This window comes from Triticum aestivum, chromosome 7A (genome assembly GCF_018294505.1).
Source record: "Triticum aestivum cultivar Chinese Spring chromosome 7A, IWGSC CS RefSeq v2.1, whole genome shotgun sequence".
Lineage (NCBI taxonomy): Eukaryota > Viridiplantae > Streptophyta > Magnoliopsida > Poales > Poaceae > Triticum > Triticum aestivum.
In genome coordinates, this window is record NC_057812.1 from 695,849,463 (window position 1) to 695,921,551 (window position 72,089).

General features: G+C 45.9%; 2 protein-coding genes and 1 non-coding gene across 4 annotated transcripts; 2 read left to right on the forward strand and 1 right to left on the reverse strand.

The window, feature by feature from the left end:
- The first annotated feature begins 4,118 nt into the window (after window positions 1-4,118).
- On the forward strand, window positions 4,119-4,191 carry TRNAE-CUC (transfer RNA glutamic acid (anticodon CUC)). The gene has a single exon. It is a non-coding gene; the product is annotated as a tRNA-Glu (tRNA).
- A 3,890-nt stretch (window positions 4,192-8,081) lies between these two features.
- On the forward strand, window positions 8,082-10,809 carry LOC123149423 (40S ribosomal protein S27). 2 transcript variants are annotated; one of them, XM_044569080.1, is made up of 6 exons: window positions 8,082-8,167; window positions 8,257-8,372; window positions 8,670-8,698; window positions 9,055-9,156; window positions 9,776-9,804; window positions 10,452-10,809. In XM_044569080.1, the coding sequence occupies exons 1-6, from the start codon at window positions 8,082-8,084 to the stop codon at window positions 10,576-10,578; spliced, it is 489 nt and encodes a 162-aa protein (XP_044425015.1). In that variant the 3' UTR covers window positions 10,579-10,809. The 2 variants fall into 2 exon arrangements, with proteins under 2 accessions (XP_044425015.1, XP_044425016.1); XM_044569081.1 differs by lacking the exons at window positions 8,082-8,167; window positions 8,257-8,372; window positions 8,670-8,698 and adding an exon at window positions 8,821-8,959.
- An 18,429-nt stretch (window positions 10,810-29,238) lies between these two features.
- LOC123149424 (very-long-chain aldehyde decarbonylase GL1-3) lies at window positions 29,239-33,572 on the reverse strand. The gene is made up of 7 exons (XM_044569082.1): window positions 33,220-33,572; window positions 32,903-33,126; window positions 31,963-32,201; window positions 31,610-31,829; window positions 30,723-30,844; window positions 30,071-30,642; window positions 29,239-29,980 (listed from the first exon to the last, which is right to left on the reverse strand). Exons 1-7 carry the CDS (start codon window positions 33,268-33,270, stop codon window positions 29,540-29,542), a joined length of 1,869 nt encoding a protein of 622 aa, XP_044425017.1. The 5' UTR covers window positions 33,271-33,572; the 3' UTR covers window positions 29,239-29,539.
- Between the last annotated feature and the right edge of the window lie 38,517 nt (window positions 33,573-72,089).

Genomic DNA, 72,089 nt, shown 5'->3' on the forward strand with positions numbered 1-72,089 from the left:
GGTTGGAAAATAAATAAATATCATAACAACTCATTGACCAGGTGGATGGAGACCAGTAATTGGATTGTTGTACTTTTTCTTTAACAGTTCTATATGTTTGCTTAAGTTTGTACCTCCACCTTTTCAACCAAATGAGCTTCTTGTACTTGGTTGGAGACTAATATGAAGTTAAGGCGAGACCTGAGCACTTCGCCAATTGGAGTGAACTCAGACAACATCTTCCTTGTCTCCAATCAATGCAACAAAAATCCCTCGCAGAGCACCGACTTGCCCGGGAGCATAGTCGGTAAACCATGTGGGCACACAACCGCATCGCCGCCAAGTCTCGTAGTAGTGCCTCTCTCTCCTCACAGTAGCTTGTCTCTGGCTCAATAAAAGTTTGGCGATTTATGCTTTCCCATGCTAAGTCTTTATTAGTTAGAGAGTTAAATTGCGTCATCTAAAATATCAATGGGCATTCAAAATGAATGGTAATGTGGGATATTAGCATGGTATCTCCCTTTGAATGTTCGGTTGACTGGCTTGGCACATGTTCACTTGTTATCAAAAGTTTAAATCAGCCTTGATGGTATTATAACTTTTGAGTAGTATCATATTCATATTACCATGTAAGATTACATGTTTAAAATGTATGATTATGATGTTCGTGCTCTCTAGCTAGTCGCTTCCTAGTCTTTTGCTAGTCTTCATGTATACTAGCCATGAATTCTGCTTGTGCCAAATCCTTGTGCTGGGTTTTGCCATAAGAGTCCACCATACCTACTTATTTGTATCATTGGTTAATATATTAAAAGTAATTGTTGTTAGTGCATTAACAAAAAGTGTGTGATGAATAGTAACACTATATATATATTCGTCACCCTGGGTGAGGAATAGTTATTCTTCACCCCCCTCTATTTTACCATCAATACACCGTAATTTTACGTTCCGTAAGTTTTGTCTTATTTCCAACGCAAAAAGATACCGTAAGAAAATATATAATTGTCGTAAAAAATATTTTATGTTATGTGAAATTAAAAACGTAAAAACATAGTCTAAAATACACATAAACTGTAAATTTTCTTGTCTTATGACCTATATTTTTATTTTCTTATGTTAAATTTTACGTAGTGAATCAATAAAAATGTAACTATTTGAATTTTAAACGTAATTTAATTATGAAATGATCGTAAGATCATCTCGGGTGAGGAATAACTTATTCTGCACTATGGGTGATGGTAAAATAGGGTCGCGCTATTCGTCACCCTGGGTGAGGAATAGTTATTCTTCACCTCTCTCTATTTTACCATCAATGCGTCGTAATTTTACGTTCCGTAAGTTTTGTTTTATTTCCGACGCAAAAAGGGACCGTAAGAAAATATATAATCATCATAAAAAATATTTTATGTTATGTAAAATTACAAACGTAAAAACATAGTCTAAAATACACATAAACTGCAAATTTTCTTGTCTTATGACCTATATTTTTATTTTTTTATGTCAAATTTTACGTAGTGAATCAATAGGAATGTAACTATTTAAATTCTAAACGTAATTTAATTATGAAATGATCGTAAGATTACCTTGGGTGAAGAATAACTTATTCTGCACCTCGGATGATGAATAGTTACATTCCTATTGATTCACTACGTAAAATTTGACATAAAAAAATAAAAATATAGGTCATAAGACAAGAAAATTTGTAGTTTATGTGTATTTTAGACTATGTTTTTACGTTTGTAATTTTACATAATATAAAATATTTTTTACGGCGATTATATATTTTCTTACGGTCTCTTTTTACGTCGGAAATAAGACAAAACTTACGGAACGTAAAATTATGGTGCATTGATGGTAAAATAGAGGGGGGTGAAGAATAACTATTCCTCAACCAGGGTGATGAATAGCGCGACCCTATATATGTGTGTGTGTGTGTGTGTGTGTGTGTGTGTGTGTGTGTGTGTGTGTGTGTGTGTGTGTGTGTGTGTTTCACATTGCTTAGATGATCGTAAACATATTTTGTTTTCCACGATCTCATAATGATGGTTTTGGACAATAAAAAAATCAGGAAAAAGCCTACTAAATAAAAGGTCTCCAATTCTTAAAGCGGAAAGAGGACAAATCTTTTTGAAACTAAAGATATATAAAATAGTGTGTGGTACCTCGCACAATTACAAGGGGCAATGGAAAATATATGTATTTTCTATGGTAAAATCTTGAGCGTTAACGCAAAACATTGGTAATAAGAGCTGGACCACCCTTTCAATACTACAAATATGCGCATGACAATTTCTGCTTCCCTCTATGAAGGGCCTATTTACTTTTTATGTTGAGTCATTCCATCCTTCTTTTAAAGCACCAACTATTAAGAGAGTGATTATCATTCTTAGTTTATATGTCTTTTGTAACATTAAGTAATATACAGTTGTGATGCTTTCAACTCCCGATTTGTATACTTAGTTGTATCTTGGATTCACTGATGTCTCGTGGATAATACGGGCATCGTTGACATTTATAGAAGACTTGTGAGATAGTGTGTTACCATATTATATTATGTTCAATTTGAACATGTTGGTACGTTGAGCTTTCGTATTATGGCTTTCCAATTGATTCAGCTCTTATCATAGGATGACCCTGCTCGTTAAATTTTTTTGTTATTCATTTGCTTACTCCAGCGGCTTCAGAAGAACAAACCTGCCGCCAATCTGCTAATGCTCCGGCGGCCAGACCCAACTATGGCGCAGATGTACACTCCTCCTTGGCCGCCTCCGGCTGCTGAAAATATACAATTTCACGAATTTGTGGAGAGAATTCTCAGTTTCTAAGCTAGTTGTTACTCCGGTATGGAGTTTTCGTCCCAACTCGGTCCCTTTTTTCATGTCATCATGCTAAAAAGCATCACCATTTAGAGAGATCATTTTTTAAAAATGTGATAAATCATTATAGTCTCAATGCTGCATAAGAATTTCATATGAGAATCGAGACATACAAGATTATAGTATTCAAATTGTATTGAGATACTTTATCATGTTAATTTTGTTCCTTTTCAATTTCTAATCTGAAATTTCAATGATTTTTCAGTTGAAGTTGAGATGGAAGACAACTTATTTACTATATAATTTACAATTTAAGGTTTTCAATCCCTACATCATTTAATCAACATTGTTTTGAAGAAAAGTAAGAAAAAAAAGTTCATCAAGCTTACATAACGTACACTTCAACATTCAAGTTGAGTTGTTTTGAGATAAATCAAGAGATGCTTGATTAATTTCTCCGGGGGTATAGGTCTGGACTGGCGACCTTTATTAGTTTTCTGGTCATTTATTTGGATATATAAAAGTTGTCACATAATTTGTGCGTTGTGTGAGAGTTTGTTCTATAAAAGTTGTGTGGGTTATTTTAATTCCAATATATTTCTATAGTTGGCAACATGTCACATAATTAGTTTTCTGGTCATTTGTTTGGATATCTTTCTGGAAGTCCACACAACAAATCACATACATTTCTTCAGTAGTTTTAAGGTCTTAGGATGTTGTGTAGTTTGAGATATCTTTCTGCAGTGCTCAATGAAAGCAAAAGCCCTGCAATTGACGAATGATGAGCTGATGACTAGTTTTGTTGTGGTATTTGAATATTTGATCAGTTGCGTACCTGCATATGCGGTATGGTTGCTCAACTGAGGGAGGCAGGCAGATTGCTGGAATTTTGCCCAAGATCAACACATCATGTGTTGGCTTGGATTCTCAGGATCCGCTTTGTCTGAATTTGGTACTGCCTCCGTTCCTAAATATTTGTCTTTCTAGAGATTTTAACAAGTGACTACATACGAAGCAAAATGAATGAACCTACACTCTAAAATATGTCTACATACATCCGTATATTGTAACCATTTGAAATGTCTAGAAAGACAAATATTTGGGAATGGAGGGAGTACAATCCATGTGTTCGTGTGCATGGCAGAATCCAAATATGGAATGGATCAAATGTAGTTTGTTCTCGGTTTGGTGATGTTTTGTAGCCATGTCTGAAAAAAGCAAAGCTGCGATTCAGCTCTATCGTTCGTGCTGTTTTGTGTGTGGCGTACACGAACAGACCTGCCTCCCGAATAGATATGTTTTAGTATCTGCACAACCGCTGATTCCGTCGTAGTCTAGGTGGTTAGGATACTCGGCTCTCACCCGAGAGACCCGGGTTCAAGTCCCGGCGACGGAATTCCCTTTTTTGTTTTCTAAATTTTCCTTAAGTTTTTTCCTTCTTTTTTTGCAAGCCGATGGCCAGTTTGTGTTGGTAGCCTTGAACCTGACCGTTTATGACTCCAAGATTTTGAGTTGTGGGGGCCGTGGGTCAGCTTGTGCTACCGATCCACTGGGAGGCATTTGATCATTTGATCGGCGTACGTATGTGTTGCCTGGACTCCGACCGGCTCCGCCATCTTCTTGTCTGATCCGGCGACCTCGCTTCGTGCTTCGACGCCGCCGAGGAAGACGAACGTGCCGTGGAGTGCCCTATCTGCTTCCACCTATGTACGCTTTATCATTGCACTCACTGATTGTCTGCTTCGGAGAGTTGGTCTTCTCCGTTGTGTTGTTCTCATGATTTTGCTGTCCTCCGACCATCGATTGATGCAGTTCTACCCGACTTTGGATCGTTCCAAGGGCTGCGGAAAATGGATCTGCACATGTGACCCGTTATAATTCCCCTTGATTTCTGTCCAGTTGTTTGCTCCAATTTGTACTGAAATTCTCCATTATTCTGCCCTGTTTCATTGTCCTGCAGAGTGCAGAGTGCTTCCTGCAGCTGATGCCGTCGAAGGCTTCAACGAGAAGTAAGCTTTCTCCCCGCAAAAAAGAAAAAAGAAAAAAAAGTAAGCTTTCTGCCCAGATATTCTTATCAACAGCACCATACTACTTTGTAATTTCCAACAAGCCTTCTATTTTGAACTTCTTGCAGGAAGAAAAGAACGTTAATGAGGCTCTCTCGATGAGAATACATTCCAAGAACACCGGTGGACATATTCTACTACCATAGGAGTTGCAAGCCCGATTTTGCAGTGCTAAAAACTCCCTACCAACCGTTGGTTTTTCTAACCCTTCGAGAGAAATTTCAACGCTTCCACGATTGTACTTGAAATGATTCAGATATGATTTGTCTGTGTGATTTTTGGACAATGGAAAGAACCGTATCAGATATAGATGTATGCAGGACAGAGTAAATGCTAGTACTGCATACTGAAACAAAAATTTATTGCGGTAATACGTTGGACTTCAATTGTATTATGAAAGCTGTTTAATCATTATGCGCATGTACAATATGCTTACTAAATTAGATTGCAGGACATTCAGTAATGCTACTATGTAAGTATTGAAGAACATTCAGTATGCTAATATGTACTATGCTTACATAGTACTCCTCCGGCCCACAATGTTAGACGTATTTGCAAGCTAAAACAGCTTGCAAAAACATCTTATGTTATGGAATAGAGGGAGTAGCATGCATCATTACATACACGACAACTAGCTCTAGCACCGAAGGATATTTATCTCCCAAAACATGCATCATTACATGTTTCTAAAATTGTCCAAATTCACACTGAAATACCAACAAAAACCTTATTTCTAGCTCTAGCAACAAAAGTGTCGACGGATCAAGTTTGATAAGATGCGCTCTCGTTTCTTTTGCACAGAAATACCACATGGTTCGATGAACGACTATCTGCTCCCCCAATCAGCTATCGGCAAGGACAATGTGTACCATGCATCCCGCTTTACTACGCTATTGCACGTATCTTTCAACTGTTGATTTGCTATGATATTCATGTCTTCTAAGTCCTTGTGAGAGCCTTCACCGTGTCTTTGGTCTTGCCATCTATGTTTAATAAAGTCCCAAATGAGCTCGTACAAATGTTCTTTTCAATGTGCATGACATCAAAATTGTGTGGCAATTTCAGTTCCTTCCAGTATGGTAGCCCAACACAAGATGCTCATCTTTGGGGAAAAATTCCCTGGCATGGCCTTTGAAGTTTGAAGATGTCCTTCTTTTCTTATTTCCAGGATGTTTTCCATGCTTGAAGCCCTAGAGATTATCTGGTGGTTGTTTTCGCGATAACCCTTTCTCATTCTCGCCATTGAAGGCCTTACTTCTGTGCCACCTATGACGAATAGGCAAGTACCTCATGTGAGCTAAGAAACCAATTCTACTTCGAAGTGCTTGTGAATAGGTTCCAACCCTAGATCTCTCAACATCTTCTTCGCTTTGTAATAGTAAGTGGCTAGAAGTGAGTCACCGGTTGGCAAAACCTTATTATGAAGCTTGAGTAACATGTCAAATGATTTTTTTGCCCCAATGGTTAAGATCTTCGAGGTGTGCCAACTTAAAAAAAAGGATAGTACCGAGTGAGCCCTGAAGCAAAGGTACAACTTACGTCTTACACTTTTTCGCAAGCGATCAAATCTGGTTGATGCCTCATTGGACTTCAAAATGCTACCTCCAACAACATTTTGGTTTTCTTGCTCATCACCCCAATTGTGGCAATGTGGATGTCTCCTAGCGGATCTTGGACCATATCAAATCCATAAAAATCATCAAGATCTTCCTCGTCTCCAAGAGGCTCATAAACTTGGTCTTCATCATTGCTAACTTGTTCTTCATGGAACACCCATTTTGTGTATGAAGTTTGCATACCATACAACAACAAATGGGTTGGAACTTGACTAACACTCTTCTTACTTATATCCATACAATTATGACAAGGGCAAAGCATCGTATCATTGCTAATTTATGTTGAGAAGAAAAATCAATAAATGCATTCGCCCATGCGCTTGAAAACCTACCAGGCAACCTCATCCAACTCCTATCCATACTTTATCTGCACAAGTACTCTACAAGTGAACTAAAGTGGAACTACAAGTACAAAAAAGGAGCTATCGGACGAGAGGAAGGGCCTTGTGGGATCCAAGGATTACACCATGTTTTTTATCGAGGTACCATCTCCCATCCTCCATATAATACCCTTTTCAACAATTCCAAGACTTCTTGGGAACTACAGCTAGATCTAAATAACTTGTGAAGAAGAGAAGATGGGAAATTGATGGAGGAGCCAAGATAGATTTCCTCAATGAAGGGTTTTATTCCCCTCCACGGATGGCGCGCGTCATGAAGGCAGCGAGTCGGAAACGACCGACATGAGTTACATGAATTTTGGACCAATGCAGGACCGTCGCTTCATGATTCTGACCATGAGGGCCCACTACTAAATCTCACACTGACCATCGCGGTCCACCACACGAGGAAACGCCAAATCGCTCCTAGCTCTCTATTTTTCGGGAGCTTAGAGTTTGTAGGGATACGTACGTGTATCGTTCCACCGCAGATCATATGGTTTGCTTTGATTTGCAGTGAAGCAGGGTTGGAAAAAGCGGTAGGCGTAAGCGACGCGGTTGGCCTTCGCCTAGTGCCTAGGCGGTGCCTAAGCGCCCTAGGCGCGGCCTAGGCGGTAATATAGTTTTTACTCGTAGTGTATTTGTAATTATTATATGGGTGTTGATATTAGTTTAGGGCATATAAATAAGTTAACTACCGTCTACTGCCATTGGAATATAACTCGTTTGGCATATTACTGTAGTATGTGGCATGATTTCTTGCTTGGGTAGGCAATTCCTTGCTTGCCCTGCCTAGACCTCCATTTATGCCCTAGGTGAGGCGTTTGGCTACTGCCTAGCGTCTAGGCGTGCCTAAGCGCCTCCTAGGCACTGCCTTTTCCAACAGAGCAGTGAAGGCAGCGAAGCGTTTTCCTCTTGGTGTGTGGCGACTGGAAGCCTAGTCGCTGCTAGGAGAGACCAGCCTTCGAGCGCCGTCCTCCGATGGCTCCCCTCCATCGACGACATCTCGGTTGTCAATGGTGAGGGGGAGTCGTTGGATCCCGCGCATGCGGATTGGGCTCTATGTTTTAGGGCCTTAGTAGCTTCGGTTTTGGGTAGTTCAACATCTTGGCTTTGGCGGCAGCGCTGAACAAAGAAGCTCCAATTCATCCCTTGACGAGGCGATCAACTCTATGGTCGGTGATGGATTTAGGAACTAGCATGTTCAAGTGGGGAAGCGTGGCGATGGCGACATCCTTGTCATGGGCTTGTGTCCTCGAGCTCCGCCGTTGTGACGACGTCTGCTCCAGCGCCGACGTGAAGCTTGGGAGGTAGTCCAGGTGCGGATGCATATAGTAGTCAACATCAATGACATCCGAAGGACAGATCGTGTGCTGGGTTTGTGGTTGGTGGCTGGCAGGTATCGTTTCCTCCTCCAGCATCTTAGTCATGCGGGGGTGTTAGATCTGGAGTTTGATGATGTGTTGAAAGTGCTGCCCCTATCTGATTCGTTCAACAACAATGGTTTCGTCTTTGGTGAGTCACCATGGAGGCTCGCAAGCCTGCATATCAGCCATGGAGCCGTGTCAAACTTGGGAAAAGGAGGTGATTCATCATTTTTCCTTTAGTGGGCATTGTGGTGGTGCCGAGGCAGGTGACGAGCATTGGTGTTAAACTTGGGGGATTCTTCGGCCTTGATTTTATTTTATTTCCCTTTTTGACTGATGTTTTTTTTTGTGTGTAAAGACTAGCGGTCTGTTGTCTTTTGAGTTTTGTCATGTCGGTGTCTACATGATTTGTACTATGATCTTTATTTTCATATATATTTTTGAGACACCTATTACCATGCAAAGAAAAAAAAGGTACGATTTGGTTTGGTCTTTTTAGTGAGTTTGGTTTGATTTTGTAGTGAACGCTGCTGCCGCACCGGCCCATAGGCACAATAGGACGACAAGGCCCATTAGATCGATCGGACGGTCGAGATCCCCTCACCCTCGCCTATAAACGCTACCTCAACCCTAACCTATTCCAGTTTCTCCATCCCCTCGCAGCCGCCGCCTCCTCGGATCGTCCCTGCCGGAGAGACGCCAGAGAGCGCCAGCAAACCCTAACCTCCGACGATGGTGCGCCGCCCGACCCATCTCCATGCCTTCCCTCGCTTGGTTCTTCTTTGGATTTACTCACGGTTCCTGATTCTTGTGTGGTGGCGGTGGCGCAGGTGCTCCAGAACGACATCGACCTGCTCAACCCGCCGGCGGAGCTCGAGAAGCTCAAGCACAAGAAGAAGCGCCTCGTGCAGTCCCCCAACTCCTTCTTCATGGTAAATGAATCCCCCTTCCCCGTAAAATCTCCTCCTTTACGGTACCATTCTCAGCGGTGTTTGTTTAGATTGTTCCGTAATTACATGACGGCGGTATCAGATCCCATCCTATCCAAACGCGATTCCGCTAGACGTGCGACGTAATTTTTCATCCGATTTGGAATTTTGCTTCGGTTGGCCGTTGGTGTAGCTGAGTAATGGTGCCAGTTACCATGGGTTTGTGGTAGATTACGCGGCTGATCGTGATTATCTTTGATGCATTCGTTGTTAGTCCTATATACCCTTGCATGTATGTCAACCTGTATTGGCACATGTTCTAGGTATCCAAAAATCTCTATTCTTGTACCAATGTGTGAGTGAACGCTATAGTGCTGTTCTGGTCTGAGTTGTTTCTGTGGATCCATCGAATCATATCTCCTACTGGACACTCCCATGCAACATAGTGCCGCCACGTTCCTTTTATCATGTATAAGCTGCTGATTATCTTGCCTATATCACAACACTAATGGTTAAAATGTGGCTGCAATAGGTTGTGTGCATTTGTCATGCTTAAGTTTGGCATTGTTGTTCTTTTGTTTGGATTATGGTGGTTCTAATGGCTATGTGTTAACTTCTGCAGGATGTCAAGTGCCAGGGCTGCTTCAACATGTAATTTTTCTAAACCTTTTCTCTTCATTGCAAGTAAATAGTTTCGCTAGGTTCATCTGCTACTGATTAGCCTTGGATGTTCGTTTGATTACAAGACATTGTCATGCTTTAAAACGTTCTTGCTATTTTTGTAGTTTAACTGTTAACGTTAGTTGGCTGCCAAGTACATGCTCATAGTTTATTTTACTGCTTTGTGTTTTCTACTTTAGTACTGCTTTCTGTGACTGCATATGCTTTATAGCTTAATATTAAAAGCATGGGAGATGCATTTTTTTAACATAATTTTGTGTGTTCTGCATTGGGCTTCATGATGATACTGCAGTACACCCTAGTTGTATGTACCAGCCTTGTAACACGCCAGTTCAAACACAATCCTTGTAAATCACTGTGTTCCTAATACTGTAATTGTTCCACAATTATCTTGTATCATCAGCCTCCAATGCCATTTTAAGTTTCTTTTCAAGTACTTTACTATGCAATACATTAATACACAACATATCAATCATTTCTTGTCTCATTTGGGTCATTGAGTCTACTTGCCGTGATTTACTTTTTTTCCTTTTATGTTTGTTGATCATAATTTACTTTAACATGCCTTCCTTTTATTTTATGATTGATTGCTGAATCACTCTCTTCTGTGATTGCAGCACTACTGTGTTCAGCCACTCCCAGACTGTCGTGGTGTGCCCAGGCTGCCAAACAGTGCTCTGCCAGCCAACGGGTGGCAAGGCCAGGCTAACCGAGGGTTGCTCCTTCCGCCGCAAGGGCGACTAAACATCCAAAGGCTATCTAAAAAAGCCAGCGGTTGTTGAACTTTGAGTTATTCCAGGGTGTTAGTCTGAAGATTTTGCAATGTCTGGCAAATTGAACCCATCTTTGGTAATGTGATATCTAGCTTGAGTATTATTATGATGACCACTGTACTATGTTCCGTTTGGGTTGTGAGATCAGACTAGTAGTACCTGCCTGGCAATATGCTTGTCTTTGATGAGTTGTTATTCCTTCTGATGTTGTCTCTGGTGTATGACGCTTGAAATGTCTATTGCTTGCATTATTTGTTGCACTTGCACTTGATGCCTCCCTATGCTGCCTTTTGCCGCTTTCTGTAATAATCGAGCCATCCAACAGTATGCTCTTCTGCAGACACAGATACTGAATGCCCCAGAAGTTCTGTTGGCATTTGAAACTGGATGAATTTCATGCAAACTGGACCTAATTCGCAATCCGTACTTGTTATATGTCCCTTGACATGGATATGGGAGTTTGCCATTCAACCGTATTCCCAAAACTTTTGCTAGCATTTTGAATGAAAATTGAGCAAACCAAATGAATTTCATGCAAAGAGAATGAATTCAATGCAAATCGGACCTAATTCTGTGACAAAACCGGACAAGTTAACTCAAATTTTAAGAAAACTAGAAAAAACCACATGAGTAACCGGACGGTAAGAGCATCTCCAGCTGTCTAGGGGCGAACCGGTGCTAGATTGACCGTTGGGGCGTCTCAGATGATGCCTCCAAGCTGCGGCATATTCAAACTTGATCATTCCCGCTCAAAAAAAGTCACATGTCTGGCGATCACATCTGCCCAGTTCGGCGATCATCTTGTCATAGTTCGGCAATCGAATGGAAAAGTTTGGCGTACAAAAAAGAGAGGGCGGGTGTACACCGCATCACACGGCAGGCTCGTCCTCCGATGTTGTCGGCTTGGGGGTGCGCGGGCTAGGCGGTGTCGAAGCTACTTCTGTTCTGGGCGGCGTCGGCGCGGCTTCTGTGCCGCTGGGCGTCGTGGAGGCATCATCGCTCGGCCTTGGCGGCGTCGTCGGCGTGGGGGTGGGAGTTGGCGACGCCGTCGACGGCAGCTGGTTCAGGATAAGGCCACGCTTCGCCAAGTACCACGCCTTGACCGCCTCTTCGTTGCTATGGAGCATGTCCGCCCCGCCCAGCAGGAAAGCCAGGTCGGCGTTCCTCTTCGCGGCGACGTTCGTCCGGAGTAGGTCGAGCTTGACGGCACTGCTCGTCATCAACGCCCACCACCGCGCCTCGGTCTTCTGTTCACGTAGGACGACTCGGGCCTGTGCGTCGGCGAGGCATGCGCGCGGTAGCCGAGTCGCCGTGTTTCCCCTTCTTGGCCCCCTTGTTGCCCTCGGGGCGCCCTTCGCCCGCGCCCGGCGTCGGCGCGTCCGACTTGTAGGTCTCCTTGGCCTTGACGAGGGTGCGCTGAACATCCGCCCACTTGTCGCACTTCTCGATCCGTTTGGAGACGTGGAGGTATTTGAAATCTTGGTCGCTGCTGTCATGCCGGAACATGCCGAACATCCACACAAGTTGCGTCGAGGGACTACCAGTGAGCGGCGCGCGCCCGGCGAAATGGAAACGGAGAGGCCGGCGATCCATACCTGATCCTCGACGCTGGTGCCGCAATCTCCTCGACGATCCCATGCCATTTGTTACACGCCGACTGAATGAGCCCCCAATGGTTCGCCATTGCCTTTGAAGTAGGGGTCGACGAGTTTGCGCTCGTCGAAATCGGCCTTGATGCGGTCTCAATACGTGTCGATGCTCAGATTCGTGCCAGTGATCGGGTCGAGGCAGATGACTTTCCACGCTTCGGCGAGGCACTCGTCCTCCTTGGACGCCCACTTGATGCGCGGCTCGCCGGTCCTGGTCGCCCCCTTCCTCTTCTTTCGTTTCCTCGCCGGAGGAGGCGCCGGTTCCTTCTCCTCCTCCTCCTCCTCATCCTCCTTCGGCTCAGGCTCGTCCTCACCGTACTCGAGCTCGCCGTCCATGTCGTCGTTGAGGTCCACTGTGTCGTCCTGGGTAGTAAAGCCGGGGGACGCGGCGGCGGCGGCCGAGCTGGACGTGATGATGTCGTCCATGTCGGCTTCGGTCACTCGGTGTCGCCGAGATGCGACGTGGAGGCTTAAGAGGGGGCAGCGCGCCATGGCGGAGAGGGGTGTTAGGGAGGATGCTTACGCCGGCGGAGAGTAGTTGTACGGGGGGTACTGTACGCCGGTGAAGGCAGGCGAGGGCGTGCGCTGTGCCGGGTGACCATGGGGGAAGGTGATGTTGGGGTTGAACCCGCCATGCGCGTCACCATTGGCGTAGCCCGGCGACGGCATGCAGCCCTAGGGTTGCGGCGACGACGAGAAGCCGGCCGATGAACCAACGCTCTGCTGGCTCCAGGGCGCGTACTGACCATGGCCGTCGGGCGGGTTCATCATCCCCACGCAAGCCGCCTCTTGTTCGGCTGACCGCTCCGCCTGTTCCACCGCCGCCGCAGCCGTGAGCCGCGCCGCGCTGTCCTGGGCCTTCTTGGCGTTGGCCCTGTTCCGCCGGTCGGTGGTGATAACCTCTCGACGTTGAACTTCAGCCCTTCAATCGGTGTTGGACATGCCCGGGGGCTTGGACGGCAGCGCCCTCGGCTTCCTCTGTTTCGGCTGGGCTACGGCAGTGGTCGCAGTCGTCGCGGCGCGGGGGATCACATATTTCTTCGGCGGCATGGCGACCGGCTGGGAGGGAAGGAGGAGGAAGATTGGCAGGGGGAATGGAGAGAATGAAAGGGAAGCCAGGGGGAAAGCGGGAAGATTCGGCGGGAAAAGGCCCTCCTCTCGCCGACGGAGCGGCCCCACGCCCCTTTTCGCTTGTGCCGGCGCCCCAGCGCGCCGGTTCAGCTCGGACGCGCCGGTTGTTATTTCGGCCCAACCCGGCGAAAAACTGTCTCCTGGGGCGCGACTGGGCCGATTTTGGCCCGCCGGCGCTAAAAATTCTCTTGGGTGGGCCTGTTGGGGGCGCGGCTGGAGATGCTCTAACCTTGTACGCATGTCCGCTCCTGCCCCTCTTGCCCTTGTCGACAACAAGGGTGGCGGCACGCACTCGCCCACACCATTCTTGGCATGCTGCTTGTTGAGGCGGCATCACGCCGCGCAAATGTCTCTACGGTGGCCCCGGACCAGACAAGGGGGCCCAGGCCTCCGTGTGCACGGGTTTGTGAGGACCTAGTCCAGTGTGCGTGTTGCACCGCTCTTGTCGTTCCTCCTCCAGCATGGTGTTGCATGGTGATGTGCAGCTGCCACCACGACGGTGGTAATGCAGAAGGCATCAGCGCACGTTCATGAGTGTAGAGAGGCTCCTTAACAGCGACCGGTCGCCGACGGACGGGCTCCAAGAGTTTCGCCTGGAGGGGCAGGACCGGGGTGTAAGTTGTGATAATGCCGACACGAGGTGGATCACCTGATTGTGCGTCCCAGATATAAAACCGCCCCTCCTTCCACTTCTGGTTCGTCCCTGCAAACTGCCCTACCAGGGTCCGGATCCGAATTGCTTGCATATGGCAGCTCCCCCACACCCGCAAGTTTAGTTCGCGTTAGTTTGGAGTTTGACGTGGAAGTATTTTCTCCAAAGACCAACGCGAGGCTCGATGACCAGGAAGCACTCACAGAAACCGATGAAACAAGCGACGTGTAGAACGAAGTTGGGGTGAGATGATGTACTTGGAGGCCTTAAAACTAGAGAATGGATGGGTTAGATAGCTTAAGCCACTAAGGAGAAAGAGGATGAAGTTAACCCGCTCGTACGCCTCCGGGTTGGGCATGGGTGATGACCCACAAGTATAGGGGGTCTATCTTAGTCCTTTCGATAAGTAAGAGTGTTGAACCCAACGAGGAGCAGAAGGAAATGATAAGCGGTTTCCAGTATTCTATGCAAGTACTGAAATAAGTGGTAACAGATAGTTTTGTGATAGGATAATTTATAACGAGCAACAAGTAACAAAAGTAAATAAAGTATAGCAAGGTGGCCCAATCTTTTTTGTAGCAAAGGACAATCCTGGACAAACTCTTATATAGAGAAAAGCGCTCCCGAGGACACATGGGAATATCGTCAAGCTAGTTTTCATCATGCTCATATGATTCGCGTTTGGTACTTTGATAATCTGATATGTGGGTGGACCGGTGCTTGGGTACTGTCCTTACTTGGACAAGCATCCCACTTATGATTAACCTCTATTGCAAGCATCCGCAACTACAACAGAAGTATTAAGGTAAACCTAACCATAGCATGAAACATATGGATCCAAATCAGCCCCTTACGAAGCAACGCATAAACTAGGGGTTAAGCTTCTCTCAATTTAGCAACCCATCATCTACTTATTACTTCCCAATGCCTTCCTCTAGGCCCAACTAATGGTGAAGTGTCATGTAGTCGACATTCACATAACACCACTAGAGGAGAGACAACATACATCTCATCAAAATATCGAACGAATATCGAATTCACATGACTACTAATAGCAAGACTTCTCCCATGTCCTCAGGAACAAACGTAACTACTCACAAAGCATAAACATGTTCATAATCAGAGGGGTATTAATATGCATATAGGATCTGAACATATGATATTCCACCAAATAAACCAACTAGCATCAACTACAAGTAGTAATTAACACTACTAGCAACCTACTAGCGCCAATCCCGGACTTGGAGACAAGAATTGGATACAAGAGATGAACTAGGGTTTTGAGAGGAGATGGTGCCGATGAAGATGTTGATGGAGATTGCCCTCTCCTGATGAGAGGAGCATTGGTGATGACGATGGCGATGATTTCCCCCTCCCGGAGGGAAGTTTCCCCGGTAGAACAGCTCCGCCAGAGCCCTAAATTGGTTCCGCCAAGGTTCTGCCTCGTGGCGGCGGAGTTTCGTCCGAGAAGATGGCTTATGATTTTTTCCTCATCGAAAGACTTCATATAGCACAAGATGGCCATCAGAGGGCCACCAGGGGGCCCACGAGGTAGGGGGGCGTGCCCAGGGGGGTAGGGCGCGCCCCCACCCTCGTGGGCAGGGTGTGGCTCCCCTGGTGAACTTCTTGCGCTCAGTATTTTTTATATATTCTGAAATTGACTTCCGTGAAGTTTCAGGACTTTTGGAGCTGTGCAGAATAGGTCTCTAATATTTGCTCTTTTTCCAGCCCAGAATCCCAGCTGCCGGCATTCTCCCTCTTTATATAAACCTTGTAAAATAAGAGATAATATGCATAAGTATTGTGACATAAATGTGTAATAACAGTCCATAATGCAATAAATATCGATATAAAAGCATGATGCAAAATGGACGTATCAACTCCCCCAAGCTTAGACCTCGCTTGTCCTCAAGCGAAAGCCGAAATCAAAAAATATGTCCACATGTTTAGAGATAGAGGTGTCGATAAAAGTAAAATACGGACATGAGGGCATCATGATCATTCTTAGAACAACAACTTATATAATTCTTGTCATATGATTTCTCATGCTAGAGTAATAATTTCAATCACAATTTCAAGTATGAATCATAAACTTCATTGAAAACTAACAAACTATAATCTCAGTCATTGGAGCAATTGAAATTTATCATAACATAGGAAAGAGTCAACATATAAGAGCTTTTCAGCAAGTCCACATACTCAACTATCATATAGTATTTCAGAATTGCTGACACTCACACAATACTTATGGGTATGGAGTTTTGATCAGACACAGAGAAAGATAGGGGCTTATAGTTTTCCCTCCCAACGTTTTACCTCAAGGGTAATGTCAACAATAATAGTTCATGAAAACTCACATCCAATTAGTCATATATACCAGGATCTTTCCAACATACTGTGCTTGCCAAAGGATAAAATATAAAAAGGAAAGGTGAAGATCACCATGACTCTTATGCAGGGTAGGAGATAAAAGTAAAAGATAGGCCCTTCGCAGAGGGAAGCAAAGGTTGTCATGCGCTTTTATAGTTGGATACACAAAATCTTAATGCGAAAGAACGTCACTTTATATTGCCACTTGTAATATGGACCTTTATTATGCAGTCTGTTGCTTTTATTTCTTCCATATCACATGATCGTATAAAGCTTATTTCTCCCACACTAATAAGTCATACATATTTACAGAGAAATTTTTATTGCTTGCACCGATGACAACTTACTTGGAGGATCTTACTCAATCCATAGGTAGGTATAGTGGACTCTCATGGCAAAACTGGTTTAAGGGTATTTGGAAGCACAAGTAGTACCTCTACTTGGTGCGATGAATTTTGGCTAGCATGAGGGGGAAAGGCAAGCTCAACCACGTTAGACGATCCATGACAATATAATTTATCTCAGATGTAAGAAAACATAATCCATTACGTTGTCTTCCTTGTCCAACGTCAACTCTTTAGCATGTCATATTTTAATGAGTGCTCACAATCATAAAAGATGTCCAAGATAGTATATCTATATGTGAAGACCTCTCTTTCTTTATTACTTCCTATTAATTGCAACGATGACCAAAACTATGTTTGTCAACTCTCAACAACTTTTATTCAACATACTTTTTCTATGTGAGCTCATTACGCTCCATAAGATCCATATGATCCCTTTGCTTCTTTTTATTTCTTCCTCTTTTCTTTTATTCACTTAAGATCATGGCAAAAGAATCAAGCACTTGACTCAACACTAATCTTTATTGTATATAGCTCACGGACTCGATTACATAGAAGGATTATAAAGAAAAACTCACAAGTAGATCATACTAAAAACTTTTATTCTACTAGATCAAGATATTACCAAAAGGATCGAACTAAGAAAAATGGTGAAGGTAAAAGTGATGATGATACGATACCGGGGCACTCCCCCAAGCTTGGCAGTTGCCAAGGGGAGTGCCCATACCAGATACTCAATTCTTCTTTGTTGGTGGAGACGGTGATGATTTTGTTGATGGCGTAGGCTTGTCGTCCTTCTTCCAAGGCATAGGCTCACCATCATAGAAGGATGATCGAGTCTCCTGAAACCTCAAATCTGCAGCCAAACTCATCCTCTTGAATCTATATTCATACTCACAGTTTTGATTTTGCAGGTCGTAGGTGTTTGTTTTTCTCATGAAGCTTGAATATGGCCTCCCCAATGTCTTTTACGTCCAACTTGTGGTTGTTGGTGAACTCTGTGATCATAATGTGATTGGAATCGAGTCCACGCTCCACCATCTCCTGACACTTGAAAACTTCTTGCTCCAGTGCCTCGAGCCTTGCCTCCGTGCTTCCGGTCTTCCTTGGTCCCTCAGCATCACGGATGTGCAACAACCCCTCACGCATCTCAATGGTTTGAGGGTATTGCAGCACTTCTGCGAGGTAGGGGTTGATGGCCTTCTCGAAGAACTGGTCCTTGGGGGCACTTGAAGACGACATGACGACCTGGATCTGTCAGAAAAACAGCTCGAAACAAAAACAGAAGATTTTTGTGTGATACGGGAGTCAAAATCCCTAGGAGAATATATAATGAATTTTTACCGATCAAAATACGTAACGTGTACGAAAACGGAGTCCAGAGAGCACACGAGGTGCCCATGAGGTAGGGGGGCGTGCCCAGGGGGTAGGGCGCGCCCTCCACCCTCGTGGAGCCCTCGTGTCCTTCCAGACTGCTACTTATTTTTTATTTTTCTAAATATTTCAAAACGGAGAAATATTGCCTTAAAAACTGTTTTGGAGTCGGTTTACTTACCGTACCACATACATATTCCTTTTCGGAGTCTGAAACGTTCCAGAAAGTGTCCCTTATGTATTCCTCCGGGGTTACGGTTTCAATAACATTGGTTTCAACATTTATGGGATTACCCGAGATATAATGTTTGATTCTTTGACCGTTCACCACCTTCGGATTTGTGCCTTCGAAGTTGTTGATTTTTATGGCACCGGAACGATAGACCTCCTCGATAACGTAAGGACCTTCCCGTTTAGAGAGAAGTTTCTTGCAAAAAATCTTAAACGAGAGTTGTATAGCAATACATAATCACCTACGTTAAACTCACGTTTTTGTATCCTTTTATCATGCCATCTTTTAACTTTTTCTTTGAACAACTTGGCATTTTCGTAGGCTTGGGTTCTCCATTCATCGAGTGAGCTAATATCAAATAACCTCTTCTCACCGGCAAGTTTAAAATTATAATTGAGCTCTTTAATGGCCCAATATGCCTTATGTTCTAGCTCAAGAGGTAAGTGACATGCTTTTCCATAAACCATTTTACACGGAGACATACCCATAGGATTTTTATATGCAGTTTTATAGGCCCATAATGCATCATCAAGTTTCTTGGGCCAATTCTTTCTAGATCTATTAACAGTCTTTTGCAAAATTAATTTGAGCTCTCTATTACTCAATTCTACTTGACCACTAGACTGTGGGTGATAAGGGGACGCAATTCTATGATTAACATCATACTTAGCAAGCATTTTACAGAAAGCGCCATGAATAAAATGTGAACCACCATCAGTCATTAAATATCTAGGGACTCCAAATCTTGGAAAAATAACTTCTTTAAGCATCTTAATAGAGGTGTTATGATCAACACTACTAGTTGGAATAGTTTCTACCCACTTAGTAACGTAATCAACAACAACTAAAATATGTGTATATCCATTAGAGGAAGGAAAAGGCACCATATAGTCAAAGCCCCAAACATCAAATGGTTCAATAACAAGTGAATAATTCATAGGCATTTCCTGACGTCTACTAATATTACCAATTCTTTGACATTCATCACAAGATAAGACAAACTTACGGGCATCCTTGAAGAGAGTAGGCCAATAAAAACCAGATTGCAATACCTTATGTGCAGTTCTATCTCCAGCATGGTGCCCCCCATAAGCTTCGGAGTGACACTTGCGTAGGATCTGTTCCTGTTCATGCTCAGGTACACAACGTCTAATAACACCATCTACTCCTTCTTTATAAAGATGCGGGTCATCCCAAAAGTAATGCCTCAAATCATAGAAGAACTTTTTCTTTTGCTGGTATGTGAAACTAGGTGGTATGAATTTAGCAACAATGTAATTAGCATAATCAGCATACCGTGGAGCAGTATGAGAATTATTTATGACATTTAATTGCTCATCAGGAAAGCTATCATCAATAGGTAGTGGGTCATCAAACATATTTTCTAACCTAGACAAGTTGTCTGCAACGGGGTTCTCAGCTCCCTTTTTATCAACAATATGTAAGTCAAATTCTTGTAGCAAGAGAACCCATCTAATAAGTCTAGATTTAGCATCTTTCTTTTCCATAAGATATTTAATAGCAGCATGATTAGTGTGAATAGTTACTTTAGAATCAACAATATAAGGTGTGAACTTATCACAAGCAAATACAACTGCTAAGAATTCTTTTTCAGTAGTAGCATAATTTCTTTGAGCATTGTCTAGAGTTTTACTAGCATATTGAATAACATTTAATTTCTTATCAACTCTTTGCCCTAGAATAACACCTACAGCATAATCACTAGCATCACACATAATTTCAAAGGGTAAATTCCAATCAGGTGGCTGAACAATAGGTGCAGAGATTAATGCTTTCTTAAGTACTTCAAATGCTTCTACACAATCATCATCAAAGACAAATGGTATATCTTTTTGTAATAAATTAGTCAGAGGCCGAGAGATTTTTAAGAAGTCCTTAATGAACCTCCTATAAAATCCGGCGTGACCAAGGAAACTTCTTATACCTTTAATGTCCTTGGGACATGGCATCTTTTCAATAGCATCAACCTTGGCTTTATCAACCTCAATACCTCTTTCAGAAACTTTATGCCCCAGGACAATACCTTCATTAACCATAAAGTTGCACTTTTCCCAATTCAAGACAAGATTAGTTTTTTCACATCTCTGCAAAACTCGATCAAGGTTGCTTAAGCAGTCATCAAAAGAAGATCCATAGACGGAGAAATCATCCATGAAGGCCTCACACATCTTTTCACAAAAGTCAGAGAATATAGCCATCATGCATCTTTGAAAGGTAGCAGGTGCATTACATAAACCAAAAGGCATACGTCTATAAGCAAAAGTACCAAAAGGGCAAGTAAAAGTAGTCTTTGATTGATCTTTGGTCGACACAGGTATTTGAGAGAAACCAGAATAACCATCTAGAAAGCAAAAATGTGTATGTTTGGATAATCTTTCTAGCATTTGATCGATAAAAGGTAAGGGGTAATGATGCTTTTTAGTAGCCTTATTTAATTTGCGGAAATCAGTTACCATCCTATAACCTGTAATAATTCTTTGAAGGATCAATTCATCTTTATCATTAGGAACAACAGTAATACCTCCCTTCTTGGGGACACAATGGACAGGACTTACCCACTGACTATCAGCAACGGGATAAATTATACCTACCTCAAGGAGCTTTAGTATTTCCTTTCTTACCACTTCTTTCATTTTAGGATTCAGCCGTCGTTGATGATCACGAACTAGTTTAGCATCTTCTTCCAAATTTATTTTATGTTGACATAGAGTGGGACTCATGCCCTTAAGATCATCAAGAGTATACCCAATAGCAGCACGGTGCTTCTTCAGAGTTTTCAATAATCTCTCTTCCTCATGCTCTGAAAGGTTAGCACTAATAATAATAGGATATATCTTTTTCTCATCAAGATAAGCATATTTAAGAGTATCAGGCAACGGTTTAAGCTCAAACACGGGGTCACCCTTGGGGGGAGGAGGATCCCCTAGGCTTTCAACAGGTAAATTGTTTTTCAGAATAGGTTCCTGTTTAAAGAATACTTCATCTATTTCCCTTCTTTCATTCATAAACATATCATTTTCATGGTTTAGCAAATATTGTTCTAAAGGATCACTAGGAGGTACGGCAATAGAAGCAAGACCAATAATTTCATCCTTACTAGGCAATTCTTCTTCACGGTGTTGTCTACTAAATTTAGAGAAATTAAATTCATGAGTCATATCATCTAAACCGATAGTAACAACATCCCTTTTGCAATCTATGGTAGCATTAACAGTGTTCAAGAAGGGTCTACCAAATATAATGGGACAAAAGCTATCTTGTGGGGAACCAAGAACAAGAAAATCAGCAGGATATTTAGTTTTCCCACACAAGACTTCAACATCTCTAACAATTCCCATTGGTGAAATAGTATCTCTATTGGCAAGTTTAATTGTGACATCAATATCTTCTAACTCAACAGGTGCAATATCATGCATAATTTCTCTATAAAGGCTAATAGGTATTGCACTAGCACTGGCACCCATATCACATAAGCCATGATAACAATGATCTCATATTTTAACAGAAATAACAGACATGCCTACCATGGGTTTAGGTTTATCTTTAGCACAAGGTTTAGCAATTCTAGCAGTTTCATCACACAAGTAAATAACATGCCCATCAATATTATCAGACAAGAGATCTTTAACAATAGCAATATTAGGTTCAACTTTAACTTGCTCAGGAGGTGTATATGCTTTAATATTGCTTTTACGAACCACAGTTGAAGCTTTAGCATGATCCTTTATCCTAACAGGGAAAGGTGGTTTCTCAACATAAGCAGTAGGAACAATAGGATCATTATAAGTGACAATCTTTTCTTCAACTTTAATAGGTGCAGCTACTTTTACTTCTATGGGAGGATGATATTTAAACCACTTCTCCTTGGGGAGATCAACATAAGTAGCAAAAGATTCATAGAAAGAAGCTACTATCTCAGAGTCAAGTCCATATTTAGTGCTAAATTTACGGAAAACATCGGTATCCATAAAAGATTTAACACAATCAAGCTTAGGTGTCATACCTGATTCCTTACCTTCGTCGAGGTCCCAATCTTCAGAGTTGCGTTTAATTCTTTCCAATAAATCCCATTTGAATTCAATAATCTTTATCATAAAAGAGCCAACACAAGAAGTATCGAGCATGGTGTGATTATTATCAGAAAGCCGAGCATATAAATTTTGAATAATCATCTCTCTTGAGAGCTCATGATTGGGGCATGAATATAACATTGATTTAAGCCTCCCCCAAGCTTGAGCGATGCATTCTCCTTTGCGAGGCCAAAAATTATATATATAATTGCGATCACGATGAACAAGATGCATAGGATAAAACTTCTGATGAAATTCCAATTTCAATCGTTTGTAATTCCAAGACCCCATATCATCACATAGCCTATACCATGTCGATGCATCTCCCTTCAAAGATAAAGGGAAGACCTTCTTATTAACAACATCTCCGGGTACACCTGCAAGCTTAAATAGTCCACAAACTTCATCCACATATATTAAGTGCTCATCAGGATGCTTTGTTCCATCTCCTACGAAAGGATTAGCTAGCAGTTTTTCTATCATACCCGAAGGAATTTCAAAGCGGACATTTTCACTTTCAGTAGGTTCAGTTGGTTGAGGAGCAACTCTTTGCTCTACTGGTCGGGGTGAAGATACCCCGAACAAGCCCCTCAGAGGATTACTTTCCATAGTAACAAGTGACAGTAAATTTCAGCACACTATATAAATTTTTCCTTACCAAATCCCACCTACCAAAAGCGCTTCACTCCCCGGCAACGGCGCCAGAAAAGAGTCTTGATGACCCACAAGTATAGGGGATCTATCGTAGTCCTTTCAAGAAGTAAGAGTGTCGAACCCAACGAGGAGCAGAAGGAAATGATAAGCGGTTTCCAGCAAGGTATTCTCTACAAGTACTGAAATAAGTGGTAACAGATAGTTTTGTGATAGGATAATTTGTAACGAGCAATAAGTAACAAAAGTAAATAAAGTGCAGTAAGGTGGCCCAATCCTTTTTGTAGCAAAGGACAAGCCTGGACAAACTCTTATATAGAGAAAAGCGCTCCCGAGGACACATGGGAATATCGTCAAGCTAGTTTTCATCACGCTCATATGATTCGCGTTAGGTACTTTGATAATCTCATATGTGGGTGGACCGGTGCTTGGGTATTGTCCTTACTTGGACAAGTCCCACTTATGATTAACCTCTATTGCAAGCATCCGCAACTACAACAAAAGTATTAAGGTAAACCTAACCATAGCATGAAACATATGGATCCAAATTAGCCCCTTACGAAGCAACACATAAACTAGGGTTTAAGCTTCTGTCACTCTAGCAACTCATCATCTACTTATTACTTCCCAATGCCATCCTCTAGGCCCAACTAATGGTGAAGTGTCATGTAGTCGACGTTCACATAACACCACTAGAGGAGAGACAACATACATCTCATCAAAATATCGAACGGATATCGAATTCACATGACTACTAATAGCAAGACTTCTCTCATGTCCTCACGAACAAACGTAACTACTCACAAAGCATAAACATCTTCATAATCAGAGGGGTATTAATATGCATATAGAATCTGAACATATGATATTCCACCAAATAAACCAACTAGCATCAACCACAAGGAGTAATTAACTTTACTAGCAACCTACTAGCACCAATCCCGGACTTAGAGACAAGAATTGGATACAAGAGATGAACTAGGGTTTTGAGAGGAGATGGTGCTGATGAAGATGTTGATGGAGATTGCCCTCTCCCGATGAGAGGAGCGTTGGTGATGACGATGACGATGATTTCCCCTCTCAGAGGGAAGTTTCCCCAGCAGAACAGCTCCCCAGAGCCCTAGATTGGTTCCGCCAAGGTTCCGCCTCGTGGCGGCGGAGTTTCGTCCGAGAAGATGGCTTATGATTTTTTTCCTCATCGAAAGACTTCATATAGAAGAAGATGGCCATCGGAGGGCCACGAGGTAGGGGGCGCGCCCCCCACCCTCGTGGGCAGGGTGTGGCCCCCCCGGTGAACTTCTTGCGCTCAGTATTTTTTATATATTCTGAAATTGACTTCCGTGAAGTTTCAGGACTTTTGGAGCTGTGCAGAATAGGTCTCTAATATTTGCTCATTTTCCAGCCGAGAGTCCCAGCTGCCGGTATTCTCCCTCTTTATGTAAACCTTGTAAAATAAGAGAGAATAGGCATAAGTATTATGACATAATGTGTAATAACAGCCCATAATGCAATAAATATCGATATAAAAGCATGATGCAAAATGAACGTATCAATGGGCTATCCTGCGAGGCCTCCATCTGGTAGCTCGATCACCGACGAGCGAGGAATCATGGTTCCTGGCTGCTGGATGTACCCCGTGTTAACTAGGTGTTGCAGTATGGTCTCGAAGGTGTTGGAGGGTATCCACTTGCCCTTGGTCAGTGATGGATTCTTCAACTTGCTGCCGGCTGAGCTCTTCACGGTGCCGGGGCCTTGCCACCCTTTATTGGACGGTGCTGGGTTACCCCGGGAGCTTTGGCGGTGGAGGCGTGCATGATCTATGGAATGTGAAGTGGAGCAGCAACAGAGCAGTGGCAATGGCAGCAAGACGCGTGAGAGAGAAGAAGGCAAAGGAGCGGAATGTGTAAGAGCCCTCCCCTCGGCTCCTTTCTCTTATATGCAAACAAGAGGAGGAACAACGGCATCAAATCTTTCCCACATGACAACATATCTCTTCGTATCTCCGCTAATGCCTCTTAAAGCACTCAGGAATCGAGGGTTTGTCGTTAATGCATTAGCTAGTATATTGTGTGCATACGCATCGTTTTATCAATCCTTTTTTTTAGAGAAGATATATAGTACTAGGCTAGTTGACCAAGTTGTCACACACCAAGATTTCCAAGCTAGTTACTCGTTTAAAATTCAGGGTTCAGTCTTTTCTTTTATCTTGGTAAGCCTATAATTTATGGAGTGTTTGAATTCATTCATAACTTTTTAAGAAAACATATGTTCTACAATTTGTAGGGACTTATTTTTGCATTTCGCATCGGACACTGAATTTCTGAAAACGGCCCTGATGTTACTCCCCACTATAAAGATAGTAACATAGACTAGTGTCATATGTATGACACTTGTTACTCCCCACTATGGACCATCAAGGTATTATCCACATGCAGTTCGGTTTGGTTAATGTCACGACAGGCACATAGAGTGACTTCCAGTACGCGCTCCACCGTACCTCGACGAACCGCTCCGAGACAGCGAATGGTCACTATAGTTATGCGATGATGCTATTGGCGGCATGTCCTCGCATACAAATTTTGGTCTCTTTTTCTCATACTAATTTTGGTCGAAAACATCGGTTGGTTAGTCAGTATAATGGTCAGGACTCAGAAGGGACGTGACGCACATTAACTAATCCCTCCTCCGTCCGCTAACCTGCTACCTGCCCGCTAAGGTTAGTCATAGTGGGAATAACTTAGCTAGTAACATAGCGCACTTCAAGAAATTTTTGCTTATGTGGCAAGTATTTAATGTGAGGTAGTAACATAATATGTTACTGTAACATAGCGCTTTTCAAGACAAGATGAGTCTATAAGCTAATAAATGAAGCCATCTATGACACTACTATTATATTACTTTGCATTATAAAGGTAGTAACTTAGACTAGTGTCATGCATATGACACTAGTCTAAGTTACTCCCCACTATGACCAGCCTAAATAATCTGACAAGACGGCTGTCAAGTAATGAAACATCATCAAAGGATGTACACCTACATGCAGTTCGGCTTGCTTAATCACACGACAGAGGCACGCAGACTGACTACTTCCATTAGGCTAGTCATAATGGGAGTAACTTAGGTAGTAACATAGTGCACTTTGAGAAATTTTTGCTTATATGGCATGTAGTTAATGAAAAGTGGTAACATAATATGTTACTGTAACATACGCTTTTCAAGACAAGATGAGTCTACAAGTCATTAGGCCTCTTTTGGTTCATATGATAGAATTATCATAGGAATAAGAATCTTATAGGAAATGAGATGACATGTATTTCAAATCCTATGAGTAGGAATAGGAAACAATATGTCATTTGGTTGACACCAAAGTAATTTCTCCATTGAGTCTAGGCTCTTTTTTATTTTCCTATAAAATGTGGAGGATAGGAACCAATCCTATGTAGGAATAAAAATCCATTCCTATGAACCAAAGGGCTTTAAAGGAAAAAATTCTATAAGAATCCTATCCTCTAAAATTTCTATGAAATTCCTCTAAACCAAAGGAGGCCTTAAATGAAGCTACATATGACGCTACTAGTATGTTACTTTACACTATGAAAATAATAACTTAGACTAGTGTCATATGCATGATATTAATATAAGTTACTCCCACTATGACCAGCCTTAGTACTCACTCCACCTCGACAAACCACTCGGTGACAGACAGCGAATGATCAGCATACATGCTGCTCTTTGTAATGAGTACTCCTTTGTACTACTAATTATTAGTACTCGTTCCTAATTAAACTCACCCACGGAGACAAAGACTGATACTGGTCCTAATCGAGCACTCCACTAATAACGAATTTTCCGTATCCGTGGCACAAAGACGTTGGCCGCGGTTCCTCGCCCATACTCGTCGTATACCCCTGTCACCCTCAGCATTTATGCGTACGCGTATGAAAAATCGTAGCACCACATGCAAGGTGGTACAAATCCACTGCATAGCATAGGAGTCACGCTCGTGCAATGCATACACAGAAACGAGCATGCATGCACGCATGCATGTGAGGCCGACCGTGCAATTTCCTAAAAAGTCCTTACCTGTTTGGTTCATGGGACTTAACATGCACTAAAAGATCATATTATAACTATAAGTTCTTATAAATCCTTTCTTGAAAGTCTTATTTCATAAGTCCGAAATGCCCACTTTAAGTCCCGCTTGTTTGGTTTAGATGGGACTTATAAGGACTTTTTTAAGTCCATAAACCAATAAGTTTCTGGAAACAAACACACTCTACATATGCAACGATTGGCGATCACTGATCAGTACAGTCAGCGGTGCATTAACCTCGGATGTCACGGTATCAGCTAGCATACGGGATCGGTGCATTAACATAGCGTGGTAGGATCGGCGACGCGCTACGTGTGGCGTCTGGGTCATCGGTCGTGCAGTCCGCAGTCCACGGGCCGGCCATTGATGAGGCCGGCCGGCGGCCATGCAACATGCAAGTGGGTTGGCCTGGGAGTATAAAAGTTGTATCAGTTGGGAGATCGGCAGGTGGGTCGCGGGCGATGATTCACTGACGGCCGGCGACTCGACTACTCAACGATCGACGGGCGGCGACCTGCTTCCCCTCGACCGTTGATCCGTCGCCCCGCGCTCGGCCGGCCGGTCTTGATGCTCCTCTTTGGCATACGGACAGGGATTGCGAGAGATGCAATGCAGACACGTAGTACTCCTCTTGATGTTCACTCATGTGGGGCGTCACGGTCCTGTGCTAGCGTGTAGCAACACCGAATCCAATGAACGAATGGAGAAAACACCAGAGGCTGCGCATCACGAGCATGTGTGTGAAGTGCCAAAGATATTGCGATCCGGATGGGACGAGAACCAGCAGGTCCGTGGTCGAGACTGCGGCCAGGCTTTCCTTGGCGTTCATTGGCCGGGTGCCACCCTGTCGGCAATGGGCATATGCATGCACGGCACGGGACCTCTGCAACCTGCATGCAGCATGCAGGGTATCCCCAGCCTGAGTTCCTGACCGCGCGCAGCAGCATGCAGAAACAGTGGCCGGCTGCGATGGATCCATGCATGAGCTGCCTGCGTCCACACCCCGTGCCGCGTAGCAGCAGCAGCTAGCTACAGTGTGCACCATTATACTCCGGAGTAGCCCTGGCCATCTCCGGCCCGGCCCTAAAACCCAGGGCCTAGGCCCGATGGGCTTGCCCATGGGCCGGGTTTGGGCCTGAGTTTTGAGCCCACCAGTAAGGCCTGGACGGGCTTGGGCTTGGCATATTAGCATTTTAAGAAAGAGGCCCGGCCCACGGCCCTAAGCCCTAAGGGCTTTTCAGGGCTTTTTACCAGATGGGACGAGCGTGGGCTTGAAAAGTAGGGCCTGGGCCTTCGTTTTCTGTCATGGGCTTTTTAAGGCCCGACCCAAGCCCGGCCCGGCCCATGGCCAGGACTACTCCAGAGCGAGCAGCCAGGCTCGCAAGCGCATGAACCTTACCCTTAAATCAGCCCAGAGCCGATAGAAACGCTCGAATTGGGCGTCCAAAAGATGCAACTTACAAACACATCAACACACTCCAGTGCGAGTGTCGGAACGATGTCACATGAACTTTTTCCTTCTCTGGCGCTCCCGCTGGCGGTAAGGGAGGAACCCTAGCCGCTGGCTGTCTCACCACCTTTCCCTTCCTTCTTCTCTCACCGCCGCTAGAGGGCACGCCCGGGCGAAGCCCGGACGGCGCTGGCACCGGCGGGGCCTTCTCACCCCCTCGCGAGTCGCGAGGCAGGGCCGGCACGAGCAGGCGCTGTCGAAACAGTGGCGGCTGGCGGGCGGCTTTGTGGGGGCCGACACGGGGATCTGCGATATGGATGGTGTAGCCGTGCTCTGTATATAGCCTTGAGAGTGTGCATGTATTGGAGTGGCATGTGTTTGTATCGACTTTATTGATTGTTGTTGTTTTATACATAAAATAGGACGAAAGCCTTTTTCGATGAAACAATGTCCCACATTTCTTTGTGTCGAAACAATCTTCCATCACATTTCTTTGTGGGAGTACCTAGAACTCATCTAAATAAGATATAATTTGGTCTCATTCACTTGGAAAATAAAAACATATAACATCCACGTCAGCACACACGCATCTTATAGCATCTTATAGCATCACATCCAATGGCTATAAAAGATGAATGAGACCAAATTATATCTCATCTAGATGAGTTCTAGCAAAACTGTTTCTTTGTGGTGTCACGGGGGAACAAACACGCCGCCTCCCGTCGCTCTTGCATGCGGTATTCGTACTACGTACACATTACTACATAACACGTGACCATCCAAGACTATCATCAACTTATCAAGTATCAACACACGCATATCGCTCCAACAGCCGGCGCGTTATTCCGGCCACCGCACACGTACATACAGAGGCTCGTCGCCGGCCGCGCGGGCATTACGGCGGCGAGAGGCCGTGCCTGAGCGCCGCCTTCCAGACGACGTCGATCCGGTCGACGTCGATGGCGCCCACCTCGTGGTGCTCCCACCCCTCCAGGCAGTGCACCACCCCGCCGGCGTGGCACGCGTGCACCACCCCGCGCTCCATCGTGTACTCGCACGACCCGAGCCCCTGCACGTCCTTGGGCAGCCGCATGGCCGCCAGCTTGCCGTAGGTGCAGTCCCGGCGGAACTCGATCACCGGCGGCACCACGAACTGGTGGAAGTGCGTGCCCGCCGGCGCCCACCGCTGCTCCCTCGGCGACAGCCACTTCCCCACCAGCCACGTCTTGACGGTCTTGGCGGCGTGGTACTTGGTGACCTGCACCAGGTACTGCTGGAACTCCGCCGGCGCCTCCCTCTGGATCTTCAGGAACCGCTCCGACGACAGCGTCAGCATCTGCAACAACGGCGCAATTTACGCCATGAGTCCACTGCAATCTGCTTGTACCGATCACCATTGATCAATCTGATCACCGTCGAAACGTACCAGGACTCTGATCTTCTTCCGGCAGAGGTAGAGCGCGATGGCCCGGCCGAGCTTGGAGGTGGCGCCGGTGAGGAACACCTCCTTGACACTCCCCGGGATCTCGTGGAGTATCACGGCGGCGGTGAGCGTGTTGCCGTGCACGACCCGGACCCTGAGGTCGGGGTGGCGGTCGACGAAGAGCGTGCCGCCGCCGTTGAGCGCCTCGTTCTTGTTGAGCGCGGCGAGGCTGAGCACCTTGACGCCCATCCGGTCCGCCCTGAGGATGGCGAGCTCGATCTGGCGGTTGATGCCGTCCTTCATGGGCGGGATGAAGTACTGGAAGCTGTAGCGCGGGATGGTCCAGGTCTGGTGGAGCGCGCCGCGGAGGCAGTAGAAGCTGACGGTGAAGGTCTTGGAGCAGAGCACCTGGAGCACCATGAGGCAGAAGGCGACGGGCCAGAGCGGGAGCAGCACGAGCCGCGTCGTCCACGGCTGCGAGCTGCACGCCCGGAACGCGAACGGCACGTGCATGGAGGACACCACGTCCACCACGTGCGCCAGGAACACGAAGTCCGGCACCCGGTCGTTCTTCCCTGCAATCAAATTTCACTGCTGAGTTTTTACTGAAACTTGTATGGGTTTGTGCCATGGTGGTCGACATGTCTGTGTGTACCTTGGTCGACCTCCTTCTGGAGCTCCCAGGACCTGGGGTGCACGGTGCCGCCGAGGAGGTCGAAGAGCGGCATGAAGAGGCAGAAGTTGGAGTCCTTCTCCTGGTGGTGCAGGCTCAGGTACCTGATGAAGGAGGCAACAGATCCACGTAAGTGTAATTTACTACCCTTGCAGGTACATCAAAGGGATCCAAATTCGATCTCAGACCCTGGTTGGTCAGCCGTCAGAGCTCAACAAGGGACATGACGCTCAGTAACCCCACTGTGCCCGCTAATTAACCTGACAAGAGGGTGCAGCCACCTAATGGTAGACCATCAAGGGACACCAAGATGCAGTTCGGTTTGGTGGATGTAGTGCTAACGAATCTATGTATATATCTGTATTTAGCAAGCGGCACGAGCGACGGCGACGGCCGCGTGCCGTGGCTCCTCCGGGATCCGATCGCAATTCAGTCGGGGTGGGCACCGGCAGGGGTCGCCGTCGCCGCTCCGGGCATCGCGGGGCGGCGCCTTTCGGGTTGGTTGGGCGGGAGCTTCCATTTACGCCCATGCCCACGCTATCAGTAAAAGTACGTATCCACTACACATGCCCCTGCTCCCTCGCCATTGACAGTTACTGCTAGCTGCAAGCGCTTCGCGACATTGACACCCCACCACCACCTTCCTCAGGGATTACAAGAATCATCATGCTTCCTATCCCGCGAGCATCAACGTGATGCCGATGTCAGTTAATTTTTTTCGTCGGTATCTAACTAAGCATGCTTGATTGGCGCCGATTCCAGGAAATGACCCGCGTCAAGTAGATTATTACGGATGGGCAATTACTGTTCAATTCTCTGACAATAACAGATCATGGCACCCATGAAGATGGATAGAACGGCTCACTCACGTTGGGGTGTAGATGAGGTAGCGGAGGAGGGGGAAGGCCCGGAAGGCCCTGTGGGAGATGACCTCCACGTTGCTGTACCCCATGCAGCGGAGGTAGTCGAAGGCCAAGACGTGGCCGTAGACGAGGCTCACGGACCCGGCGCCGGCCATGAACGCGCCGGCGAGCGGCGCCGCCATGGCCAGCGTCAGGACCAGGCTCTCCAGCGGCGTGCCGTACGCGGCTGCACGTAGGGACAAAGTCAAGTGGTGGTTAGCCATGCAGTTAGCAGTGCTAGAATTCTCATAAACTCAGCATTATTGCAAGGGAATTGCTGGAGTCAGAGTTGTTGCCGTGCTACAGCAAGGTGTACGTACAGGTGAGGGGCTGGGTGACCGGCGACGAGTGGTGCTTGGAGTGGTACCGGCTGAAGAGCGGGGCCCGGTGGAGCGCCCGGTGGGCCCACCGGAACCCGGGCTCCGAGACGGCGACGTGCAGCAGCAGCGCCACCGCCCACCCCCGCGGGTCCCAGGCCCGGAGCTCGCTCACCGCCGGGAACACCGGGCTGCTGATCGCCATGGCCCCCAGCAGCGTCTGCATGATCACCATGTTATCCCTGCGCAGCCAAGACAGTAAAAACGTCAGCTCAAAATTACTCTCGCCGTGTTTCGCTGTCTCGTGTCCTACAGCCAGCTCCAAAATAATTGGAGAAAGGAAAGCGATCTCTCTGGCCCCGGCCATCATGCACTTTGAATGCGTCTGGGCAGTTGCTTGCCTCGCCGCGGCTCATCTCATGCCGAGAGGGGTGCTGCGCCTGCTTCGGCCGTCGACCAACAGACACCCAAATCCGGATTCAATTACTGCGGCATTCACTGCCAAGTGCCGTGCGTGGCGTGCCCTCGAAGAGCGCCGCGGGCGTGCGTGCGTGCTAGCTCGTGGTCACCGCCGGCCAGAGCTGACCAGAGCTCATCATGCCCGAAAGGAACGGCACAGGCGAGATCCCTCTTCTCTTCCCCATGGTTACGGTACGGGGATTAAATCGCATATAGGAGACGAAACCAACTTGGCCAAATCGAACCAATCCGAAGCGGATGTCGAGGCTATCCACAAGCTGTAGTGGCGCGTGACTGTGCAGGTGATTAATGGCGTGTGCAGCTCACAGTTAGTCCGTACGGTGCGTGGCATGAACACGAACAGTGAAGTCAAACTGCGTAGGTAGGTGGGTAGGTTGGAAAAAGCCGGCGGCCGGCCATGGCCATTGGTGGAGCGAGCGAGCGCGCGTGCGTGCATGGGCGAGCGGTAGGAGTGAGTACGCACCAGTCCCACTCGGCGTCGATCTGCCGGAAGTCGACGCCGTCCGGGACGACGCGGCGGCGGCGGGTGAAGAAGAGCATGTTGGCGTAGGAGAACCAGAGCTGGTGCGTCAGCGACCGGAGCGCCAGCAGCAGGAGCAGGTGGAGGCACCACGAGTCCGTCGGCGCGCCGCCCTGCTCCCGCCACGCCTGCGCCACCTGCGCCACCAGCGGCCCGTACAGCACGTACTGCAACATCAAGGTCGACAGAACAAGGTCAGCACGCGTGTCTACATACATGTCTCGAATCAATGGCGCCGGGACGAATAAGGAAGAGCTTGCCTTGTATGCGCCTAGGCCCGCCCACGGCCAGGAGGACAGAGGAGCGCCCATGGCCGCCGCCGCAGCCGGCCGGAGACGAGGAGGATGGAGAGGAAGAGACTCTTTTCAGTGGCGGGTTCGATGTCTCTCGCGTGCTCTGCTCTCTCCTCCGACGCAACTGTGTTCTGCTCTGGGTCTGGATACCGGCCGGCGCCTCGCTACTTATAGAAGACGCGAGAGATGAAGAAGAGGAGAAGAATTCAACGACAGCCTTCCCGTTTGGTGTTGGCGTTGGTAATACTGGACGCGTTGGTGGTTACCGGTTAGCCAGCCAGCCAGCCAGCCATGCCGGGGGTGGTGGTGGTGCTTTCGCGCCATAAAAACGGCAGTGCCCACAGTAAAGTGACTGTGGCCGTGCCATGCCCATGAGCACCGGCGGCCGGTAGCCAGTCGGGACGGCCGGCCGGTGGATCCCAGGTAGTAGAAATAGACCTAAGTACGCGCCGGGTCCTGTCAACGCCCATGCTTTTCGTCCAAAAGTCCCGGCGTACAGTAAAGTGCACCATGATTCCATTTTTTTTCCAACCGGGCTCTCAACCCCTTTCCATTAATTTCGCAATCAACGAAAATACATCAGTCTGTATCCAGATGTTCTTAGTGCCCAAACCACTACAACTAACAGGATGAAAGATATAAGCTTTTTGAGATCAAATGAAGCTGAAAGGGGAGAGCGAGCTGGCGCACCATCAGGAAACCCACCGCAGGATGATCCTGAAACGGACCACCCGCCATGGGACGAAAACCTGATGACACTCACAAACCGCAGCCCAAAAACGACAGGAGAGGAAATCCCAGGATGAGGCAAGTTAAACAACATCTGCGACTAGGCTAACCGTAACCAGAAGACATAAAACCAGCGGGCATCAAACCCCAGTGGGAGGCGGCAAGCAAAAGGACCGAGCGCTGAGCACTGCTAACCAATCTGGATCCCTTCTCTGTCACCCAAAAGGGATCTGCCTCGAGGGAGGGACCTGTCCGCCAGCGCAGCAGCCGCGTGAGCCAACCTCTTCACTCCAGCCTGGAGCTTCGCCCTTTCTTCTTCCTTTAGCAAACCTGCCCAGTACAGCAAAAACGAGCATGCAGTGAAAACAGCCTCAAGAGGAGAACGAACAATATGATTATCAAATGTGACTTTATTGCGGAGGGTCCAAATCCCCCAGCATATTGCAGCAATAATCATCATGTAAAACTGTTTCCCATCCGGAAAGAACTTATAAAGCCAAGTTAAGCTTTGCCGCAGAGAGCGAGGGCAACATGAAACCCCGGCCGTCATGCCCAACACCCCCTAAACCGACCGAGCAAGCGACCAGGTAAAGAACAAATGATTTGCTGTCTCGACTTCATTACAGAAGGAGCACACAGGATTTCCAGGCCAGTTTCTAATGCGCATATTATCACGAGTGAGAACTGCGTTCTGAAACAGCTGCCAAAGGAAAATCTTAATTTTTAGCGGAATAGGTGCTTTCCATACCATCCTATAGTTAGGACCTGAAAGATTTCTTTCCAACCATACATATAAGGATTTAGTAGTAAACTTCCCTTTACTATCAAAATCCCACAAGATTCTATCTGGGGAGTCATTCAACGACAGTTTCTTAGCCTCCATAACCATCCAAGCCCACTGCTCACCCAACACCCCAACCAGTCTACGTCTAAAGCCCAGCTCATAGTTGTTAGTCGCCCAAGATGCAACCGTGCATTCCTGCTCCTGGCAAATACCAAATAGATCAGGAAAGTGATCTTTCAACGCAATATTCTCAGCCCACGGATCATACCAGACCCTAGCCAGGTTTCCACTTTCGATTTTAACTTTTCTTCCTGCCATATAAGAATCCTTGACCTTCATAATTGCTTTCCAGCAGGGAAAGTCCGAAAAGCGGCTCCGAATGGTAGCCACTGTTTTGTTCCTGAAGTATCTAGCTCTTACAATACGCTGCCATAGCCCATCACTTGTTTCTAACTTCCACCACCACTTAACAAGTAGGGCAATATTTTATTTATGAAGATCTTTAATCCCTAATCCCCCAATCCTTTTCGATCGACATATCCTCGTCCACTTAACCATATGGTATCCATGTTTCTTTTTTTCCTCCTCCAAAAGAAACGTCTGCGATGTTTATCCAGCTTCTCAATAAAGGTCTTATTAAAAAGGAACATTGACATGAGGAAAGAGGGAATTCCATCCAAACTGGACCCTAGCAACGTTAGTCTAGCTCCAGAAGATGCTGCATATGCTACCCAGGCATCAAGTTTTTTGATCATTTTTCCGTCAAGGAAATCTAGATCCGCATTCTTGAGGGTAGAATAAGTAACAGGGACTCCCAGATATTTCATGGGAAGTGTGCCCACTTGACACCCAAACATGTTGGCATACACCAAATCAGTATCATTATCCCCCCCGATACTAAATATTTCACTCTTCTCAAAATTGATCTTAAGCCCAGACATAAGTTCGAAGAGATAAAGCAAGAGCTTGATATTCACAGCTTTGTCAATATCATGCTCAAAAACAAAATACTGTGTCATCCGCGTATTGCAGGATGCAAACCCCATTCTCAATAAGATCAGCAGCTAAACCTTTAATGAGGCCATTTTTTGTGCTGTAAGTACCATTTTGGTCAGACAATCAGCCGCAATATTAAACAGGAAAGGAGAGTGAGGATCCCCCTGCCTCACCCCCTTAGCACTTTGGATGTAAGGTCCCACTTCATCATTGATCTTGACACTAACTGTGCCATTCTTCAGTATTTGCGAGACCCACCCACACCACTTAGAATTAAACCCACGTTTCCTATGACAGTCAAGCAAAAAGTCCCAATTGACTTTGTCATATGCTTTTTCAAAGTCAAGTTTCAAAACCACTCCCACCTGCCTTCTGAAATAAGTATAATGCAAAATTTCATGGAGAGATAGGATTCCATCCACTATGTGTCTCCCCTTAATAAAAGCATTCTGGTGAATACTAAACAGCTTGTGTGCATATTTGCTAGCTCTAATATCCATGGCTTTTGTAAGTAGTTTGTAGGGGCAGCGCAATAGACAAATGGGTCTATATTGTTGGATCCTACTAGCATCAGTTGACTTAGGCAACAAGGTTATGATGCCATAGTTAAGTCGTTGTACATCTAGCTTGCCATCATGAAACCAATCAAATAAGCATAGAAGGTCTTGGGCTACTACCTCCCAGCAGTGTTGATAGAATTCTACAGGAATATCGTCTGGACCAGGGGCACGGTTAGAATTCATGCTAAACAAAGCTTTCTTGATTTCTTCTAACGAAAAAGGTCGAGTTAATTCCTCATTGTCACCAGGAGTAATCATCTCATCCTGAGACCATAGAGCAGCATCTATCTGACATAAATTGCCAGGAGCTGGACCAAATAAGGATTTATAGTATTCAGTAGCATGGACCAGAAGGTTTTTAGTGCCCTCAATAATAGTGGACCCACACTCCAGGGAGATCATGAAGTTTTTCCTACGATGGCCGTTGGCTACTTTATGGAAGAAACCAGTGTTATTATCTCCTTTCAGAAGCCACCTCTCATTGGAGAATTGATGCCAGTGTAGTTCTTCTTCCACATACATCTTATTAAGCTCCACTAGAATATCCAACTTCCTAGTGTAGGCATCCCCACATAAACCATTAGTCCCTTTCAGTTTTTCAAGCTCCTGCAACTCGAGCTTGATAATTTTTCTCCTGATCTTATTGTGACCAAACAAATTAGAACCCCAGCCCCTAAAAAACTTCTTAATCCTCTTAAGTTTAATATTCAAGGAGTCAATGGGGTTTGAAGTGTATACAGGCCTCGACCAGATCTCAGAAACCAGAGGGAAGAATTCTGGATTACTGAGCCAAGCATTATCAAATTTAAAACACCTGCTACCTGGTGTTCTAGAGGAGGCACTCCCACCATCCACTAACAAAGGGTTGTGATCTGATATATCCTTGACCAACTTATGTACAGAAGCAAGAGGGTATAGATCCTCCCACTCAGGAGACATGAGAACTCTATCTAGCTTTTCCAAAGTTGGGATTTCTTGTTTATTTGACCAGGTATAACACCCACCAGTCATATAAATCTCTCTCAACCCAAGTAGATGAATAACATAATTAAACACCTCCGAGAAGTGGGACATAGATGTTTTTTTGTTCTTCTCCCCACCATGCCGAATGATATTAAAATCTCCCCCCAACTAGATAAGGAATATTACTGCTGCGACACATAGATGACAGTTCAGCAATGAATTCAGGCTTCTGTTCATCATGTGCAGCACCATACACAGTCATCAAGGCCCAGCTACAATTTTTGTTCTTATCGAACAGGTTCAGCTGCAGGATATATTTACCACACTTAGTCGTAAGGATATCAAATTTTTCCTTGTTAAGCCCACAAAGAATGCCACCAGATTTCCCCCTTGAAGGGATCCATTCCCAATGAAACTTCTGATAAGGTTCAATTTGCCTAAAGAAAACAGGAGTATACGAGTTCTTCATAGTTTCCTGAAGTCCAATAAAATCCAATTCATTGGCACTTATCATGTCAATGAGGCAGGTGGACATGCCTCTTTTACCCACTCCCCTACAATTTCAAAAAAACCCTTTCATTTATACCGATCGGGCATGGACACTCCAAAGTCTCGCAAATTGCTGGACGCCTCGAGCTGCTACGCCGTATGCGCTTCCCGTAACTTGGTCGTTCGGCACGCACGCACGTACACCGGCCGTGTGCATGCACTTCGCGTGTCTCGTGGCGAAAAATATCTCGCGGGCACGTACAGTACAAACTACGAGAGGAGCAATGCTACGAGAGGGGAGGGGGTATGTTACACGTACTAGACCCACGGGGCCTCTGCAGTGCCAGTGCTGTTGCAACGGACGAAACAGTTTTTCGGGGCGTGCATGTGCGCGCGCATGCGTCGTCCGTCCGTCCGTTCGTGGTCCATATGTTCACCACCATGCCCTGCCTGCCGTGCTAAATGCCAAGGAGCCGCTGCAGGAGTTGCATCAGCTTTCACCCAGAATTTCATACCAAGTGCACGCATATGCACGATGTGCTCCGGCGGTACATTTTTTATTTTTGAAGGAACTATCCCGCGTCAATTCCGTGGTAGCTCCTCCAATTACCGGCCTCGTCTCAACTTGAGATATCTATTCAAATTTTCTTCTTCTTCTTCTTCTTTCCATTTTCTTGCTATTTCTCAGTCAACTAAGAAGCCTTAACTTTGTCGGGAAAAAAACTAAGAAGCCTTAGAAATACTACATTTTCAAGAGAAAAATGGACTCGTGCAAGTGACGTGAGTTTTGTGTGCAGGGTCATTCGACATATGTGTCGTTGCTTCCCTAACGGAGGAACGTGTTCACAGAAACCACATGCATGCGTGCATGCGCCTCTTATTCTCAAGTGTGCAACCAATCACTTTCCCTGCAAGAAATCGTTGGTTTATACAGAGAAGAAACCATTAACGTCTCGTACCTCGCCACAGGCGGCAATGGCCGGCGAGCGGGCCGGACGGGCCGGCGCCGGAGGCGGGCGTCTGGCTGTTTCACACCTTGCTGGGTCGGTCTGAAGCTTCCACATGCCTACGTACGTGCGCCCAACGTACGGTCCCGATGGGTTGGGTATAGATACGATCGACATTCTTGTATATTGCCTCGGCCAGTACCGCACGTACTATGATTCCTACGTGCCTGAACGATCGTGTAGCTGGAGTGAAAAGGACGGAAAAGATCGTGCCTAGTAGTACAAGTGAGTGTATAAGTCGGCAAGAATTCATTGCCGAAGCTGAGTAAAAAGGACGGGAAAGATCGGACGAGAATTGAAGGACAGTGCACTAGGTAGCTGCACTATATTTCTGCTAGTCGACACCTACTATGCTCGGCTATGTACCATGTACTAGGGATGTAAACGGAGCGGAAACGAACGGAACTAAGTGCTACCACATTTGTTTTCATATTTTTTTTGCAGACACAAAAACGAATACAGATTGGAATGGATATGAAAACAAATACAACCGAAAACAGGCACGGAGCAAACACAGAGCGGACGCGAAAACAGAAATGGGCATTGACCATAACTTTAAAACCCCTTGAGTCATGGAGAAATAAACACAAAACCAAACAAATTTAATGAAATGTTACCATGGCTACAAAATGATATGATTATGTTAGCAACTTAACGTAGTACTGCCTCCGTCTGGGTTTAGTAGCCCCTCCCCCCCATCTCATTCCGGGTGAAAGTTTGACCAACAAATTTGACTAACAAGATGTGACCTATATGTCACAAAAAGTATACCTTTGGAAAACTCTTTCAGATACAAATCCAACAATGTACTTTTTGTATAGCAAATATTCTACATTTTATTAGTTATATGAATAGTCAAAGTTTGACTCGGAATACTAGAGGGCCTATTAAACCCGAACGGAGGTAATATTGTAGTAGTACTGGACAATTGTGTATAGGGTCTAGTTGAGTTCGTATGTGATAGTAGAACTTGAGTTCCAAATGATCCATTCTGCTCATTCTGTCATTATGTGTTGTTTCGTGGTTGGGCTACAAAGCAGATATAGGCCTATTCTAAAAGCGAAAATTACATATTCACGAAATGGAAAATTTCCGTTTCCACATCTGTTTCACCAGAAAACACCGTTCCGTTTTGCAAACATTTGTTTTCGTTTTCATATTTTTTTGAAAAAGCAGAAAGTTTTCGCTTCATTTTCATATATGTTTGGTTGTGGCTACAAGCCTACAACACATAGGCTAGCAGAGGCTAGGCCGGCGGCACGAGAGGCAGGGGTATCTCTCTCCAATATCTCGGGGTGAAAGTGAGAATGAACCCGTGACGGCGTGACGCGATGATTCACTCACCACGGCCGGAGACGCCAAGATGATGCCATGAAGGTACGTAGAACAGTCCAAGGGTTGTGTGGTGCCACTTCCCTCTGCTGCGCAAGCACGGGGGTGTGCGCGCGCTCAGGCAGCTCGTGCATGCACGGATCCATGGCAGTCACTGTTCCTCCATGCAGCTGCGCGGGCGGGGTCGGCAGCTGCATGCAGCAGGTGGCAGAGGGGCTGCCGCCGTGCCGTGCCGTGCCGTCCTTGACTCCTTGCATATGCCCATGGCCGATGTGGAGGCGCCTGCGCCCGGCCGGCCAATGAATGCCGAGGAAAGACTGCCCACGGCAGTGCCAACGGTCTAGCTCTCGGCACGACCATGGACCTGCTCGTCTCCACCGGACCTCAAATGCACGTCTTCATACTTCACATATACACCGTACACTGCACACACATGCTCGTGGCCCAGAGCGCGCTTTGTTCGTCTTTTGTCCGTTTTGGTCGACCGCCTGCTCGGTGCCCGCCTTCTCTTAAGTTTGGGCCGACGGTGCGCCCAACGCGCCAATCCATATTTACCCGTGCGGCCAGCTTGTCGCTGTTTTTATTAAATGTACACATATTTTGCATAGTCTCACAAGATAGAAGTTCCACCAGCCGAATAAATATATTGTAGGTTACAAGCCGAATAAAAACTAAATTGTCTCGATTTATTTTTTAAAAAGATCATCTATTGGTTGCCAACATGACCTCACATATGTTCAAACCAAATCATCTTGCAGCTGAATGTGAGTTTTTCGTCACGCATTTCATGATGAAATTGTGTCAACTGTCCAAACGTTGCCGCTCCTCCTCCATGCTCAGGCACAACATTGTCACCCCGGAACCGAAACAATTGATCATAGATACGTTTCCGGGCGTTCATCCTCTATGATCATATTGTGCATGATCACACAAGCAGTCATCTCCTCTCACAACTTCTTCGTGCTTCAAGTTCTAGCAAGATACCGAACGATGCCCCATCGAAATTGCAGAACACTAAAGGCACGCTCGACATGCTTCCTAGAATTCTCTTGGCATTCCGAGGAAGCCCCTGCTGGCATTCATCGCCAACAAGCGGGTAGTATCTTCAAAAGTCGGCTCTCTCAAGTACTCATGGCCAAACACTGCAACCACAGCCTTCCAGAACCTGTACATGGACTCTAAGCACGTAGACTCGCTCATACGGACGTACTCATCAATGAGATCACGTGGCACTCCGTATGCAAGCATCCGGATAGCTGCAGTGCATTTCTAATAAGAGAAGAAGCCAATCTTTTCAAGAGCATCCTCTTGCACTCGAAATACTTATCATATCCGACCACCCCCTCTCGAATACGGTTGAAAACATTCCTAGCCATACGGAAACGGCGCCGGAATTGGTGATGTTTGAAGAGCGGGTTGGTTGTCTCAAAGCAGTCCTTTCAAATAAGGGAATGGCCGCTCTGTCGGTTGCGATACAATGCCGGAGTGTTCCCCGAGATCAAGCCAAGGAACAACGGACGCTGCCTATTAAGGTGGTCATGGACCAACATGGCAGCCACCATCTCCTCATCATTAGATGAAGAACCGTTGGAGTCACAGAGCAAGTTGTGAAAAAAGAACTCGTCGGCTCGTCCATTTGCACCTTGGGGGTAAACTGTCGAACAACTTGCGGGCGTCGTCGAAGAAGCTAGCCGTCGAAGAGACGCGTGCCTCCGCTGGATCAGGTAGCTGGCCTGGCGGTGTCAGGTGAGCGTGGCGGTGTCAGGCGAACAAGCTAGCCGAGTCCACGAGGGGGAGGGAGGAGGGAGGACTTCGTGCATGCAGTGGCGTCGGGGTGGGTGATGGGAAACAACGGTGGCCCGGCGGCGAGGCTGTGGTGGCAGCGATGTGGGAGGTGTTGGGAGGGGGGGGGGGGAGGGCAAACTGCTGGCAAGGACACCGGCGGCGGCGGGGTGGGGCGAGCGAGGGCTTGCGGTCGATGGGGGCAGAGGACAATGGCCAATGTGCCAACGACTGGCAGGTCAGGGGAAGGAGTAGATGGGCATCTGCTTTGTGTCCGCGTTGAGGTAGATGAGGATCAAATTTGGGTCAGGAATGGATCAGCAGACGGATAAAAATCGGACACGCGTTCGTTTTGATCGACCAATTGGGCTGACTTTTTTGTTTGCGACGAATCAAACGGTCGCGCGTGAACGAAATGGTTGGCGTGTTGGAGTTGCTCTTAGCCTGCGGTCTTTTCTCTTTCCATTCATTGGATTCGGTACCGTTGCACGCTGGCTACAGGAACGTGCCGACCCTCACGAGTGAACAAACCAAACCAGCGTCTTTCTTTCCGCCATTGATTACGTAACCGTACGTGTGTGCACTGCATGTCTTGTCCTGTGCTTGTCGCAGGCCATGCAAAGGAGGAGAGGAAGTTGCCTGCGAATTGCCACTGATACGTCTCTCCTCGAGACGACGGGCGATCGAGGGGAGGCAGGCAGCATGCAAGTCGCCGTCGACCGGCGGCAGAGCACGCAGCAGCGCAGGAGGAATCCCGCGTGCGAATTCAATTCCGCCTGCTAGCCGAGCCGAGTCGTCGGCCGTCAGTGAATGATCGCCGGCGCCCCACCCGCCACTCTCCCAACTGAAACAACTTATAATCCTCGCCATAGATTATTGGACTTGACCTGCCACTTGCCAGCCGGCGCCGCCACGCTTGCACTCGGCACTCCCCCGGTCAACCCACTTGCACGCTGCCTGCACGGCCGCCGGCCGGCCACGCGCCACTGTACGATCGATGAACACGTCGCTGATGCTACCACTATGTAGAGCATAATTGGTTTGCTGCCAAAAATTGGCATGCCAATGTTTGGCATTGTGCCAAATATTGGCAACTACTTGGTTGGCTACGAGTTGTTTTGCCTCTCTCACATAAAATTGCCAATAGTTGGCAAGTCTCGGTATTGCCAATAGTTGGCAGTGCCAACATTTGGCAAGCCAAATATTGATAGCAAACCAATTATGCTCGTAGTACCATGTTTAGCAGCTGGTGCTTGGTATCTGATAATCTGAACGTCGCCGACCCTGCCATGCTAGCTGGTAACGATGATGATACATGATTACTTACGGCGACCTCGCGTACGTCTAGCTTGTCGATACCGTATGCTAGCTTGCCGATACCGTGACATCCGAGTTAATGCATGGCCGACTGTACCGAGCACCAATCATCGATCGACCAGAGACCTCCCATGCACCGCACACGTTACATCGGAGGTGTTGGGAAAAGCTTTCGTGCTGAGCTTGATCTAGCTAGCTACTCTCTTCGTTCCGAATTACTTGCCGCAGGTATGAATGTATCTAGATATATTTTAGTTTTAGATATATTTATTTCTGCAACGAGTAATTTGAAACGGAGGAAGTAGCTGCACGCACGGGCAGACGAACGATGGGTCGACCGAGGAATGGACTGGATCAGAACAGGCCGGGATCTATACTACGTGGTGAAGGCCCCACGTGCGTGCGTGTGTTTCCGGCGTTCATTCGTCCGGTCGGCCATGCCGGATTCCACGGCGAGCCGCTCAGGTCTCACTCTCACATGCATGCATGTTCATATGTGTGTGTGTGCATGCATGCATGAGCGTGACTCCTCTGCAGTGGATTTGTACGTAGGTATATACAGGCCACGAAACCAATCAAACCGCCTTGCGGTGGTACGACACGCGTAGTTGTAGGTATAAAAAATAAATGCTGACGGCGACGTACAAGGTCAAGGAGTACTTTGCTGCTACTGGCACGCACGCGGCCGGCGACTGGACGGCCGGCCGGTTCACTGGTGTGTGAACTGACTGCGACCGGAGCGTATGGGCGCGCGAGGGCCGCGGCCAATGCATTTGCGCTACGGATACAGAAATTTATTACAAGTACTTGCTCCTCCAGTAGGATTCACTACGTGTCTTTATCTCTGCGGACGAGTGGATTAGGAGGGGCACTATTTTTTTATTTTTTTGAAAAAATGAGGCTTATCCCAACCTCTTGCATCTGACAAATGCAGGTGGCCATATTATTAAAAAGTACCAATAAAATACAGAGTTCATGATCCAGTACAGCAAAAATGATAATAAAAGAAAACAAAATAACATCAAAGCCACAACCGGCGGGATAATAGGATCAGATCACTAAACACCTATATGAGACCGCCATCCAACCCGGTTAAAGATACCTTGTCATTTTTCAATGGTTGCATCCAGTAATCAAAAGCTCCCTGAAGTTCATTCGAATGAGTAACGACCACGTGTGGATCCATACCGTAGCTCTAAAATAACCTACAAGAAATTTAAGATGCTTTTTCTGTTAAAGATCATATCGTTCTTGTAGTTCTATATAGCCCAAAGTAACGCGCATATTCCGATCCAAATACGAGCTGCAGTCATATGTTCTACTCTAGTTAGCCACGTTCCAAATAACGCATCAATACTAGCTGGAGGAGTAATGTTAAAGGCTATATGAATGGTTCTCAAAGTAATTTTGCAAGAGGGCAATCTATGAAAAGATGTTGTATTGTTTCATCTTGATCACAAAAACAACATCGTGCACTACCTACCCAACGTCGCTTAAGCAAATTATCTTTGGTCAGGATCACTTGCTTGTGCACAAACCACATGAAAACTTTAATGCGCAAAGGAACCTTGACTTTCCAAATATGAATCGATCTCGGGATTGGGTCGGAATTAATTAGATCCATATACATAGATTTGACCGTAAACACTCTGCTGGCAGTTAACTTCTAGTGAAAGGAATCAGACTAGTCGGAGAGTTGAGCATCCATCAACCTACGCATCAAGTATAGCCAGGAGCTCCAACGCTCCCCTACTAAAGACCTCCCTAACTGGATATTTAAGGTCGCCGCATGTAATATTGTAGCCATATAATCCTCCTTACATTGTATAATATTGTATAGGGTGGGGTATGGTAAGGCTAGAGGCGTCTCTCCTAACCACGTATCCTCCCAAAATCTTGTTATCGTCCCATTACCAACAATGAATTTGGCCCTATGGAAGAATGAATCCTTTGTCCTCATGAGTCCCCTCCAAAATGGTGAATCATTAGGTCTAACGGTAACTTGAGCTAGAGATTTCGAATGTAAATATTTGTTACGTAAAAGCTGTGCCCACACACTGTCAGTCTTTATCGATTAACCTATATAGCCATTTACTCAGAAGGCATTTATTTTTAATCTCCAGGTTCTCAATGCCAAGAACCCCTAATCGTTGGGTCGGCAGATAATATCCCATCTTGCCGATCAATACTTCATCTTAACATCATCCGATTGGTAGAAAAATTGAGATCGATAAAAATCCAGTCTCTTTCGTACCCCTTTAGGTACTTCGAAAAAAGATAACAGGAACATCGGCATATTAGTTAGTACTGAACTGATCAGCATCAACCGACCTCCATAGGACATAAGCTTCATTACAAAAAAATACACTTCCGTGATGATACATGTTTGTCACAGTAGGTCGCGTTTTTTGTCATGCATGTACATCCATGACGATTTTATGACAGAATCAAGATAGTCAGACCTGTGCTGTCGTAGAAGTGTTCCATGACATTACCAAAATTATCATCACGGAAGTGTTCACTTTCATGACGATAAATCACACGTCACAGAAGTGCTTTCGTCAAGGGTGGCCGACACGTGGCATCCACCGTAACGGAACACCGTTAAGCTATCGGGTCGGATTTTGGATCTGATAACCCGTTAACAGCCTTGACCAATGGGAAATTTCCACATGTAAAATCCTGATTGGCCGAAGGAAACATGTGTTGCCTCACCGTTGGGACAGATGTCATCCACTCATTGGACATGAGGCGCCTATGATAGGTCGACACGTGGCACGGCCCAACAGTGGCCCATTCCGGTGAAAAAGGCCGGCCCAGTAAAAATTAGCAGACCGCCCCATATAAGGCCTACTTGTGTCAGGTCCATTTAAGCCCACGGCCCATACGAGATGTGCCAATTCGGCCCGTCAATGGCCCGTTAAAGATTTGACACCATTGCAGCCCATCGTCAGTTCGAGCCCGTTAACAACCCGCTATATATTTAGGCTCAATATCGGCCTGTTAACGGCCCATTTAACGGATGGGCCAATTTTTAGGATGTACATCTTTCGGCCTTTTGGTGACCCATTTAAATGTTGGGCTAATTTCCGGCCCGGTGTGTCTTTCAGCCTGTTGACGGCCCATAAATCTGATGGGCCATTTGTAGTCGGATCTGAGTTTCGGCCTTTTAGCGGCCCATTTAAGTGTTGGGCCAATTTCTGGCTTGGTGTCACTTTCAGCCTGTTGACGACCCATAAATCAGTTGGGCCATTTGTAGTCGGACCTGAGTTTTGGCCTTTTAGCGACTCATTTTAGTGTTGGGCCAATTCCCGGCCCTGTGTGCCTTTCGGCCTGTTAACGGACCATAAATGAGTTGGACCATTTGTAGTCGGACCTTAGTTTTGGCCTTTTAACGGCCCATGCCCTTCATGGTCCAATACCAGCCCGGTTTCTCTTTCGGCCTGCTAAAGGCCCACAACACAGTTGGGCCGTTTACAATACGACCTGACTTTCGGCCTCTTAGCGGCCCATGCTCTTCATGGTCCAGTACAAGCCCGTTGTCTCTTTCGGCCCGCTAAAGGCCTACAGTATAGTTGGGCCATATGTAGTCCAAACTTAGTAACGGCCTGTTAACGGCCCGTGAAATAAATTGGGGCCACCTGTTGCCCGCTTCGATGTCGGCCTGTTAACGACCCGGGAGGTAAGAGGGTCGACCATTAACTTTCAGCCTAGTAACGACCCATTAACTTAATGGGCCCACTAAAGTTCGTTCATGTCTTTAGGCCAAATTGGATAATTTGAGCCCATTACGACGAGCAATTATGCACAAGACCAAAACCGATCAAGCAAAGGTACGACATACAGGGAATAACGTTGCACATCTAGCATATATTACAGGAAATTACATCCACTGGGCAATCAAAGATTGATGCCAGTGCAAATAAATGAGCAGAACCTAACCATCTACAACGTCACAATCTGCAACCTCAGCACAGATGACACCCATAAGCATGTGGGCAAGTTCTTGCTGCTTTGCTACACTGTCTCTGAAAACATTGACCAGTTGTTGTATCGCATGCCTCTGCACCTCTGATTCATCCATCATTTCCATCATTGCTTCAGCCATTAATTGGTTCACAAACATACATTTATTCCGTTGCATTCGAGACAGAGGATACTGAACAGATTCAGATGGCGATATTGGCAGGTTTGTATTATTGATAGTGGAAAGTGTCTCGACCACTGCATCATAACATAAATTAGGACGAGAATCAAACAAATTAATCATGAGTTATTGCCATATTACCTGGCCTAGATTTACTAAAAAGAAACAATGGGGTTGCCTTGCTGTTTTCAGAGTTTGTCTTCTTATCTTCAGCAGCCTGCATAAAATTAATACACTAGCATTGCTATCATTGGCCAAGTCAGATAATAGGAAAGCAACATTGACACAACGAACATTTGGGCAACTAGCCTACACCAAATTAACACAATATGGCATAGCTATCATCAGCCAGGTAAGGTAATACGAAAGCAACATTGACACAATGAATGAATGGGCAACCAGAGAAGCACTACAATTCAGTAATGTGCGTGATATGAGATAGTACATTCATGCAGCTCAGTATGCAAAACTACCAGGCAATTTTCCTTACAAAAATCAACATTGGCGCCTTTAACATTTTGCTACAACTAATTTTAGATCAGATAAATGTTAGATTCACGCCGATTAACAAAATACATGCTGATGTAAAAATATAGTGATATACAACAGGTACTTACATCAGCATTGGAGCACAGAGAATTCCCGCAAGATATTTTCCTCGAATACGATCCCAATGGAGGAAGTCTTGTATCGTTTAACCTTATTTTCTAAAAGAGAGATGGGTAAGAAACATGTAGAAAATATGATCAGAATGCTATAAAATTTCATGATGCGAGGATACGCACACGCTTCTTAGAATGGAGTTGACATTCTTTTGCTGGACTGGAGCGGACTAGTTCTTTGGCCACTGGAATCTGCTTATTATCAGTGGGAGTTGGGTTTCTCTGTGCTGGAGCAGTATCTATGAAAAATGGAGTTGGTTTATTATCTCCTGGCATTTGGATCTTTTGCAAAGACCTGGTTTGTAACCCTTCAGATTCTAACATAGCCGTCTTCCCCTTGCATGCCTTATATAGAAGAATGGTGATTCAGTTATAAAACATGCTACAACAGAGATGGAATAGGTACTGAAGAATAGAAAGGCATGACATATTGACATGTATTCCCTCCATCCGGAAATAAATGGATGGGTCTAGGCGTATTTCAGTTCTAGATACATCCAGTTTTATCCATTTCTGCGACATTTAATCCGGACGGAGGGAGTATGATGTAAGAGCTAGGGATACGACAGGACAACACAGTAAAAAAACACTGAAAAACCCACTGCAGAACCAAAGTATTCAAACCCACTGATATGAGATAGTACACTCATGCAGCTCAGGATGCAAAACTACCAGGCAGTTTTCCTTGCAAAAATCAACATTGTGGCCTTTAATCATACATTTTGCTACAACTAAATTTAGATCAGATAAAGGTTGGATTCACGCCGATTAACAAAATACATGCTGATGTAAAAATATAGTGATATACAACAGGTACTTACATCTACATTGGAGCACAGAGAATTCCTGCAAGAATCTTTCCTCATAAATGATACCATTGCAGAAATTCTTCTACCTGTTAAGCTTATTTTCTAAAAGAGAGATGGGTAAGAAACATGTAGAAAATATGATCAGCATGCTATAAAATTTCATGATGCAAGGATACGCACACGCTTCTTAGAATTGAGTTGACATATTTTTGCTGGACTGGAGCGGACTAGTTCTTTGGCCACTGGAATCTGCTTATTATCAGTAGGAGTTGGGTTTCTCTGTGCTGGAGCAGTATCTATAAAAATTGGAGTTGGTTTATTATCTTCTGGCGTTTGGATCTTTTGCAAAGGCCTTGTTTGTAACCCTTCAGATTCTAACATAGTCGTCTTCCCCTTGCATGCCTTGTATAGAAGAATGGTGCTTTAATTATAAAACATGCGACAACAGAGAGATGGAATAGGTACTGAAGAATAGAAAGACATGACATATTGACATGTATTCCCTCCATCCAAAAAAAATGGATGGGTCTAGGCGTATTTCAGTTCTAGATACATCTTTTTTTATCCATTCCGGCAACATGTAATCCGGACGAAGGGAGTATGGTGCAAGAGCTAGGGATACGACAGGACAACACAGCAAAAAAAACACTAGTTGAATGTAAAACTGTATGCTAGCGGAATACATACAGAAATAACTAAGGCAACATACACGTGCATGGTTGGGAAAATAAGATGGCATTGCAACAGAGCACTAGAACAACACTTCAATGTAAAAAAACATGGTATGGTAGACAAATGAAGTACATACTGATGAATAACAATGCATAAGATATTCAGAAGCATGATGTCCAAATTAAGCAGATGACATTGCGATAGAGTAGAATGACAGCACTTGAATTTGAAAACATGTTATCATGAATGGAATAGGTACTGAAAAACAGGAAGGCATGACATATTTACATGCATGATCAGCATGCTAAGCACATGGCATTGCAACAGAGTAGATACACTCCAGGACATTATATGCATGTTGTACCCATATCACAGGCCAAGTTAGAGCAAGGACCTTGTGGGGTGAAGAGGATTCATCATCTTTCTGCAAGTCTTCTGAAGAACTGCCCTTACATGTTCCATCATATTGGGTATCATTGACATCAAGTTTATTGGCCTTTACATTGCTTCGTGAGGTTCTTGTGGATATATCAGTGTGTGCAATTATATCTGACATGCATGGAAGACAACTAGTAGTTAGATTTATGTAATGAGTGCCTGTAGGAGACGACATAAATAGTAGGACTGGGGTTAACTAGCAGCAACAGGTCTCATAAACTAAAGGGAGAACACAGATGAAAGCTACAGAATATGTATTGTTTGTACTCGAGATTAACTAGATGGCACACAAAAGTATTAAAGAACAACATAGGTAATACTAGAAGTGGTATAATACTATAATCACCAGCCTGTGGGATAGCATTGGCTGATGGATGATAACTATGGAACAACGTTACCTAAAGAACAAGTATCTTAGCTGAACTATGGAACAACGTTAACTCCTGAACAAGACCCGTAAGAGATCAGCATGAAGATACAGTGAAATGTGATGATCTATTTTCCATGTTTGGATGAATAACAAAGCCATAAATGAGGGTACAACCTATCTGGCCGCCATCCATAGGAGTGAGCATCATGTGCTGACTTGTCAATGGCCCTGCAGTTGTTGTGGCTGTCCATGTCGGGCACGCGCATTCAATGCAGGGAACTGTTGAGTGGGGACTATAGCTCCCTTCTGGTGTATGCTTCCCTTGTTGGAGCAGCTGCGGTGAGTCGGAAGACGGTGTGTCTGAAGATGCAGATAACGCATAATGTTAAGAACGACATATCTCTTTGATCTGAAGAAATACACTAAGAGATTAACAGAAAGGTACAAGAGTGGTCACACGTCTGTTGACTGAAGACTAAATTGGGGTCACATGATTTTATTTTATTTTGGTACTGTCCGATCTACGCTGGATGGCTGGCCGTGTTGTGCCTCTCGGCTGACATTGTTCGGAATCTTCCCCGAAGAGCCAGCGACCAACGGCAGAGCAGCCTGCCTCCGCCGTCCGTGGCCCCGGCCAAAACCCTGCTCCCCGCCCCACCGCACTGCCATGGTTGCGCCGCCCCCAGGCCAATCCACAAAGACTCCCCGTCATCCAGATCCGGCGGCGGCAGTACCTTCAACCCATGCAACTCTAAAAGATAGCCATCTAAGCGCTGCTTCCGCGGCGAACTTGCGGCCCTGCAGTCTTACGTTAGACACCAACCAACCGGCAGCCTAGGAGCTCCGCCGCCTCGTGGGGTGCTGCTTCCCATTGGGAATCGATTGGCCCAGAATAAAAATTCAGACAACCGACGCCTAAATAAAGTGATTTGAGATGAGGGTGCGACCTATCTACTGGAATGGTGAAGTAGGCAGGTCCAGCTGCAGAGTCGGTGAGGCCGGCGCGGTTGCGGTGGCGACCGGCGGTAGGGAAAGAGCGATGTCGCGACGGTCGACGGCTACGCAGAAGCAGTGCCAGGACTCTGGACAGAACCGAAGTTGGAGCCGCTCTGGCGCCGTGAACAACGGCGGGGGTGAATCGGCTCCGGTACGGTTCACGCGGCCGTCGTTGAGGCAGCACCAGCAGCATGGAGTAAGAGGCACACGGCCCAGTGCACGACGGCAAATGGACAGTGTCTCCGGCATTAGGGAGGAGGGCGGCTGTGAAATTGGTGCGGTGGGGGGCGCCATGAAGGTGGGGCTGAGGTTTCACGGCTCGGGAGAAGAGAGCTTCCTGGGGAGAAGGTGATTCGGCGCCCACGAGGTATGAATGGGGGCGAGCGGGCGCGGGGGGGGGGGGGGGGATTGGGAGGGGAGTGGAACCATGTCTTACGGACGCATTTGTCTAAAATGTGAGGGGGAGTTACAGTTCTACCCTTGCCTATAGGCTTCTCGGTTTGGGTCTGTGTACTGATGGTCGGGGATAGTAGAGTAACTTTGCTTCTCCCCAAATAATGGGCGGGAGCGATTTTGGGCGAGGAGGGCGTGTTTTGAACTATAGTGGGCGCGAGCGATTTCGGGCGAGGAGAGCGTGTTTTGAAATAGTGGGCCCGAGCTATTTCGGGAGAGGAGAGCGTGTTTTGCCGACCATGGTTTATGAATTATTCGGCACATGTCATTTCGGGCGAGGAGAAGGTGCGCTTGGATGAAGTTACGAACCTATCCTTGATGTACAACTGGCCAATTGATGCGTGCCCCACATAGGACGGTAATTTCGCGTCTCCCATTTATTTGCTCGGGCGAATTCCACCGAGCAAAGAGGATGTTTAACGGTTCATTCAAATTTTGGGAGAACGAGCATCCACGTCTACCTTACCAAGTCGATTCGGATCAAATTTTGAAATATTAGCTTGCCACTTCTTTTTTAGATGAAGAGATGATGCTCGGGAGTAATGTGTTTTTGCATGCTCGTTGCTAGCGATTTACTATATGACAAATAGTTGACCCACTCAAAAACACGAATCAAACCCAAAATGAAATATCTCGATTCAATAAAATAGCTCGTTCAGTAGGTCAAAATAGTGAACTAAATCCAAAATTGAACACCTCAATCGAGTAGCATGTTGTACAGTATTATAGTACTCCATGAACATGTTGAAAGTCAAATTAATGAACTTGTTTGATATATGCATATATCCGTTCATGTGTGGATTGCAGACAACATGTTCTCTAATTTAAATATTTGAATGCAAGTTTATATCGAAACATGGTTTATATCAGTCTTTGGTGCATAAAACACGACCTCCCCTCTCCCGGACTCATGTTCTCTCTCTCTCGCCGACAATCTTCAATTCTTTCGCACGCATCCGACACAAAAACCTTGCTGGTCCCTCTGCCTTTCTCTCCATATCTCCCCTCTCTCTCTCTCTCGGTCTTTGTAGTTCGCATGCATAAATACACCATCTATAGGTCTCTCTCGCACACTATGTATGATACTCTAGCTAGTCCAAGCTAGATATCTTGGGTGCACTCATCGTACGCACACAAATTCCTTGGCTCTTTGCCCGTAACTCTCTCACGCACCACAATATCGTCTGGGAGCTCTTCCCCCCTCTCTCAAATTCTCCATCCACCTGGGTCACACATACACATGCATATCTCACTCGCACTCGATAGGACCATCTAAAACTCTATCTCTCCCCCTTGTTCTCTCTCCATCTCACACGCGCACACACACACAATCTCATGCCCAGATAGCCAAGTATGATGGTCTCTCACTCAATTGTAGGCACACGCAGTCCCCCCTATATGTATATGACTAGCTAATCTTAGTCTCCATCACAAACATGTGCATGGTCTATCTCGATTTCTCTCGGGGCATCTTTCTATCGCGCACGCACTCCCTCGATCTCCCACCCATATAGTCCCCTCACGATCTCGATGGGATCTCTCTATCACAAACACACCCTCTCTCCCTCCCCATGCGTCCATGCCATCCATGTGTCCCTCTCGACCTTTGTTCCTTGTTGGCCAGACCTCTATTGGACATGTGCTACAGGGGTGTCTCCCTCCGTTGCAAACAATCACACATTAGCTATCTTCGTGTATCTCCTTGCCTCGCTTTTCCATCTCGGAGATGCATGCGTGATATGTTCGCATAAGAAACAAAAACACACACTCTCTCTAATTTATCATTTGTTGTCACTTTCTCTTTCACACACATACACTTTTTGCACACTTACTCATTCTCCTTCACACGCACTTGATTTGTCTCGATTGAGGCACTCTCCTCGGTCCATAGCATATAGATTTATTGAAAAGTCAAACATCACAAAGTTTGACCATGTATGTGGAGAAAAAGAATTACATCTAGTATGGCAAACATATACCATTAGATTTACCATGAGATGTAGTTTTGTATGATGTATCTTTGGTATTGTAGATATAAATAACATTTGCGTAAACTTGATCAAAGTTTCCAAAGTTTGACTTCTAAAAAATTTACATGCACTATATTATCGAGTGGATGAAATATCTCTTTCCCCCTCTCAGCTATCTGACGCACCACTCAGCCTTATCGGGGCTTCTCAATCTCTCTCAAACTTTATTGGTCAGTTTGGTTCGTGACCTGACCCTCATGCCTTGATGGCTGGTACTGCCTGGTGTGGACGTGAGATGTAAAATATTTCTGCCTGGCCAGGCTTGTGTGGTGCTGAAGCGTTTGGTTCATGCCTGGGCCAGGCAAAGCATCAACATCCCATCAATCTATCCATGCATCAATTATTTAATGATAATATCCATCCATGTTGTTGTTAGCCTCGTGGGCACATGACCAGGCACGGCCAGGCGTTCGAAATCGATCGCCTGGGCCAGGCTACTTGCAGTGTCTGGAGTTCAGCCAGGCTAATTAAAGTGCAAGGGAACCCAGGCCAGGTGGGCTTTCTTTTTCACAGGGTAGCAACCAAACAAGCGTGCATGAAATCCAGCCACAACCCCAGGCCAGGCAAAAGATGCTCAGGACGCAAGCCAAACTGGCCTTATATCTCCCTGGTTCACACATACACATGTCTCGCTCACGCTATACATATAGAACCATCCAACACTCTCCGCCCTTGTTGTCTCTCCATGTGACAGGCACCCCCCTAAGTACCATAATCCCTCACTCCATCATAGGCGCAAGCACTCCCCCCTCCTAAGTATGATTATCTCTTACTAGCCATCAGGAACACACGTATTGTGTCTTTCCATCCATAGTCTATCTCGATATCTCTCGGGGCATCTTCTATCGTGCACACACCTTGTCACTCGATCTCCCACCCATGTAGTCCCATCACGATCTCCAGGGGATCTCTCTATGACAAACATACACTCTCTCGTCCCCATGTCTGCATTTTCTCCGTACGTCTCTCTCGACCTCTCTCCCTTGTTTGTCAGACCCCTCTTGGCCACGTGCTAGGGGTCTTGCTCTCCCGGTTCCAAACAACCACACACTATCTCCTCACCTTGCCTCCGTTGTCGAAAATGCATGTGTGATATGTTTGCATAAGACACGCACGCTTTTTCTCTACTTTTATCGTGTGTTGTCCATGTCTCTTTCACACACGCACACACAATTTTTTCACTCACTCACTCTCTCTCTCTCTAGTTAGGGACTCTGTCACGCCCATAAGCATATGGATGTTTTGAAAAGTCAAACCTCAGAAAAGTTTGACCAGGTATATGTGGAGAAAAACATTTACATCTGGAACGATCATTAGATTCATCACAACATGTACTTACTTCATACTATCATTTATCTTTGGTATTGTAGATATAAGTATTTTCTTTATAAACTTGGTCAAAGTTTCAAAAGTTTGATTTAAAAAAAATGTTGGAACTACATTATCGAACAGAGGGAGTAGCTCTTTCTCTCTCTCTCTCTCTGCTATCTCTCACAGGCCTCCCCTCTCACTCAAACTCTCTATACCGACGGATTATACGCTCACTGTGTCAGCGTATAGCTCTGTGATACGTCTCCAACATATCTATAATTTTTGATTACTCCATGCTATATTATCTACTGTTTTGGACTATATTGGGCTTTATTTTCCACTTTTATATTACTTTTGGGACTAACCTATTAACCGGAGGCCCAGCCCAGAATTGCTGTTTTTTGCCTCTTTCAGTGTTTCGCATAAACGGAATATCAAACGGAGTCCAAACGGAATAAAATCTTCGGAAACGTGATTTTCTCACCGAACGTGATCCAGGAGACTTGGACCCTACTTCAAGGGATCAAAGAGGTGGTCACAAGGGTGCGGGGCACACCCCTTGCCTCGTGGGCCCCTCGGTGCTCCACCGACGTACTCCTTCCTCCTATATATACACACGTACCCCCAAACGATCAGAACGGGAGCCAAAAACCTAATTCCACCGCCGCAACTTTCTGTATCCACAAGATCCCATCTTGGTGCCTGTTCCGGAGCTCCGCCGGAAGAGGGCCGTCATCACGGAGGGCTTCTACATCATCCTAGCCCCTCCGATGAAGTGTGAGTAGTTTACCTCAGACCTTCGGGGTCCATAGTTAGTAGCTAGATGACTTCTTCTCTCTCTTTGAATCTCAATACAAAGTTCTCCCCCTCTCTCGTGGAGATATATTCGATGTAATCTTCTTTTTGCGGTGTGTTTGTTGAGACCAATGAATTGTGGGTTTATGATCAAGTCTATCTATGAATAATATTTGAATCTTCTCTGAATTCTTTTATGCATGATTGGTTATCTTTGCAAGTCTCTTCGAATTATCCGTTTGGTTTGGCCAACTAGATTGGTAGTTCTTGCCATGGGATAAGTGCTTAGCTTTGGGTTCGATCTTGCAGTGTCCTTACCCAGTGACAGAAGGGGCAGCAAGGCACGTATTGTATCGTTGCCATCGAGGATAACAAGATGGGGTTTATTTCATATTGCATGAACTTATCTCTCTACATCATGTCATCTTGCTTAAGGCGTTACTCTGTTTTTAATTTAATACTCTAGATGCATGCTGGATAGCGGTCGATGAGTGGAGTAATAGTAGTAGATGCAGAATCGTTTCGATCTACTTGTCACGGACGTGATGCCTATATACATGATCATGCCTAGATATTCTCATAATTATGCTCAATTCTATCAATTGCTCAACAGTAATTTGTTCACCCACCGTAGAATACTTATGCTCTTGAGAGAAGCCACTAGTGAAACCTATGGCCCCCGGGTCTATTCTCATCATATCAATCTCCATCACTTTTATATTGTTTTGCTATTTACTTTGCTTTTACTTTTTACTTTGCATCTTTATATCAAAAATACCAAAAATATTCTATCTATCAGATCTCACTCTCGTAAGTGACCGTGAAGGGCTTGACAACCCCTAGTCGCGTTGGTTGCGAGTAGCTATCGCTTTGTGCAGGTATGAGGGACTTTGAGCGTGGGCTCCTACTGGATTGATACCTTGGTTCTCAAAAACTGAGGGAAATACTTACGCTACTCTGCTGCATCATCCCTTCCTCTACGGGAAAACCAACGCAAGCTCAAGGCGTAGCACTCCGTATATTGTTTAGTTGACCAGTCAACCAATCCACATGCTGCCTTGTCAGCTCATGTTCTGTATCTTCGTGTGGTGGCCCATGTGGCAGTGGGTGAAAATAAGTAAACTAGAGGCCCATCTGACACACGGTGAAGTAAACAAAGTTGAAACCACTCGGGGTAGCACCCCGCACGCTAGTAAATTGAGGGTGCATTGAGGACAAACTTCTTGCGTGCGAAGGATGCACTCGTGCACAATTCGCCACTGCGAGGCAGCATGCACAGAAGGACGCACTCGTGCACACCCAGCACACAACACACACCAGCACACGTGTACACCGGCGTCGCCGCCGGTTGAGATGGACGGCGAGGCAGCCAACAAGCGGAGGCGGCTCGAGCCAAAAGCGCATCCGGCGAGTCTGGACTTCATCAGCAGCCTCCCCGACGACATGCTGCTCGTCATCATCGGCCTCCTCCCCACAAAATCTGCCATGCGGACCGCCCTGCTCTCCCGGCGGTGGCGCCCCCTCTGGCGTTGCGTCCCCCTCAACCTCACCATTGACAGTTGCCTCTGCGACGAGGATTGCAAACGCATGGCCGCAATCTCCAAGATCCTTTCATCGCACCCTGGGCCAGCCAGACACCTTGACATCCGCATGTTCAGTACCAACTGCAAGGTCCAACCCAAGTTTGATGAGTGGTTCTTATCCCCCGCCCTAGATCAGCTCCAGGAGCTCAGCTTTGAAGCTGGACGATGTCGCTCTCTGCCGCCGTCCGCGCTCCGCCTCACGCCAACGCTACGCCACGCCAGTTTAGCTCCTGCTATCTTCCCCAGATTAATGTCGCGCCCGCCCTTATTCTCCCTCAACTCAAGCAGCTCGACCTCTTCGATGTTGTCATCTCAAAGAAGGCTATGGAGCACCTGCTCCGCAGCTGTACTACGCTCGAGTACCTTCGTCTTGAGCAGATCCACGGTTTCATTAGCCTCCACATCACCTTGATGAATCTCCAATGGATTTATGTGTCTTGCTGGCCTCGCAACAAGACATCAATTGGGAAGAGATTATTCCAGCTGTTCCATGTTATGGTCATTGAGAATGCGCCTTTCCTTGAGAGATTGCTTGTATCGGATCTAGAAGGTCCAACGAAAATCAGGGTCATTGACGCGCCGAAATTGACAGCGTTGGTGTACTCGTCTGCCAAATTCTCCGAACTTTTTATTGAATCCATAATCGTTCAGGTACAACACTCATCTTCTTCTCCGTCTTCTTGAAATTCACATTTTTAAATTTCTTCTTGATGTATTTACGACCATCTTCTAGAAAATAATTCCCACAAGCTTGACCCAGTCCATGCGCACAGTGAAGATCTTAGCACTAAAATCTATCGGCCCCAATCTGGATCAAGTTGTTGGATTCCTTACATGCTTTCCATGCACGGAGAAGCTACTCATTGAGGTGAAACTTCTTTCCTATAAGTAAACGGTAATCACAACGTAGCTCAATTTTTTCGTAATTTTCCCAAATTACGATGACAAGTGTAGTGTTCAAAACTGCATCTACGCACTGCACCGAAAGAAATGTTTTTAGTATTTTTTCTCACGTGATCACCTGCATCGTTTTTATGTTGTACTACTATAGTAGCCTAGGCTAGTCATAGTGGAAAGTAACTTAGACTACTCCAGTAACTCTATGGTTACCCTAAGAGCAAGTACTACCTCTGTCCTGGTTTACTCTTCCAATTTTGTAGTATCAAAATTTGACCATAGATTTAACTGACAAAATTTTAATGCATGTCACTAAGAACTATATCGTTGGATTCATATTTGAACATAATTTCAAATGGTGTAATTTTTAGTGACATGCATTGGCATTTTCTTAGGTAAATCTATGGTCAAAATTTTATACTAAATACGAGGTAGTATTCCCTCCATCCCAAAATTCTTGTCTTACATTTGTTTAGATACGGATGTATATAACAATAAAATGTAACTAGATACATCCGTATTTAGACAAATTTAAGACAAGAATTTTGGGACGGAGGGAGTACAAAAGTGAGCTATGTAGGCCAAAACATGTGCCAAATTCACTTGTGATGCACTTGGCATCGATGCCCCTCCATTGCTCACCTGGTGCCCCAATCTGGATCACCTACTTTGCTCCGGTGCCAAATTAACTCACGCAATGAAAAATACTGCGTGGGAGAGAGAGAGGACTGAGGCAATAAAAAAACACTTGTTTGGGAGAGTGAGAGGCTGGTGTAGTTGGTTTGATTGATTTGTTTATACATGTGGGTTTGTGTGCACAGCGGTGCCAACTCTCTCACATCGCGAGAGCGGTGCCAAAATCTTTTGATTTGACATCGATGCGTATAGTGTGGCATACTTTTGCGAAATATGGCATCGGCCACATAGTGGAAGGCAACAAATGCCCAAGCTCTTCATGTGCTCCTAGTTAAATGAGAGGAAACAGAGAGAGAGAGAGAGAGAGAGAGAGAGAGAGAGAGAGATTGAAAAAATATCACTAGCTAGCCAACCCTACCGTATGAGTGAATGATATTGGTACCTCTTGATGACACGACAATCTTATGCAGCCAGCTGCTCTAATATGTTCTCTTCTTTTGCAGATAAAAAAAGACCTGAAAGTGAAAAATGTGCTGCACTATAACAATCTCATCGAATGCCTTGATCTCCATCTTATAGAAATTGATTTGATCGACTACCGAGGCAGCACATCTGAGATTAAATTGGCTAGGTTCTTTGTTCTGGAGGCAAGTGTCCTCAAGGTAATGAGGTTTGGCGTTCTCTGGCTCAACAATGAATGGCGTGCTGATCACCGCAATCATCTAAGCCTAAATGAAAAAGTCTCCGCAGAAGCTGAATTTGTTTTTGAAACATCAAGTGGCCAGAGACTCGAAAACTTATTTGCCCATTAGTGACTTGTCAGGGCAGTGGATTTTAGTTTGTACGATAATGCTGCATCCACCTAAAGTAACAAAAGTTCTTACGTAAACGTCCTAGTAATTCGCTCTTCGTAGGTGTAGCATTACTCCTAACATTTGTAATATCAGTTTGAAACTTGTAATATTGTCGTGTCCTATTCCTGCGTTTTCCAAATCCTACGAATCAAACAGGTCCTGAGTTGGTGATGATGTTGTGCCTCCCATCTTTCACCAATAGCCGTTGGATCTAGATCTCACACATTCAAACCAAGCTTCTCCATTTTTGCAAAAATATGCCAGCACTTGTTCCCTATTTACAAACAACTCCTTGTCTCTCACAATCAGCCTTATCTCCTCCCCACCACATCTAGAAGGCCGTGGAAAAATCTGGCGCGATGGCCGCTGCCGGAGCCGTCCACCCCCAATCTTGGTGTTCCGTGCAATGCACGGGCATCTACGCACGGGAAATTATGTCAAACATGGCTAGTTGTAAGCAGGCTAGCTCTACAGCCATGATGATAGTGACTGCAGATGGTGAGGCTGACTATGGTATGCCGAACACGGCGCCTATACTCAGGTGTCATCTCCGGCGTAGGGTCTTGTCACTTCACTGTGAGGAGCAGCACGTAATAATTTGACCAACGGTTAGTACAGTGCTAGTACTCCTACTACTACATTGGTAGTACTACTACTAGTACTAGTAGCACCACCATCTGGATTTATGAGTACTCCCACGTCCATCTGGATTTTAGTATTTGACTAGCAATATCTAGTAATGCATGTCACAAAAAATGTACTACTCCCTCTGTAAATAAATACATGGTGTTTTATTCCTATCGGCGAGAGAACTTAATGTTTTTTGCTAACTAGAGTACTAATAGGATTACATGCAATGAACTAAACACTGCATGTCATGTTTGGTAGTCTCAAGTCATTGAAAGTATGCATGGCCCACATCTCTTATTGGTTGATATGTCACGAAATAAGAAACAAGGAGAGAGTTAATGCCCCGTGCCTAAGTATTTTGGGATTATTTGGTTTTTGTAAGGTGACTTACACAACATTTTTGTTGACATGCATTAACATTTTATTAGTTAAATCAAAGGTTAAAACTTGGCGCAAAATGCAAAGGGGACCAATAAACCAGTAAACATCAAACTTCTCTCGTTTGGCCCCAACTAGAGGTCCGGTGAGATGACTATACTGCACCGGCACGGAGGGGGACGCAGCTTCATTGACTTATGGCAACTACCTTTGGGTGAACGACACGTGGGACCAGGGGGTGGCTGGCCCACCTATGATACAGCCAAAGGCAGGTGCAGTAGAGGGCCGAGGAGTAGTATGAAATCCTACGCACCTACGCACGCTAACCAAGGGCAAGAGTGATCACTCGAATCGCAAGATCAGTTGACTATAAGCTAAGCTAGACCCATGGAGGCGATGAGTGAGAGCATCAGCCGGCTGTGCCAGATGGTCCACGACACCGGCCTGCGGCCCGTCACCGAGGAACGTCTCCAGGTAGTATTGCTTGAGGCCGCCAGGGTGAGGGGCCGCTTGGACGACAGCTTCGTCTCCTTGTTCGACGAGGTCCTCGTCGGTTTCCTCGGCAAGTTCATCGTCATCAAGAAGCTTGCGGACGACTTTGACGTAAGCCTCCAGCCGACACGCCCAGGCTCTGCGATGCCCGCCACCCTCAACAGCCACTATGGTGACAACCTCTTTGACGCACTGGTGGCCCTGCGACTGCTGGCCATCGTGCCAGAGAATGTCCACCTCGAGGTCGCGCTCGCCGAGCAGCGCCTGGCGCGGCAAGACACCATCGACATAATCACCCACGTCTACGCGCAAATCGTCCACAAAGACTACTACATGCAAGAGGAGGACGATAGGACGCTGGCCTTCCTGGACCGCAGGGCAACCTTGGACGGCACTGTTCAGAAGCACGTTGAGCTCGCCGCCAACGCCGCTGCTCCTCACACGTCGGTTGGTGACCCGGCGCACTAGGGCGTGAGGATGTCGTTGATGGATCCGTATGTATTTTTACCTTTCCGTAAAATCCATGTAGTAGTATATGATACTACATTAATTATCTTACCTTTCGCATCAACTTCATAATTTTTGTACGTACTCCATGCATGAACGATGCCAGAACCAAACTTCTCATTACTCTAGGCAAAATCGTTATTTTCTATCTATCGGTCGCGCCATGGAGCAGAACCAAATTTTACAAGTTACGAGTTCAAAAGGAAAAGCCTGCCGTGTTCGCGGCGCACTCCCACACGGTTGGTCCGACACTCCGCTCAAGCGGGAATGCGTGCGGTGTTGCATTTTCACTTACAAGTGGGACCGCAGTTGAGCAAACCGACTATCGGCAAACCCCCACCCCGCCCACCGCGCGATGGCTGAGAAAACTAGAGGGAGAAGAGATGGCTGTAGCATGGACTCCAAGATAATTGGTGTCGGATGGGACTCGTGTGGGTGGCGTGTGCCGTACTGCTAGACGTGAATGCTAGTTATGGCCCATGCCACCCCACTATATCGAGCCTATATCGAGGTACGTAAAACAAATTTCCTGCAGTCCATGCTCAGCCCTCCTCTATCTCTCTTCTCAGCCAGCCAGCGGATGCGCGGAGCCCATCATCTGTTTGCTCACATGCGGCCCCATATGTCAGTGAAAACGCAAGAGGACCCACTGAACCTGCACATCTTTCACCTCGACGTGCTGGTGATGAAAAACAAATCCAATAAAGATCTCTGTGGCCGCTTTTGGAGTTACTCAAGAGTAGTAAGCTTCTATTTACAGTTTAACCCAAGATGCACATCTCGTGGCTTCAACTACCACTCTATTTTCTTTCATGACACGACCTGGATGCTGGATGTCCCATGTGTCGGCAAAAGGAGGAAGAACCCGACCAAATCTTCGGTTGTGCTCTCGGATTAGACTAGTGCTAACTTAAAATTTTAATTGTGTACTCCCTCCGTTCCAAAATACTTGACTTCCATTTGTCCAAAAATGGATGTACCTATATACTAAAACATGTCTAGATACATATATATTTTGACAAATAGAAGGCATGTATTGTGCAACGGAGGGAGTAGAATGGACGCAAGTTTTTGTATTGGGAAGAAGAGTACATCCATATATTGATAGAGCGCAATTTAGTAGATGTTCTATCACTTTTAGCTAGCACAGAGGCTAGAGATGAGATTAGTGTACTTGTTGATACTCCTACTAGAATAGAGGCTAGACATGAGACTAGATGCGAGGAAGCAACGTCTACTTATTTACACTCGAAGAAGAAAGAAGCACGCAAGATCGAGCCTCCGCAGATCAACAATGAATGCATCGAGAAGGCACTAATCCAACTTACAGGAGTAGTAAAATGTATTCTTGTGGTTCTTGTTTTCTTTGGTCTTGCTTTTCTAGTTAAAATTATCATTGGAGTTCGTGCAAAACGGAGGTCCGTTTGGGGTCGTGCGTTGGAGTTGGCCTTACAAGTGGGACCGCAGTTAAGGAAACCGACTATCGGCAAACCCCCACCTCGCCCGTTGCGCAATGGCTGAAGTTAGAGAAGCGACGAGGTTGAAGAGATTGCTCTAGCACAGACTCCAAGAAATAATATGGTGTCAGATGGATGTCGTGGTGGTGGCGTGTGCTGTACTCCTAGACGTGAATGCTTGTTCAGACAACTGACGCCTAAATAAAGTGATTTGAGATGAGGGTGCGACCTATCTACTGGAATGGTGAAGTAGGCAGGTCCAGCTGCAGAGTCGGTGAGGCCGGCGCGGTTGCGGTGGCGACCGGCGGTAGGGAAAGAGCGATGTCGCGACGGTCGACGGCTACGCAGAAGCAGTGCCAGGACTCTGGACAGAACCAAAGTTGGAGCCGCTCTGGCGCCGTGAACAACGGCGGGGGTGAATCGGCTCCGGTACGGTTCACGCGGCCGTCGTTGAGGCAGCACCAGCAGCATGGAGTAAGAGGCACACGGCCCAGTGCACGACGGCAAATGGACAGTGTCTCCGGCATTAGGGAGGAGGGCGGCTGTGAAATTGGTGCGGTGGGGGGCGCCATGAAGGTGGGGCTGAGGTTTCACGGCTCGGGAGAAGAGAGCTTCCTGGGGAGAAGGTGATTCAGCGCCCACGAGGTATGAATGGGGGCGAGCGGGCGCGGGGGGGGGGGGATTGGGAGGGGAGTGGAACCATGTCTTATGGACGCATTTGTCTAAAATGTGAGGGGGAGTTACAGTTCTACCCTTGCCTATAGGCTTCTCGGTTTGGGTCTGTGTACTGATGGTCGAGGATAGTAGAGTAACTTTGCTTCTCCCCAAATAATGGGCGGGAGCGATTTTGGGCGAGGAGGGCGTGTTTTGAACTATAGTGGGCGCGAGCGATTTCGGGCGAGGAGAGCGTGTTTTGAAATAGTGGGCGCGAGCTATTTCGGGAGAGGAGAGCGTGTTTTGCCGACCATGGTTTATGAATTATTCGGCACATGTCATTTCGGGCGAGGAGAAGGTGCGCTTGGATGAAGTTACGAACCTATCCTTGATGTACAACTGGCCAATTGATGTGTGCCCCACATAGGACGGTAATTTCGCGTCTCCCATTTATTTTCTCGGGCGAATTCCACCGAGCAAAGAGGATGTTTAACGGTTCATTCAAATTTTGGGAGAACGAGCATCCACGTCTACCTTACCAAGTCGATTCGGATCAAATTTTGAAATATTAGCTTGCCACTTCTTTTTTAGATGAAGAGATGATGCTCGGGAGTAATGTGTTTTTGCATGCTCGTTGCTAGCGATTTACTATATGACAAATAGTTGACCCACTCAAAAACACGAATCAAACCCAAAATGAAATATCTCGATTCAATAAAATAGCTCGTTCAGTAGGTCAAAATAGTGAACTAAATCCAAAATTGAACACCTCAATCGAGTAGCATGTTGTACAGTATTATAGTACTCCATGAACATGTTGAAAGTCAAATTAATGAACTTGTTTGATATATGCATATATCCGTTCATGTGTGGATTGCAGACAACATGTTCTCTAATTTAAATATTTGAATGCAAGTTTATATCGAAACATGGTTTATATCAGTCTTTGGTGCATAAAACACGACCTCCCCTCTCCCGGACTCATGTTCTCTCTCTCTCTCGCCGACAATCTTCAATTCTTTCGCACGCATCCGACACAAAAACCTTGCTGGTCCCTCTGCCTTTCTCTCCATATCTCCCCTCTCTCTCTCTCTCTCTCTGTGTGTGTGTGTGTGTGTAGGGGGGGGGGTCTTTGTAGTTCGCATGCATAAATACACCATCTATAGGTCTCTCTCGCACACTATGTATGATACTCTAGCTAGTCCAAGCTAGATATCTTGGGTGCACTCATCGTACGCACACAAATTCCTTGGCTCTTTGCCCGTAACTCTCTCACGCACCACAATATCGTCTCGGAGCTCTTCCCCCCTCTCTCAAATTCTCCATCCACCTGGGTCACACATACACATGCATATCTCACTCGCACTCGATAGGACCATCTAAAACTCTATCTCTCCCCCTTGTTCTCTCTCCATCTCACACGCGCACACACACACAATCTCATGCCCAGATAGCCAAGTATGATGGTCTCTCACTCAATTGTAGGCACACGCAGTCCCCCCTATATGTATATGACTAGCTAATCTTAGTCTCCATCACAAACATGTGCATGGTCTATCTCGATTTCTCTCGGGGCATCTTTCTATCGCGCACGCACTCCCTCGATCTCCCACCCATATAGTCCCCTCACGATCTCCATGGGATCTCTCTATCACAAACACACCCTCTCTCCCTCCCCATGCGTCCATGCCATCCATGTGTCCCTCTCGACCTTTGTTCCTTGTTGGCCAGACCTCTATTGGACATGTGCTACAGGGGTGTCTCCCTCCGTTGCAAACAATCACACATTAGCTATCTTCGTGTATCTCCTTGCCTCGCTTTTCCATCTCGGAGATGCATGCGTGATATGTTCGCATAAGAAACAAAAACACACACTCTCTCTAATTTATCATTTGTTGTCACTTTCTCTTTCACACACATACACTTTTTGCACACTTACTCATTCTCCTTCACACGCACTTGATTTGTCTCGATTGAGGCACTCTCCTCGGTCCATAGCATATAGATTTATTGAAAAGTCAAACATCACAAAGTTTGACCATGTATGTGGAGAAAAAGAATTACATCTAGTATGGCAAACATATACCATTAGATTTACCATGAGATGTAGTTTTGTATGATGTATCTTTGGTATTGTAGATATAAATAACATTTGCGTAAACTTGATCAAAGTTTCCAAAGTTTGACTTCTAAAAAATTTACATGCACTATATTATCGAGTGGATGAAATATCTCTTTCCCCCTCTCAGCTATCTGACGCACCACTCAGCCTTATCGGGGCTTCTCAATCTCTCTCAAACTTTATTGGTCAGTTTGGTTTGTGACCTGACCCTCATGCCTTGATGGCTGGTACTGCCTGGTGTGGACGTGAGATGTAAAATATTTCTGCCTGGCCAGGCTTGTGTGGTGCTGAAGCGTTTGGTTCATGCCTGGGCCAGGCAAAGCATCAACGTCCCATCAATCTATCCATGCATCAATTATTTAATGATAATATCCATCCATGTTGTTGTTAGCCTCGTGGGCACATGACCAGGCACGGCCAGGCGTTCGAAATCGATCGCCTGGGCCAGGCTACTTGCAGTGTCTGGAGTTCAGCCAGGCTAATTAAAGTGCAAGGGAACCCAGGCCAGGTGGGCTTTCTTTTTCACAGGGTAGCAACCAAACAAGCGTGCATGAAATCCAGCCACAACCCCAGGCCAGGCAAAAGATGCTCAGGACGCAAGCCAAACTGGCCTTATATCTCCCTGGTTCACACATACACATGTCTCGCTCACGCTATACATATAGAACCATCCAACACTCTCCGCCCTTGTTGTCTCTCCATGTGACAGGCACCCCCCTAAGTACCATAATCCCTCACTCCATCATAGGCGCAAGCACTCCCCCCTCCTAAGTATGATTATCTCTTACTAGCCATCAGGAACACACGTATTGTGTCTTTCCATCCATAGTCTATCTCGATATCTCTCGGGGCATCTTCTATCGTGCACACACCTTGTCACTCGATCTCCCACCCATGTAGTCCCATCACGATCTCCAGGGGATCTCTCTATGACAAACATACACTCTCTCGTCCCCATGTCTGCATTTTCTCCGTACGTCTCTCTCGACCTCTCTCCCTTGTTTGTCAGACCCCTCTTGGCCACGTGCTAGGGGTCTTGCTCTCCCGGTTCCAAACAACCACACACTATCTCCTCACCTTGCCTCCGTTGTCGAAAATGCATGTGTGATATGTTTGCATAAGACACGCACGCTTTTTCTCTACTTTTATCGTGTGTTGTCCATGTCTCTTTCACACACGCACACACAATTTTTTCACTCACTCACTCTCTCTCTCTCTAGTTAGGGACTCTGTCACGCCCATAAGCATATGGATGTTTTGAAAAGTCAAACCTCAGAAAAGTTTGACCAGGTATATGTGGAGAAAAACATTTACATCTGGAACGATCATTAGATTCATCACAACATGTACTTACTTCATACTATCATTTATCTTTGGTATTGTAGATATAAGTATTTTCTTTATAAACTTGGTCAAAGTTTCAAAAGTTTGATTTAAAAAAAATGTTGGAACTACATTATCGAACAGAGGGAGTAGCTCTTTCTCTCTCTCTCTCTCTGCTATCTCTCACAGGCCTCCCCTCTCACTCAAACTCTCTATACCGACGGATTATACGCTCACTGTGTCAGCGTATAGCTCTGTGATACGTCTCCAACATATCTATAATTTTTGATTACTCCATGCTATATTATCTACTGTTTTGGACTATATTGGGCTTTATTTTCCACTTTTATATTACTTTTGGGACTAACCTATTAACCGGAGGCCCAGCCCAGAATTGCTGTTTTTTGCCTCTTTCAGTGTTTCGCATAAACGGAATATCAAACGGAGTCCAAACGGAATAAAATCTTCGGAAACGTGATTTTCTCACCGAACGTGATCCAGGAGACTTGGACCCTACTTCAAGGGATCAAAGAGGTGGTCACAAGGGTGCGGGGCACACCCCTTGCCTCGTGGGCCCCTCGGTGCTCCACCGACGTACTCCTTCCTCCTATATATACACACGTACCCCCAAACGATCAGAACGGGAGCCAAAAACCTAATTCCACCGCCGCAACTTTCTGTATCCACAAGATCCCATCTTGGTGCCTGTTCCGGAGCTCCGCCGGAAGAGGGCCGTCATCACGGAGGGCTTCTACATCATCCTAGCCCCTCCGATGAAGTGTGAGTAGTTTACCTCAGACCTTCGGGGTCCATAGTTAGTAGCTAGATGACTTCTTCTCTCTCTTTGAATCTCAATACAAAGTTCTCCCCCTCTCTCGTGGAGATATATTCGATGTAATCTTCTTTTTGCGGTGTGTTTGTTGAGACCAATGAATTGTGGGTTTATGATCAAGTCTATCTATGAATAATATTTGAATCTTCTCTGAATTCTTTTATGCATGATTGGTTATCTTTGCAAGTCTCTTCGAATTATCCGTTTGGTTTGGCCAACTAGATTGGTAGTTCTTGCCATGGGAGAAGTGCTTAGCTTTGGGTTCGATCTTGCAGTGTCCTTACCCAGTGACAGAAGGGGCAGCAAGGCACGTATTGTATCGTTGCCATCGAGGATAACAAGATGGGGTTTATTTCATATTGCATGAACTTATCTCTCTACATCATGTCATCTTGCTTAAGGCGTTACTCTGTTTTTAATTTAATACTCTAGATGCATGATGGATAGCGGTCGATGAGTGGAGTAATAGTAGTAGATGCAGAATCGTTTCGATCTACTTGTCACGGACGTGATGCCTATATACATGATCATGCCTAGATATTCTCATAATTATGCTCAATTCTATCAATTGCTCAACAGTAATTTGTTCACCCACCGTAGAATACTTATGCTCTTGAGAGAAGCCACTAGTGAAACCTATGGCCCCCGGGTCTATTCTCATCATATCAATCTCCATCACTTTTATATTGTTTTGCTATTTACTTTGCTTTTACTTTTTACTTTGCATCTTTATATCAAAAATACCAAAAATATTCTATCTATCAGATCTCACTCTCGTAAGTGACCGTGAAGGGCTTGACAACCCCTAGTCGCGTTGGTTGCGAGTAGCTATCGCTTTGTGCAGGTATGAGGGACTTTGAGCGTGGGCTCCTACTGGATTGATACCTTGGTTCTCAAAAACTGAGGGAAATACTTACGCTACTCTGCTGCATCATCCCTTCCTCTACGGGAAAACCAACGCAAGCTCAAGGCGTAGCACTCCGTATATTGTTTAGTTGACCAGTCAACCAATCCACATGCTGCCTTGTCAGCTCATGTTCTGTATCTTCGTGTGGTGGCCCATGTGGCAGTGGGTGAAAATAAGTAAACTAGAGGCCCATCTGACACGCGGTGAAGTAAACAAAGTTGAAACCACTCGGGGTAGCACCCCGCACGCTAGTAAATTGAGGGTGCATTGAGGACAAACTTCTTGCGTGCGAAGGATGCACTCGTGCAGAATTCGCCACTGCGAGGCGGCATGCACAGAAGGACGCACTCGTGCACACCCAGCACACAACACACACCAGCACACGTGTACACCGGCGTCGCCGCCGGTTGAGATGGACGGCGAGGCAGCCAACAAGCGGAGGCGGCTCGAGCCAAAAGCGCATCCGGCGAGTCTGGACTTCATCAGCAGCCTCCCCGACGACATGCTGCTCATCATCATCGGCCTCCTCCCCACAAAATCTGCCATGCGGACCGCCCTGCTCTCCCGGCGGTGGCGCCCCCTCTGGCGTTGCGTCCCCCTCAACCTCACCATTGACAGTTGCCTCTGCGACGGGGATTGCAAACGCATGGCCGCAATCTCCAAGATCCTTTCATCGCACCCTGGGCCAGCCAGACACCTTGACATCCGCATGTTCAGTACCAACTGCAAGGTCCAACCCAAGTTTGATGAGTGGTTCTTATCCCCCGCCCTAGATCAGCTCCAGGAGCTCAGCTTTGAAGCTGGACGATGTCGCTCTCTGCCGCCGTCCGCGCTCCGCCTCACGCCAACGCTGCGCCACGCCAGTTTAGCTCCTGCTATCTTCCCCAGATTAATGTCGCGCCCGCCCTTCTTCTCCCTCAACTCAAGCAGCTCGACCTCTTCGATGTTGTCATCTCAAAGAAGGCTATGGAGCACCTGCTCCGCAGCTGTACTACGCTCGAGTACCTTCGTCTTGAGCAGATCCACGGTTTCATTAGCCTCCACATCACCTTGATGAATCTCCAATGGATTTATGTGTCTTGCTGGCCTCGCAACAAGACATCAATTGGGAAGAGATTATTCCAGCTGTTCCATGTTATGGTCATTGAGAATGCGCCTTTCCTTGAGAGATTGCTTGTATCGGATCTAGAAGGTCCAACGAAAATCAGGGTCATTGACGCGCCGAAATTGACAGCGTTGGTGTACTCGTCTGCCAAATTCTCCGAACTTTTTATTGAATCCATAATCGTTCAGGTACAACACTCATCTTCTTCTCCGTCTTCTTGAAATTCACATTTTTAAATTTCTTCTTGATGTATTTACGACCATCTTCTAGAAAATAATTCCCACAAGCTTGACCCAGTCCATGCGCACAGTGAGGATCTTAGCACTAAAATCTATCGGCCCCAATCTGGATCAAGTTGTTGGATTCCTTACATGCTTTCCGTGCACGGAGAAGCTACTCATTGAGGTGAAACTTCTTTCCTATAAGTTAACGGTAATCACAACGTAGCTCAATTTTTTCGTAATTTTCCCAAATTACGATGACAAGTGTAGTGTTCAAAACTGCATCTACGCACTGCACCGAAAGAAATGTTTTTAGTATTTTTTCTCACGTGATCACCTGCATCGTTTTTATGTTGTACTACTATAGTAGCCTAGGCTAGTCATAGTGGAAAGTAACTTAGACTACTCCAGTAACTCTATGGTTACCCTAAGAGCAAGTACTACCTCTGTCCTGGTTTACTCTTCCAATTTTGTAGTATCAAAATTTGACCATAGATTTAACTGACAAAATTTTAATGCATGTCACTAAGAACTATATCGTTGGATTCATATTTGAACATAATTTCAAATGGTGTAATTTTTAGTGACATGCATTGGCATTTTCTTAGGTAAATCTATGGTCAAAATTTTATACTAAATACGAGGTAGTATTCCCTCCATCCCAAAATTCTTGTCTTACATTTGTTTAGATACGGATGTATATAACAATAAAATGTAACTAGATACATTCGTATTTAGACAAATTTAAGACAAGAATTTTGGGACGGAGGGAGTACAAAAGTGAGCTATGTAGGCCAAAACATGTGCCAAATTCACTTGTGATGCACTTGGCATCGATGCCCCTCCATTGCTCACCTGGTGCCCCAATCTGGATCACCTACTTTGCTCCGGTGCCAAATTAACTCACGCAATGAATAATACTGCGTGGGAGAGAGAGAGGACTGAGGCAATAAAAAAACACTTGTTTGGGAGAGTGAGAGGCTGGTGTAGTTGGTTTGATTGATTTGTTTATACATGTGGGTTTGTGTGCACAGCGGTGCCAACTCTCTCACATCGCGAGAGCGGTGCCAAAATCTTTTGATTTGACATCGATGCGTATAGTGTGGCATAAATTTGCGAAATATGGCATCGGCCACATAGTGGAAGGCAACAAATGCCCAAGCTCTTCATGTGCTCCTAGTTAAATGAGAGGAAACAGAGAGAGAGAGAGAGAGAGAGAGAGAGAGAGAGATTGAAAAAATATCACTAGCTAGCCAACCCTATCGTATGAGTGAATGATATTGGTACCTCTTGATGACACGACAATCTTATGCAGCCAGCTGCTCTAATATGTTCTCTTCTTTTGCAGATAAAAAAAGACCTGAAAGTGAAAAATGTGCTGCACTATAACAATCTCATCGAATGCCTTGATCTCCATCTTACAGAAATTGATTAAATCGACTACCGAGGCAGCACATCTGAGATTAAATTGGCCAGGTTCTTTGTTCTGGAGGCAAGTGTGCTCAAGGTAATGAGGTTTGGCGTTCTCTGGCTCAACAATGAATGGCGTGCTGATCACCGCAATCATCTAAGCCTAAATGAAAAAGTCTCCGCAGAA

Coding starts and splice junctions, on each gene's coding strand:
- LOC123149424 (XM_044569082.1), bottom strand. CDS start 33,270: ATGGGCGCTCCTCTGTCCTCCTGGCCGTGGGCGGGCCTAGGCGCATAC. Junction 32,202..32,902: donor ATCGACGCCGAGTGGGACTG/GTGCGTACTCAC, acceptor TTGGCTGCGCAG/GGATAACATGGTGATCATGC. Junction 31,830..31,962: donor GGTCACCCAGCCCCTCACCT/GTACGTACACCT, acceptor CCCTACGTGCAG/CCGCGTACGGCACGCCGCTG.
- LOC123149423 (XM_044569080.1), top strand. CDS start 8,082: ATGGCGACATCCTTGTCATGGGCTTGTGTCCTCGAGCTCCGCCGTTGT. Junction 8,699..9,054: donor ACCATGCAAAGAAAAAAAAG/GTACGATTTGGT, acceptor GCGGTGGCGCAG/GTGCTCCAGAACGACATCGA. Junction 9,805..10,451: donor TGCCAGGGCTGCTTCAACAT/GTAATTTTTCTA, acceptor CTGTGATTGCAG/CACTACTGTGTTCAGCCACT.